This window comes from Miscanthus floridulus, chromosome 18 (genome assembly GCF_019320115.1).
Source record: "Miscanthus floridulus cultivar M001 chromosome 18, ASM1932011v1, whole genome shotgun sequence".
Classification (NCBI taxonomy): Eukaryota; Viridiplantae; Streptophyta; class Magnoliopsida; order Poales; family Poaceae; genus Miscanthus; species Miscanthus floridulus.
In genome coordinates, this window is record NC_089597.1 from 119,239,941 (window position 1) to 119,312,029 (window position 72,089).

The 72,089-nt window shown below is 43.3% G+C and overlaps 2 protein-coding genes and 1 long non-coding RNA gene across 3 annotated transcripts; 2 read left to right on the top strand and 1 right to left on the bottom strand.

The window, feature by feature from the left end:
- The first annotated feature begins 26,460 nt into the window (after positions 1-26,460).
- Positions 26,461-27,605, top strand: LOC136519792 (polyubiquitin 11-like). Its single transcript, XM_066513162.1, has one exon. The coding sequence runs from the start codon at positions 26,541-26,543 to the stop codon at positions 27,375-27,377; it is 837 nt and encodes a 278-aa protein (XP_066369259.1). The 5' UTR covers positions 26,461-26,540; the 3' UTR covers positions 27,378-27,605.
- Positions 27,606-32,544: 4,939 nt separating this feature from the next.
- Positions 32,545-35,624, bottom strand: LOC136521712 (polyubiquitin). Its single transcript, XM_066515476.1, has 2 exons — positions 35,469-35,624; positions 32,545-34,148 (listed from the first exon to the last, which is right to left on the bottom strand). Exon 2 carries the CDS (start codon positions 34,146-34,148, stop codon positions 32,775-32,777), a length of 1,374 nt encoding a protein of 457 aa, XP_066371573.1. The 5' UTR covers positions 35,469-35,624; the 3' UTR covers positions 32,545-32,774.
- A 32,796-nt stretch (positions 35,625-68,420) lies between these two features.
- LOC136523028 (uncharacterized) lies at positions 68,421-70,074 on the top strand. The gene is made up of 5 exons (XR_010776059.1): positions 68,421-68,705; positions 69,119-69,155; positions 69,265-69,359; positions 69,490-69,596; positions 69,742-70,074. It is a non-coding gene; the product is annotated as an uncharacterized lncRNA (long non-coding RNA).
- The last annotated feature ends 2,015 nt before the right edge of the window (positions 70,075-72,089 follow it).

Genomic DNA, 72,089 nt, shown 5'->3' on the forward strand with positions numbered 1-72,089 from the left:
ACTCTTGATCTTCACTAATGAGGTCTCTCTTTGGATTCTCAAATATCAATCACCTCACTAGGACCTTGCTCTTCTTAGCACTCGCTAAGGTGTTTCTCAGCTATTGGAATGAGCAAAAGTACCCCCACACATGAGTGGAGGTGGTATTTATAACATCGGCTGAAAAACAAATCGTTATATGCCTCTATGGGGTGACCGGATGCTCCGGTCATGTTGATCGGACGCTTTGGTCAGTATACCCCAAACTCCAGTGTTTACAGTGTGACCGGACACGTCCAGTCATGATTTTCCCTCTTTAGAACCTTACTGGAGTCGACCGGATGCTGCCTCTCAGCGTCCGGTCACTTGACCTCTCAGCGTCTGGTCAAACTAGATGCAATCACCTTGGTCAAATGAATTGACCGGACCCTGAGCCAGCGTCCGGTCACGCTGGAGCCAGCGTCTGGTTAGTATTTGACCCTTCATTCACTTTTAACTCTCGATCATATGTGAATGAAGTTTGCTCCATTGGATCTTAGGCATATGTAGGAGCTACCTAGCGCTAGTTTTAACAAGTGTGCACCACACCTAACTCACTAGACTCACCTAGGTCAAGCTACCCATCCATACCCCCCTTAATAGTATGGCCAAAGGAAAAACAAAGTCCTAAACTACTCTAAGTGTCTCTTCAACTCCAATCAGCACTTAGAACTAGTCATCCTTAACCTTGTCATCCATCCTTTGAAATCGAAATGATTTCCATCGTAGGGGCATGACTACCTTGATTGCCCAATCGATCTCCATTACCATGACCAAACTTAATTGCCTCTACAAAACACACATTAGTCACTGAAACCCTACTAGGGGCCTAGATGCTTTCAATGAGCATATCCAATATGTTGCTAGTAGAGAGCTTGAACTTTAATTTGCTATTCGTGGCTCAATTGTGTGATCTTGGATTCAAATGCATATTTGAGGTAGATGATGTAGAGATCATAAGTGTAGATGACTCTAACTTGATCTTCAAAGGCTTTAGATATGAGAATCTATACTTGGTTGATTTTAATGCTAGTGAAGCTAAATTATCTACATGTTTGTTCACTAAGTCTAGCATGGGTTGGTTATGGCATAGAAGGCTTGGTCATGTTGGAATAAAACAATTGAATAGATTGGTTAAGCATGACTTGGTTAGAGGCTTGAAAGATATTGTGTTTGAAAAGGATAAGCTTTGTAGCTCTTGTCAAGCCAGCAAACAAGTTATAAACACCCATCCTAAGAAAAGCATGATGAGCACTAGTAAATCATTTGAGTTATTGCACATGGATTTATTTGGGCCAACACAATACACTAGCATTGGTGGAAACAAATATGGCTTTGTGATAGTAGATGATTATACTAGATACAATTGGGTATTCTTTCTAGTGGACAAAAGTGATGTATTTGCAACATTTAAATCATTTGTTAAGGGCATTCACAATGAGTTTGAAATAACCATCAAGAGAGTTAGAAGTGACAATGGTAGTGAGTTCAAGAACACTAGAATTGATGAGTTATGTAATGAATTTGGAATTAGACATCAATTCTCGACCAAGTATACTCCACAATCAAATGGCCTTGTTGAGAGGAAAAATAGAACACTCATTGATATGACAAGGTCTATGCTTAGTGAGTACAATATGAGTCAATCTTTTGGGGCCAAAGCTATCAACATGGCTTGCTATTGTAGCAACCGTCTTTATTGTTATTCATTGAAAGAGAAGACACCATATGAGCTCTTGAATAGTAGAAAGCCCAACATTGCATATTTTCGGATCTTTGGTTGCAAATGTTGTATCTTGAAGAAAGGCACTAGATTGGGCAAGTTTGATAAGAAATATGATGAAGGATTCCTACTTGGTTATTCCACTATAAGCAAAGCATATAGAGTTTGGAATTTGGATAGTGGTACTCTTGAGGAAGTTCATGATGTTGAATTTGATGAAACCAAGGGTTCACAAGAAGAGAATGAGAACTTGGAAGATGTTAGAGGCATTCAACTTTCAAATGCCATGAAGAACATAGATATTGGTAAATTGAGGCCTAGGAAAGTGAATGATGATGAAGATGATCAAGTGCAAGTGCTCTCTAACTCAAATGTGCAAGATGATACAAATCAAGCTAGAACAAGTGTCTCACATGATAATGAACAAGATCAAGTGGCTAGTACATCATCTCAACCCAATGATCAAGCAAGTATAAGCAATCAAGTTCCAATCCTCTAACCAACCAATATTGCAAGAGATCATCCATTGGACACTATCATTGATGATATTTCAAAAGGTGTGCAAACTAGATCAAGATTGGCTTTATTTTGTGAGCATTTCTCATTTGTGTCATCTATTGAACTAAAGAAGATAGATGAAGCATTGAAGGATGTTGTTTGGATGAATGCTATGCATGAAGAATTGAATAACTTCATAAGAAATCAAGTATGTGAATTAGTAGAGAGACCAAAGGGACACAATATGATTGGAACCAAATGGGTCTTTAGAAACAAGCAAGATCAAGATGGGATAGTGGTAAGGAACAAAGCAAGATTGGTAGCACAAGGCTATACACAAGTTGAAGGTCTTGACTTTGGAGAAATATATGCCTCGTTTGCTAGATTGGAAGCAATTAGAATCTTGCTAGCCTATGCTTATGCCCACAATATCAAACTCTATCAAATGGATGTCAAGAGTGCATTTCTCAATGGTTACATCAATGAAGAAGTATATATTGAGCAACCTCCCGGTTTTGAAGATGACAAGAAGGCTGACTTTGTGTACAAGTTGAAGAAGGCATTGTATGGATTGAAGCAAGCACCTAGAGCATGGTATGAGAGGTTGAGGGACTTCCTACTCTCTAAAGGGTTCATGATGGGCAAGATTGACACCACTCTTTTCATCAAAAAGATTGGAAAAGATTTATTTGTGTTGCAAATCTATGTTGATGACATCATATTTGGATCAACCAATCAAGACTTTTGTGAAGAATTTGGAAAGATGATGGCTAATGAGTTTCAGATGTCCATGATTAGAGAGTTAAGTTACTTCATTGGTCTCCAAATCAAGCAATTGAAGAATGGTACTTTTTTTAGTCAAGGCAAGTATATCAAGGATATGATCAAGAAGTTTGACATGAGTGATAGTAAAGCCATTAGCACACCAATAGGAACAAATTATAACTTGGATAGTGATGCAAGTGGCAATATGGTGGATCAAAAATTGTATCGGTCTATGATTAGAAGCCTACTCTATATGACCGCATCAAGGCTAGATGTCATGTTTAATGTGTGCATATGTGCAAGATTTCAATCCTCACCAAGAGAAAGTCATTTGAAGGCTACAAAAAGAATATTGAGGTACTTGAAACATACACAAAATATTAGTTTATGGTATCCCAAAGGAGCAAAGTTTGAGTTAGTTGGTTACTCCGACTTGGATTATGCAGGATGCATGGTTGAAAGGAAGAGCACCTCGGGCACATGTCAATTGTTGGGAAGATCACTTGTTTCATGGTCATCAAAGAAGTAAAATAGTGTTGCATTATCAACTGCCAAAGCCGAATACATTTCCACCGGTAGTTGTTGTGCACAAATACTTTGGATGAAGGCCACCTTGAATGACTTTGGAATCAAGTTCAAGAAAGTGCCATTGCTATATGACAATGAGAGTGCAATCAAGTTGACCAACAATCTGATTCAACATGCAAGAACAAAGCACATTGATGTCTGTCACCATTTCATAAAAGATCATCAACAAAAAGGGGGCATTTGCATTGAGAGTGTAGGCACCGAAGATCAACTTGCTGATATATTCACCAAGCATTGGATGAGAAAAGGTTTTGCAAGCTAAGGAATGATTTGAACATATTGGATTTCTCAAATATGTGTTGATGCACCTCCCACTTATATGACATGCCTCTCCTTCGAGCAATTCAAGGTAAAAGTTGATTGGCATGGCATACATCCTTGCTAAGGACTTGTTTAGTGCATCTAGACATCTTTCATATTTAATAGGCTCATTCATGAAAATCAAATGAATTTAATAATTGTATGGTACCACTATTGCTTCTATGCTTAATTTGGTCTAGTGGTAGCATATGACATGTTTGTGGGCTTGTAAACCTAGTGTTTGATCTAGAAAATGAGCTCTAAGTGTTTAACTCAACATGGTATATTGGTGCACTCCAATTGGTATCACGCTTCAAAGGTCCATCTTTTATACCTTAGCATCATTTGATAGACATTGTCTCCTATATTTCCTATCTAAGCATATGTGCAAGCTACAATCCAAACTCTTAGCACATATGTGGGGGGAGCAATTGCTACCACTTGGGGTTCATGAAACTTGTCCATATCCATTTACACATGGTAAATATGCTTGGACAAGCAACATTGATTCAATTGAATTTCAATTCATATCTTTGTGAAAATGTTGTCATCAATTACCAAAAAGGGGGAGATTGAAAGCTCTAGTTTGATTTTGGTGAATTGATGAAACTCTATGTGCTAACCTAGTTTATCAAGGGATCATGAGATAGGTAGAATATTCCAAGTGGTGAAGCAAATGAAGATCATGACATGATGATGGTGATGCCATGGTAATGATCAAGTGCTTGGACTTGAAAAGAAGAAAGAGAAAAACATAAGGCTCAAGGCAAAGGTATAAATGGTAGGAGCCATTTTGTTTTGGTGATCGAGACACTTAGTTAGCGTGATCACATTTAGGATCGATAGCCATACTATTAAGAGGGGTGAAACTCATATCGAAATGTGGTTATCAAAGTGCCACTAGATGCTCTAACTCATTGCATATGCATTTAGGATCTAGTGGAGTGCTAACACCCTTGAAAATGTTTGTGAAAATATGCTAACATATGTGCATAAGGTGATACACTTGGTGGTTGGCACATTTGAGCAAGGGTGAAGAAGATAGAGTTGAAAAGGAGTTAGTCACGCTAGTCATATAGTGACCAGACGCTGGGGTCCAGCATCCGGTCAGTGGAAGCAGTGTAGATGCTGGCGTCGGTCTTCGACCAGATGCTAGGTCACTTGGTGACCGAACGATGAGTGGGTGCGTCTGGTCCTGCTGACGTGGTAGTGCATAGAGGAGACATTGAGTGACCGGACGCTGGGTGAGTCCGGTCGTAATTTTTCGCCTCTTGAGCCTTACTGGAAATGACCGGACGCTGGTGTTGGTGCATCCGGTCACTTTGAGCGGTGCATTCGGTCGCTTTGAGTAGTGCGTTCGGTCACTACTTAAATGTACTAATGACCATTGAGATTGGGTGATCAGTGTTTGAAGCCGATGACATGTGGCAAGCTTCGGGTGATCGGACGCTGGGGTCATGCGTCCGATCGATCTGACCAGAGCATTTGGTCACCCTGAGCTATGCCCAGTGAAAGGGTACAATGGCTCTATTTCATGGGGCCTTCTATTTAAGCCCCATGGCTGGCTCAAGCTCACTCTCTTGGCCATTTGCATTGATATAGCAACCTTGTGAGCTTAGCCAAAGCCCTCCCACTTGAAAGCATCTAGGCCCCTAGTTGGGTTTCGGTGATTAATGACAATACGTGATTACTATGACTAACATGTGTTTTGCAGAGGCAATTAAGTTAGGTCATGGTAATGGAGATCGATTGGGCAATCATGGTGGTCATGCCCCTACGATGGAAATCATTTTGGTTTTCAAAGGATGGACGATAAGGTTAAGGATGGACTAGTTCTAAGTGTCGTTTGGAGTTGAAGAGACAATTAGAGTAGTTTAGGACTTTGTTTTTCCTTTGGCCATACTATTAAGGAGGGTATGGATGGGTAACTTGACCTAGGTGAGTCTAGTGAGTTAGGTGTGGTGCACACTTGCTAAATCTAGCACTAGGTAGCTCCAAAATAGCCCTTAGATCCAATGGAGCAAACTTCATTCATGTATGATCGAGAGTTGAAAGTGAATGGAGGGTCAAATACTGACCGGACGCTGGCTCAGGGTTCGGTTAGTTCATTTGACCGAGGTGTTTTTGTCTGGTGCGACTGGACGCTGAGAGATCAAGTGACCGAACGTTGAGGGCTAGCGTCCGGTCGACTCCAGTAAGGTTCCAGAGAGGGAAAATCTCGACCGGACGCGTCCGGTCAGCGTCCGGTCAAACTGTAAACACTAGAGTTTAGGGTGAACTGACCGACACGTCCGGTCAACATGACCGAAGCATTTGGTCACCCTGGAGAGGCACATAATGGTTTGTTTTTTAGCCCATGTTATAAATACTTCCTCCATTCATGTGTGGGGGTACTTTTGCTCATTTCAACAGCTGAAAAACATCCTTGAGAGTGCTAAGAAGTGCAAGGTCCTAGTGAGGTGATTGAGATTTGAGAATCCCAAAGAGAGCCCTCATTAGTGAGATCAAGAGTAGCAAAGTGGCTTCCACCCTTCTCATTAGGCTTGTCGTGGTCAAGTGAGAGTTCGTGCATGTTACTCTTGGTGATCGCCATCACCTAGACGGCTTGGTGGTGATTAGGATATTGGTGATCATCCGGCGGTGCTTGTGGATGACGCAACTCAAGTTATGAGTGGTTGTGGGTGATTCACCACGACAGAGTGTCGAAGAATCAACCCATAGAGAGCACTTGATCCTTCCACGAATCAAGGCGGAGCTACACCCTTGCGTGGGTGCTCCAACGAGGACTAGTAGGGAGTGACGACTCTCTGATACCTTGGCAAAACATCGCTACGTTCCTCCTTCTCTCTTTACTTTGAGCAATTCAATTCTTGTCATTTACATTCCTAGAATTGCCATGCTAGAGTCGGATTGGAACTTAGGGTGCTAAACTTTTGTGCGTTAGATCAATAGAAACACCTTCTAGGCATAAGAGGTTATTTGGGCTAACCATAGAGTTTAATTATTGCAAAGAAATTTAGAATTAGCCCAATTCACCCCCCCCCTCTTGGGCATCTTGATCCTTTCAATTGGTATCAGAGCCTCATGCTTACGTATTTAGGCTTAACTACCTAGAGAAAGATGTCTTACGGGGATGGACCTCCTCCTATCTTTGAGGGGGTGATTTTCCATATTGGAAAATTCGCATGGAGGCATACTTAGAAGCTCTAGATGTTGGAATACTTAGACCGCCTCACAAGGCTTCCCAAAACCTCAGGATGCTACTAACCTACAAGGCGATGAGGTGAATTACGAGAAATAGAATGCAAAGGCTCGAAACACCATCTTTAGAGGTCTTTGCAAAGATGTGTTCAACTGGGTGAGGAACCACAAAGACGCCCATGCACTATGGTCGGACGTTTGTGCGCTCCATGAGGGAACAAAGAGTGAGCGTGAGGAATTGTATTCCTAAAGAAGCTTCCTAAAGAATGTGCTAATGAAATATCATAAAAAAGCTTAACTCTTTTGAGATGCTTCCTAAAGAATGTGCTAATAAAATGTATTCACGTTTGAATGTTCTTATAGAGAAAGTCAATGGGCTTGGACTCACTCAAATGCAACCATCCGATGTTGTAAGAAAGATCTTGAGTGTCCTCCCCATTGACAAATATGGGCATATTGTGACCGTGCTTCATCAAGGTAATCTTTCCACCGCTACACCAATACAAATCTTGGGAAACATCAATGCTCATAAGATGTACATGCACATCACACCTCAAGATGGCTCATCCTCTAACAAGAAGAAAGAAAAGTACTTAGCATTCAAAGCTAGTCAAGAGAAGGGCAAAGCAAGGCTTGAGTATGAGAGCTCAAGTGATGATGAAGTTGATGATGCAAGCCTTGCTCTCATGGTGAGAAAAACCACCAAGATGCTAAAGAAGCTCAACAAGAGTGGCATCAAGTTTGATGGCAAGAAGAAGTTCTTCACTAGCTCTAGAAGGAAGCCAATCTTTGAGATGGATTGCTACAATTGTGGAGAACTTAGTCATCTAGCTTACCAATGCACAAAGCCCAAGAAAGACAAGTTCAAGAACAAGAACAAGGGTAAGAAAGATGACTCAAGTGATGAAGATGAGAAGAAGAAAGACAAGCCATACAAGAAGAGGGATGCCAAGAAGGACTTCCATAAGAAGAAGAAGAGTGGAAAGGCATACATCATCGGTGATTGGCTCACGGACATTGATTCATCTAGTGGCTCATCCGATGATGATAGTGACAATGAGAAGGTGGACGCCATTGTTGTTGACTCTTCATCATCTTCACCGCCACCATCGCCATCATCCTCTACACACCTATGCCTTATGGCCAAGGGTGAATGCAAGGTATGAAATGATGATGAGAGTAGTGGTGATGAACATGCTAGTAATGATGATAGCGATAGTGATGATGATGAATATGAATCACCCTCTTATGATGATCTTATTAAATTGCTAAATAAATACTCCAAGATCATTATTAAGACTAGAGCTAAGAATGACAAGCTAGAAGCTAAGAATGATTCTCTTTTAGCTAAATGTGATATAGCCGAAAATGCTAGTGTTGAGCTTAGAGAAGCAAATGAAGCTATGTCATCCAAACTCAAAGAGCTCAAATCTTCTAAGAAAGTACTTAAAGATAAACATGATAAACTTAAGAGGATGATAAAGAGCTCATCACTAGCCATAATATGCTAAAAGATGAATATACTACTCTTAAGATTAATCATGATAATCTAGTTATTGCTCAAGAATATTTATTCAATAAGCCACATGATGCTACTAACAATGTTGTTAAGATTGATATAGCTACATCATGTGATGATTTGATCATTGAGAGCATTGAGCAAAGCTCTAGTAGCAAGGGCAAGCAAGTGGTTGAGACCGATGATTATGATGAGTTTGTCAAGATCAAGAATGACAATGAAAAGCTCAAGAAAGTTCTTGAAGAACTCAAAACCACCAAGTCTGTTGTGCTAGAAACTCTTGATCATGATAGTGAGTTGATGCTTGAGAATGAGAAGCTCAAAGAAGAAAACAAGAAGCTCAAGGAAGAGAAATACAATGATGCTCTTAAGGAAGAAAACATGAAGCTCAAGTTGGAGAAAGAGCATCTCAAGATTGGATTGAGCAAGTTCACTAGAGGCAAGTATCTTCAAAGTGAGCTACTAATGAACACCGTTATGAAGATGGATAGAAGTGGCATTGGGTACATGGCAAACAAAGAGAAGAAGGCTCAAGCTCAATAACAACAAAAGCCAAAGCCAAAGAAGTGTTTCGAGTGTGGACAAGAAGATCACTTTGCTCATGAGTGCCAAACTCCATCACCACAACCCTTGCCCAAGCATGCTATACCTTTTGCCTTCAATGCTCACTACTTGCTTAGAAAGGATTCTAGTGGAAAGATGAAAGTTATGTTCTTAGGACCTCCCAATAAGAATAGGCCAAAGAAAATTTAGGTTGCTAAGTCACTTGTTGAGAAGGTGAAGGGCCCTCAACAAGTTTGGGTTCCTAAAGCTTGATCTCTTGTGTGTAGGTGAACTACAAGACCGGTGGAAGTCATTGGGTTATTGATAGTGGTTGCACACAACATATGACCGGTGATCCTCGTATGTTCACCTCACTAGATGAAGAAGTAGATGGACAAGAAAGAATCACATTTAAAGATAACTCAAAGGGCAAGGTTAAAGGATTGGGTAAAGTGGCAATATCAAATGATCATTCTATCTCAAATGTGCTATATGTTGCTTCATTGAGCTTCAACTTGCTATCCGTTGGACAATTGTGTGATCTTGACTTCCAATGCTTGTTCACCGAGAAGGAAGTTGTTGTATCTAAGAAGGATGATGATCAAGTGATATTCAAAGGATTTAGATACAACAACCTATATCTAGTGGACTTTACCTTCGAAGATGCAAATTTGAAGACTTGCCTATTCACCAAAACAACACTTGGGTGGCTATGGCATAGAAGACTTGCTCATGTTGGGATGAGCTCACTTAAGAAGCTAATGAAGAATGATTTGGTGAGAGGGTTGAAGGATGTGAAGTTTGAGAAGGACAAGCTTTGTAGTGCATGTCAAGCCGGCAAGCAAGTTGCAAATACGCATCCAACCAAAGCTTTCATGTCAACCACAAGAGTGCTAGAACTCCTTCACATGGACTTATTTGGGCCAACAACGTACAAGAGTTTGGGAGAAAATCTTTATTGTCTTATGATTGTTGATGACTATTTAAGATATACATGGGTATTCTTCTTTCATGACAAATCCAAAGTTGCATCTTGCTTCAAGAAGTTTGCCAAGAGAGCACAAAATGAGTTTGAAGTGAAGCTCAAGAAGATAAGAGGTGACAATGGGAAGGAATTTAACAATACAAACATAGAAGCATACTATGATGAAGTTGGGATCAAGCATGAGGTCTCCACAACATATACTCCTCAATAAAATAGTGTAGTTGAGAGAAAGAACCGGACATTAATCACTCTTGCAAGAATAATGCTAGATGAGTACAACATCCCTGAAGCTCTATGGGTGGAAGCTATCAACACCGCATGTTATGCATCCAACCACCTATTCCTTCAAAAGTTCCTTGGCAAGACACCTTATGAGTTGCTCAATAGGAAGAAGCCGGACATCTCCTTCTTTAGGGTATTTGATTGCAAATGCTACATCTATAAGAAGCAGCAACACTTAGGGAAGTTTCAAAGATGTTGTGATATTGGTTTTCTTGTTGGTTACTCATCAAAGTCTAAAGCATATAGAGTATTTAATCATGCCATAGGCTTGGTTGAAGAAACATATGATGTGGAATTTGATGAATCTAACGGCTCCCAAGGAGCACATGAGAATCTTGATGATGTAGGTGATGAACCATTGAGGGAGGCTATGAAGAACATTCTGGTTGGAGACATCAAGCCTAAAGACGATGAAGATGATGTACAGGTGATTGATCCACCTTCTTCATTAAGTGTGCCACAAGATGATGATAAAGATGGGAGAGTAGAAAATGAAGACGCCCATGTCTCCCATGATCAAATGGTGGTACAAGCACAAGATGTTGATGCTCCACAACCTCCTCCTCAAGTGGTCAATAGAAGAAATACACCTCTACTACAAGATCATCTACAAGATCTTATCATAGGGAGTCCATCAAAGGGTGTAATGACTCGCTCACAAAAACTTGCTTCATTTATTGCTCATCACTCTTTTGTCTCTTGCTATGAGCCTACCAAGGTAGAAGAAGCACTTCAAGATCCAGATTGGATAAATGTCATGCATGAAGAGTTGAACAACTTCACCCGCAATGAAGTTTGGACTCTTGAAGAGCGACCAAAAGGTGCAAGAGTCATTGGAACAAAGTGGGTGTTCTGCAACAAGCAAGATGATTAAGGTGTTGTTGTGAGGAATAAGGTAAGACTAGTTGCAAAGGGGTTCTCTCAAGTTGAAGGATTGGATTTTGGGGAGACCTTTGCACCGGTTGCAAGACTAGAAGCCATTCGTATCCTCCTTGCATATGCATCACATCATGAAATGAAACTATATCAAATGGATGTGAAAAGTGCTTTTTTTAAATGGCTTTATTAATGAACTAGTCTATATTGATCAACCTCCTGGGTTTGAAGACCCTAGATATCCTAATCATGTTTATAGGTTGTCCAAGGCACTATATGGGCTTAAGCAAGTCCCAAGAGCTTGGTATGAGCGTCTTCGGGACTTCCTCATTGAGAAGGGCTTCATAATTAGGAAGGTCGACACCACACTATTCACCAAGAAGCTTGATGGGCATATCTTCATTTGTCAAGTGTATGTTGATGATATCATCTTTGGATCATCAAATGAAAACTCTTGTAAAGAATTTGGTGAATTGATGTCGAAGGAGTTCGAGATGTCCATGATTGGTGAGCTTACATTCTTTCTTGGTTTTCAAGTCAAGCAAATGAGAGAAGGGATTTTCATCTCTCAAGAGAAATACACTAATGATCTTCTCAAGAGATTCAAGATGGATGAATGTAAGCCAATCAAGACACCAATGCCAACCAATGGACATCTCGACCTAGATAAGGGAGGTAACCCAGTTGATCAAACTCTCTACCACTCTATGATTGGTAGCTTGTTGTATTTGACTGCATCTAGGCCCGACATCATGTTTAGTGTGTGTATGTGTGCTAGGTTTTAAGCTAATCCTAAGGAAACTTATTTAATTGCTATAAAAAGAATCCTTAGGTATCTTAAGCACACACCAAGCATTGGCCTTTGGTATCCCAAAGGAGCTAGATTTGAATTAATTGGCTATTCTAATTCGGATTATGCCGGGTGCAAAGTTGATAGAAAACGCACATCCGAAGGGTGCCATTTGCTTGGTAGATCACTTGTGTCTTGGTCCTCCAAGAAACAAAATAGTGTGGCTTTGTCCACCGCCGAAGCGGAATACATTGCCGCGGATGCTTGTTGTGCACAAATCCTTTACATGAAACAAACTTTGCTTGACTATGATGTAGTTCTAGATAAAGTACCTCTTTTGTGCGACAATGAAGGTGTGGTAAAACTTGCAAATAATCCAGTTCAACACTCTCGCACCAAGCACATAGATATCCGTCATCACTTTCTAAGAGATCATGTGGCTAGAAATGATATATCACTAGAAGGTGCAAGGACCGAGGATCAATTGGCGGATATCTTTACTAAACCACTAGATGAGGCAACATTTTGTAGATTGCGGAATGAGCTCAATGTGCTTGATTTTAGTAACTTCACTAAAAATTGAGCTTGTGTTGTTCCTTGTATTGCATTGTAATATATAACATATTTAATGTTTTATATTGCATATAGGGCTTATCTAACATGGTTAAGATAACCGCCGTAAAGCGTGTAAAGAAGCTTAATCTTGCATCAAACTTGACAAGCAACTAGATTTATCTTCCAAGTATTGCATTGCATATGCATGAAAGTTGTTTTATCGTTCATCTTCAATTGCCCTCTTATTGCCTATTTTCATAAAAAGAATAATAGCCTAAGGCAAAATATTTTTGAAAACATGAGGGTTTGAGAGAGGTCACTCACATCAGTCCCAATTAGTGTTTATTTGGATCTTATTGGAGTTGGAACTTGATTGGGAATAGGCAGCACGAAGGACTTTGAAGATTCACTGGAAAAGGAGTGACCGGACACTGCATCGGACTCTGATGTCCAGCGTCCGGTCAGTTCACAGGTGGTGAACTGTTGTTGCGAAGGAGTGACTGGACGCTAAAATAACATTCTCCTAGTGTCTGGTCAGATGGTGGCTCTACGTCCGGTCAATCAAAGACGATGAAGATAGCTTGCACCGGACTCTGGCTGCGCCCGATCGATGTCCACCGGACGCGTCCGGTCGTGATTCTAGGGGTTTTGGACCTTACTGGAATCCACCGGATGCTGGGTGGCAGCGTCCAGTCGCTACCACTAGAGCATCCGGTCAGTAGAAAACATGTAGGACCCAGATTCTTTCTCCTTTTCCTTTTCTACTCTGCGGGGGACCCCCATATAAGCCGCGCGTTGCTTGACCTATTCCTGTACCATGCGCCGACATCGCTGAGCCGCTGCATCGCCATTGCACCTAGTCGCCGAGCTCGCCTCTGCCACCGCCGTCGCCGCGCTATGCCTCCACACACTGCCGCTCATGCTCGCCGCGTGTCGTCGCTCCTCCGCTCCTATGTGCCGCCGCTCGCACTTGGTCACACCCTAGCCGCCCTAGCACCGTCGCTCTTGCTCTGCCGCCCTAGCACTGCCGCTCCCACACAGCCGCCCTTGCGCCGTTGTGCCCTAGCTCCAGCGCCACCATGCCTTAGCCTCACCCTCAACCTCACACTGCATTCAGTGTTGGCGACCCTAACTCCCATCCAGTGTTGACAACCAGCGTCTCTGGGCAGTCACTGAACCCTAGCTTCATTGCTGACCCGATGGTTCCTCGATCCGTACCTCTTCTTGTCATTTCACCGGTTCGTCAGGTAGCAAGCCCTCGATTCAATTTCGTACCTAATTGCTTGCTTTCTTTGGGTTTCATATCTCTAGATGAATAATTAAGATTATCAGTATATCCTCTATTCTATCATGCAGTGAGTTGGTGCCGTTGAGGTCATACTTGCAGTTGTCAGTCAACTCGGGGCCAAGCTCGCGAGTACAAATCGAGGCTAAGCCTTAGAAGTGACAGTTAGCATTTGTTTCTTGTCAGCAGTAATTGCTCTTTTCAGATCCAACCAATGGTTCACATCAAGAATGTTGGAGGTGGTCCCGGTGATGAGGATCCGAGGCGTCCGCCTTGCTTGCCTGCAGATCCAAAAAGCAAGGCAACAAAGAAGCTGGCAACAAAGAAGCGCAAGTATCTAGATGTAGATATAGCTAGAGCAGCCGCAGTTGCAGAGGCCATAGAGCATGCTAAGAGGGGAGGTGCTCGTAGTGGTGTAGTCATTGCAGATCAGCAGCTTCCACCAGTGACAATAGAAGCACTTGAGCATGTTGAGCGCTGTGATAGTGGTCCAGCTGGGATCGTCATGGTTGCAGGACGGTGAGTTGTCTTGGATGAGAGTCAGCCACTAGGGGAGTCATAGCAGGAGCCACAGGTAGCAGAGCAGACTCAGGAGGGACAGCAGGCCTAGGAGACAGAGCAGGCACCTCAGCCATAGCTTTGCTGCTCTGGTCGTACTTGTGCTCCAGTCACATCGAGGGTAGATACACAGCGGAGGGGTTCTCATCCACCGCCTAGACCACAGGGTTCGCCTCTAGTGACTCATATAGATCTGAGGGCCGCCATAGCCAAGCAGGTGCAGCAACTCTGATTTATGAAGTTTGAGCAGTGGTTTCCGTTGAGGTGAGATGAGCGTGCATCAGAGGGCTTCTACACACCACTGTAGGAGGATTTCTACAATGCGTATCTTAACAGTGGAGCTATTTTTAGATCTTAGAGGGTGTGCAATATAGAGTCTATTGTTGCAGCAGCTGGAGAGCACATTCACCCCTACCTTTCTTACCTGCTAGGGTTGACAGACTTACTTGGATGGACAGGATTGTATGTTCCATCTTAGGTCCGTCAGTTCTATGCTTCTCTCTAGATTGACACACAACATAGATTCATACACTTTGCATTCAATGGTAGAGATTATAGGCTAATGAGCACTAGGGTCAGAGAGATACTCAGGCTTCAGGAGCAGCCCGTCTAGCTACACGAGGTTTGCTATGTACAGACAACACCCCCCAGATGTCCTCATGGCGGGATGGTGCCTCCTACTGATCTAGTCCGCCACTGCTTCACAGAGCCATTCGGCGAGGGGTCGAGCAGGACACCTAGTGATCTTACTCCCATTACTAGAGTGCTTGATGCCATTATGAGAAGGACACTGCTTCCGAGGATGGGGTATCGCGAGGGCTTGACTTGCATCTAGTTGTGACTACTGAACTGTCTGATGCAGCAGACAGTGTTTGATATTTGGGATCTTCTTCTATCAGAGATGGAGGACACTATTGCTGAGGGGTTTAGAGGTCACTAACAGTTGCCCTATGCCCACTGGATCACATTTCTTATTCACAGGGCAGTTACAGTGAGGCCGCCTGAGATGCTAGCTGAGTACAGTGGTGCTACGACAGAGTTCCCTGCATATAACCTGACTCAGATGATCTGCCATAGTACACTGACTGCACCTAGCTAGCCACATCATTGTCTAGATGTGCCAGAGACAGCAACCTAGTAGGATGATACTATCAGGGGCATAGCAGCTATAGAGGGGGAGCAGTTGGATGCTCAGCATGAGGGGATGGTCGAGAGCGACCCCAGTGACAGCTTAGATGAGGACTACCATGATATTCCTCAGATGCCTCCATGATGACATGATCATGAGGCCAGTAGCTCTAGTTCAGCTCCATCTGCACCGTACACAGACCCTGCTCTATTTGCCATACTTGAGCGGATGAGGCAGGATCAGGCTCGCTAGGCTCAGGAGACCGCCGCTACCTTTACACAGTTCTAGGCTTGACAGGATGAGTTTTAGCGGTAGCAGCAGGCCATACAGTAGCAGTAGTAGGCCATGCATCAGCAACAACTCCTTATGCAGCAGCAGCTCCTTAGATTTATGTAGCATGTAGTGACAGCTATTGGGGTTCCACCACCATAGTCTTCACCCTAGCTTGGTCAGCCTACCACCACTTCTATGACTCCAGCGTTACAGCCTAGTGGGCTTCAGAGTCAGGGACAACCACTAGCACAGTTTGCTTCACCTATAGAGCAGGTGTTCTAGTGGTTTGCTTTGCCTGTGATAGGCCCGCAGTTCACACCTCTCTAGACGGGCTTTACACAGGCTCAGACTTCTTCGCTGCTAGTGCCAGAGACTATAGTGTCTAGGAGCCTTGGTGCATCCTTCAGTGAGTTGATAGGGCAGCCTACTCTGCTATATTTGCATGTCCTAGGTCCTATCATTGCACCTATTACCAGGACTATAGAGATGCTCCCTTCGTTAGTGGCATCATCAGAGCCAGCTGCGCTAGTCATACCTACACAGTCTACAATAGTTCTAGTTGTTGATCCGACCTAGACTGCTTCAGCATCGCTTCTAGCTATAGAGGGCCAGACAGCTTAGAGCTCTGGTTCAGATGATGATGACACTCAGTTCTAGCTTGCTCCTTGTACCTCAGCGTCCGACTCATCCGCTGCTGCCCCGCCGACCGACCCTTAGGTTTTGGTGTTTGATGCTAAAGGGGAGAGGGATCGAGTATGCTAGACTTAGGGGGAGCGACTTAGGGGGAGCTTAGTTTACTTAGACTATCTATTATATTTGGTTTTCATGTGTGATACACTATTATGCATTTGTTGTGTGTTTACTTTTATGCATTAAACTATTTATGTGATAGTGATATCTACGTGATCGTGATAAATGACATGTGTGTGTGATAGTGATATCTACGTGATCATGATATATGACATATGTGCTCTCTACTTTGAATTAGTTATATGTCATATCACTTGTACTATGATCATTTGCTTTGCTTCCGAGTTTCACTCCGATGCAAATGAGTTTCATTACTTGTACTCATGCTTATTTCATATCTTTTGAGTACATCATGTTGGCTTGGGTCATATAAGCTTGCCTAACACTTTTGTTCTTATTGCCAAAAGCTTATATGAACCAAGCATGTTAAAAACCTCATCTCTTTCACATACTCGAGGTGGTATTGTCATCAATCACCAAAAAGGGGAGATTGAAAGCATCTAGGCCCCTAGTTGGGTTTCGGTGATTAATGACAATACGTGATTACTGTGACTAACATGTGTTTTGTAGAGGCAATTAAGTTAGGTCATGGTAATGGAGATCGATTGGGCAATCATGGTGGTCATGCCCCTACGATAGAAATCATTTTGGTTTTCAAAGGATGGACGATAAGGTTAAGGATGGACTAGTTCTAAGTGTTGTTTGGAGTTGAAGAGACATTTAGAGTAGTTTAGGACTTTATTTTTCCTTTGGCCATACTATTAAGGGGGGTATGGACAGGTAGCTTGACCTAGGTGAGTCTAGTGAGTTAGGTGTGGTGCACACTTGCTAAATCTAGCACTAGGTAGCTCCAAAATAGCCCTTAGATCCAATGGAGCAAACTTCATTCACATATGATTGAGAGTTGGAAGTGAATGGAGGGTCAAATACTGACCGGATGCTGGCTCAGGGTCTGGTCAGTTCATTTGACTGAGGTGTTTTCATCTGGTGCGACCGGACGCTGAGAGATCAAGTGACCGGACGCTGAGGGCCAGCGTCCGATCGACTCTAGTAAGGTTCTAGAGAGGGAAAATCTTGATCGGACACGTCCAGTCAGTGCTAGCGTTCGGTCATACTGTAAACACTAGAGTTTGGGGTGAACTGACCGGCGCATCCGGTCAATGTGATCGGAGCGTCCGGTCACCCCGAGAGGCACATAACGGTTCATTTTTTAGCCCATGTTATAAATACTTCCTCCATTCGTGTGTGGGGGTACTTTTGCTCATTTCAACAGCTGAGAAACATCCTTGAGAGTGCCAAGAAGAGCAAGGTCCTAGTGAGGTGATTGAGATTCGAGAATCCCAAAGAGAGCCCTAATTAGTGAGATCAAGAGTAGCAAAGTGTGCATCCACCCTTCTCATTAGGCTTGTCGTGGTCAAGTGAGAGTTCGTGCTTGTTACTCTTGGTGATCGCCATCACCTAGATGGCTTGGTAGTGATTGGGATATTGGTGATCATCCGGCGGTGCTTGTGGATGACCCAACTCAAGTTGTGAGCGGTTATGGGTGATTTACCACGACGGAGTGTTGAAGAATCAACCCATAGAGAGCACTTGATCCTTGCGCGTATCAAGGGGGAGCTACACCCTTGCGCAGATGCTCCAATAAGGACTAGTGGGGAGTGGCGACTCTCCGATACCTCGGCAAAACATCACCGCGTTCCTCCTTCTCTCTTTACTTTGAGCAATTCAATTCTTGTCATTTACATTCCTAGAATTGCCATGCTAGAGTCGGATTGGAACTTAGGGTGCTAAACTTTTGTGTGTTAGATCAATAGAAACACCTTCTAGGCACAAGGGGTTCATTGGGCTATCCGTAGAGTTTAATTATTGCAAAGAAATATAGAATTAGCCCAATTCATCCCCCCCTCTTAGGCATCTTGATCCTTTTACCACTCATCTCCATCATAGATTCAACATTTTTGTGAGATTGGGAGAGAATCCAAGTGCATTGCTTGAGTGTTTGCATTTAGAGGCACTTGGTGTTTGTGTTTCGCTGCGGAATTCGCTTGTTACTCTTGGTGGTTGCCGCCACCTAGACAGCTTGGAGCAGCGAGGATCGTCGAGCGGAGGTTGGTGATTGTCTCCGGCTCCAAACATGGTGATTGTGAGGGGTTCTTGACCTTTCCCCAGCGGAGAGCCAAAAGGTACTCTGGTGAATGGCTCATGGCTTGTGTGATCCTCATCTTGTGTTGGTTGTGCGGCACCCTATTTAGGGTTTGGTGTGTGATGCCAATTAGCGCGTGAACCTCCAAGTGAGTGAATCGCCACAACGAGGACTAGCTTGCCGGCAAGCAAGTGAACCTCGGTAAAAAATCATTGTGTCATCATTTGATTTCGAGGTGATTGGTCTTCATTGGTATTTATCCTTGTGATTGATTGGTTCACTCCTCGACACGGCGGTATAACCATCTTGCTCACTCTCTCTACATTACCGCAAACTAGTTATTAAGCTCTTTAGTATAGCTAGTTGTGAGAGCTTGTTAGTTTGGTTTGTGTGGCTCTTTAGTTAGCCTTTGAGAGCACACTAACTTAGTATAGTGACATAGCCATTGTGTGGTTAGAAACTATAGAAACTAGAATTGTGGTAGGTGGCTTGCATTTTAGTAGGCTAGCGCAACACTTGCTTCACCTCATAGTTGTCTAACCGGTTTGCTAAGTGTTATTGTAGAATTTTTTAATAGGCTATTCACCCCCTCTAGCCATTAGGACATTTCAGCAGCCCTGATGATTGGTCCTCCGTCATCCTCATCCTCACCCCCACCCTCATCCCTGTCCCCCGACCCCGCCCTCCCTTAATCCCAGAGTAGGTCACTGCTGACCTCCGTCGCGCCGCCTCTACCCCATCGACCCCGTCCTCCCCTAACCTCTACCATGACGCTTCCGCCATCCTCGTCCTTGCCCCCGCCCCTCGACCCAGCCCTCCCCTAAACCCAGAGCAGGTCGATGATGATCTCCACCATGATGCCCTCACCGCCCACCCCACCCAACCACCTTCTCCCGCTACCTTACCCCACCGTCGTCTCACCTGCCTCCACCGCCGTGTCGTGGTCGCCACCCCCAAAATCTCCTTCTAAGCCCGCCGGGAACAGATCCCCTAACCCGCCATCGTCGTCTTCTTCTTCATCTCTAGTGGGGGGGTGGACACGGTCGAAGCTATGTCGCTTGGGAGCAGGGTTGCGTGGGCGCGGGCGCGTGGGAGCGAGCATCGCGCTAGAGCGCGACGGTCGCGTAGTAGAATTTCCGCTACAAGTAGTAATACGAAGCAAGGAATCAAGGAGTTTTAATTTGCTTCTTGGATCACATATAGATGCAACAAACAAAGCAGAACATACCAAATTATATTATTGAAGAAAAAAAGAAAATCCAAACTATAGAAAACAGGAAAAGGAAACGAAAAGCAACATGGCGTCTATGTTGGCCTCGATGATCTCTCGCGGTCCTAGAGTGGATTGGCGGGGTGAACTCCTGTCTCCTGGCTTGGAATTGTAACACTGCTCAATGCTCACCATACCAGGTCGCCCGGCGGAAGGGCTGATGCCGCCTCAGCTGTCGTTCATGAGGTGCATCTGACGTGGTCGATGGATAAGGCAGGGACTGTGCTGTTCTATGTGCTTCCAGCCTTCAACGACTAGTTGGCATTGAGAACTTCAATGGGTCTTACATTGTTGGGCCCTCCAATATAGTGGTGGCACAGAGAGCCCTTGGATGAACTTTTGAAACAAATGGTCCATTAGTGCACCCTGCATTGTGTATACTAGAAGAACACCCCGCGCGTTGCGGCAGGAACTACTGATTTGGAATGAAATTTCACTATTCATATAATTCTTAGAAAGAGATTAACTATTATAAATTAATGTTAGTGGATAGCGTGGCACGCTGATGTGGACAACTAAATGTATGTTAGTGGATGATATGTCTCGCTGACGTAGATATCATAATTGCTTATGCTAGGGGACTTTAATTGCAAGTGATAGTTGACTGATGTGGTAGACACCTTACATGTCAAGATAATATTCTAGTGGGGTTTAGAATTATAAGAGATATAGATTATATGAGCAGTATTTATTAATTTTTACAAATATATACTTGTTGACACCAATTTTGGCATACCCAAAAATGTGTAAAAATATTTATACCATATTAAATAAAATGGTATAGATGATCAAGTTTTATATGAATATGATATACGCAAATAAGAAATCATATAACATCGCTAAAGAGGAAAAGAAGATGGAGCAAAAAGAAAAAGGGTACACACATGTACATATATGCATGAGCGTGTTCACGCTTGGAAAGAAAATGAAACGTGTGTGTGTGTGTGTCTATATATATATGAGGTTGGCTATGAAATATAGTGCATACAAATATGCATGATGAGTGAAGGTGTATACCTATATAGGGTTCTAAATTCTAAAGGGAGTTGACAGCATAATCTATCATATAAGTGACGTGGTGATTATTCAAAAGGAGAAAGAAAAAGATAATGACTTATGCAAATGTATATGCACGTACGGAACAAGTCGGACCATGGATCCTCTCATACGGCGCTGCGGGAGTAAATAAGTATTATCACATGTCCCATAAATACACCCGACCGTAAATCCAAACACACTTTGCACTCGCGTGGATTAAAGTATGATCATGCAACGTAGTATAGTGGTGTACTACCTAGCGTGTAGCGCTACGTATGCCGGCCAGGAGATAAACCTCCCCATTTTCCTTTATTAAATTAATTACTTCAATCTAAAGATAAAGTGGCCCACAAGCAGGGAGCAGCAGGTCTCGATGCGACCAAGTCCAAGTCCAAAGACGATTCAAACTCCCACGAACTTCACGCTCCCTCTCTACTTGTTCGGATCAAACCACCTCCCGAAGGGACGCGGTGTTGACACGATTTTTGGCTCACTTATATTATGTGCAATATTTGCTTTAAATAAATATAAATGATATATATATATATATGTCATTTATATATATATGGCCTAATTCCATAATAAGAGAAATAATATTGGCTATGAAAGTCAGTGCATCCAAGAGCGCACGACAAGCAAAGGTGTGTGCTCGTGTATTTCGTTTGTGTAAATCAAATACCATGTACTCATGTGAATACGTGGCCGGCTGGCAAATCATCCGAAGAGCACATATGAAAATAAAATACTTTGTTGATTGACTAAAATAATCAATCATTTTCAATGTCAAAAGATGATGTGGTGATTAGTGGAAAATTAAGAAGAAGAAAAGAAAGCTAGAATAAAGAAAGGAGGACATATACGCATATATGCATGAACATGACTATATCTTGGCAAAGTATATATAGTGACAAAAGCACGGCTATTACATGTCATATTAAAAACGCTCGGCCGTAAATACATACACGCTTCCATACGCATGGATTAAAAAAAAAAGAGACCATGCAAATACGTACGTGTGTGTACATACACAGTAAACGTATAGCACATATGTGTATGCCGGCAAGGAGGGAGCTCCTGAACGCGCTCTACACATTCAAACTGAGTCAAGCGCTGGTCATACACAACTCCCATGCACGTTCAACAAGCGCGCGCAAAGTTCAAACTCCAGCGCGCCGGCGTTATTAGCGAAGGGAAATCAAACTCCAGAGCGCCAAGCAGTCCAGCAACCGCTCCTGCAGTAGACCTTGACGTGATTTCAAATCAGACGAACCGCTGGTTGCTTGTCTATAAGTAGCAGGCTAGTGCAAACGTCCGGCTTCCCACACATACACATACACACTCGCTCTCTGATCACAGTGCCGCCAGGCTGCTGCCACATACACACATACACCCGCTCTCTGATCACAGTGCCGCCAGGCTGCCTCTCTGCCGCATCACCAGAGGCCACAAGCCTACGACGCCGTTGCTGCACTAGTTGGAGTTTCAGGGAAGGTGAGAAGCGCATCATGGTGTTCATCTGATTTGCTTCCTCTCTCTGTCCATCTTCACGGCTTTACAGTGCTCGGCGACAACCAAATCTTCATCGGTAACTTGTGCCTCGGTATACGGCTGGCCTATGTCATTGAGGATGAGCAGTGCACGTAGGTCTTACCCCGATAAAAGGTAAAAGAAATGGTGATGATTGCGCTATGCGCATGGGCTGCAAGCCCCGGTAAAAGGTCGGCCAACAGTGCCACGACCGCACTATGTGCATGGGCTTTGTGCCCCGGTAAAGGTGTGAAAGGCCAGCAAATATGGCTCTGTGAAATTTAGGTCGGACGCGCTGTGGCTCCACCCCGGTTACGTTCATGGTGAAAATTCGGTTGGGCGCGATCTTGGCTCCAACCTGGTTAAAGGTTCATGGTACAAAATTGGTGGACGCGCTCCACCCGGTTCATGGTAAATTTGATATGGACGTGAATCGGCTCCATATCTAATAAATCTACATATGTTTTGGCCATGGCAACGCCGGACCATTCTTATCATGTATCAAAGAAAATAAAGAACTCGCATGCTACTACCATGAAGAAAGATCATGCATGTGTTTCTATCAAATCAAAGAAACAATCATATATGCAAATGAAATTATATAAAAAACAAGACATTGACAACGTACTGCAACCCCAAATAAGTCTGCGTTGATCACTGCCACGGTTTTGTCGGCCTATCTCCATTCATACGGTTCATAAGAGAAAACAAATTTTGCATACTACAATCACCAAGGTTTTGCATGCCAAAAGATAAAGTCTTAATTAAAACTGATACAAAAAAAATATCAGTGTTGTCTTGCATCCTACAATTGCGCATCACGTTATGTCTCCTAGTTGGACGTATGTGATCAGTACTAATCAAGTTACATGCTCAAAGTTTAAAACCCTTAATTAAATCAATGAACCGAGTAAAAGATGTTGCATATGTGCAAGCCATAGGCTAGTTAATTAGCATCCCTCTCGCCGAAATGCATACTAGCCTGCCTGCTCTGTCTTGCATGAACGGCGGATGATCGAACCGCCTATACCACATAGATGAAGTCAATTTAGTGTTGCATCAAAATCAACACGGCGCACTTGCATATACCTAGTCCTGGACTAATCAAAACTAGGACGCAAATAAGAAAACATGCACACTATGTTGTGGTCATGTTGTGGAATCAAATATGCCTAATCATGCATTAGACAAAATTACGCCGTTTTAAATGATGGCTAGACCGTGTAAATAAACTTAACTAAATTTATTTCATCATATCAAATTCTATACCATGATTGCCCATGCTAATTAACCTGCTACGGCCCCAGGTTAGAATAACCAAAGTGTCATGAACATCAATATAGATTTAGCTAAGCCAAATAAGCTTTGTCATATTTATCATAATTTCCAAGTGCATCATCCATGCCCAGCATAGGCCTTCCAAGTGCCATGCATAATGGGTAAATTAAGTGTTGCATCTTAGCTAGATTGCATCCATGAATGTTCATGCCTAGCTCGTTAAAAAGGACAGACGAAATTAAATTGGATCATATAGCACCGTGCACGCAAATCCCTGGCCAAACGCCGTACTATGAGTATGCATGCTAACCTTGATAAAATAAATTAATTGCAGGTGCCTCGGCCGAGTCGATGATGCGACATATCTTTCTAGGCCATGGCAAATTAAATACTTTGGCTTAGCCCAAATAAATATTGCACCATATACTGAGTACATCTATGAACGGGCATCTAAAAACATGCTAAATCATGATCTTAAATGATCCAAAAGACTATGTCAAATTTAGTCTTCAAAGTAAATTACGTGCATACATACCTGATACTATGCACCAAAGAAATGTCCATACAAACAAACAAATCATTTCCTCATGGTCAAGATGCCGCATGCTGAGTTAGCTAAATTTAATGTCATATCATGATATGAACAAATAATTATATATTCACACATGCTTTGCATAGATTAACTACATGCATATCATGGGTCGCTAGAAAGCTAAACAAGCTAGCGACCAATTTTATAAGGAGTATACGTTAGCTCCTCAACAAATGAAAATGTCATGTTTAAATAAAATAGCATGCATCAAGTTCAAGCCTATGCCAAGCATGCATATTCATCCATCCACGGCCACAAGATCGAAGACTTTGTTTTCTTTTGTAGCTTGTAATAGGAAGCCATATGATATAATCTTATTCTTTATGTACTCATGTTGGAACTCTTAATCAGGGGTGTTATCTTCGGAGATGTAATTAACATAATTTTGATGCAAATATAAGAATTATGGAAGTATGGACTCGCAATACCTGCTTTTTCTCTTTTTGTCCCAATTAAATTTAACCAAAACCAAATTTGTCTCCGCTGACGCGGAGACGGGTCATAGCCGCCCATTTCCCGCCATCAATACTCATATGCATAATATATAATACATAAAACCGGAATGGTATGCTGGAGCGCATCGGTATTGACACATTCCAATTCAGGAGGAAAACTAGAAGAGATACGTTTGGTTTGTGCCAAACTGCCAATGCATTCCCTTCAATTTGTTCTTCGATTTCACCTTGAGGCTTGAGCCACATCTTCATCCTCAATTCCGTTTCTTCTCCATCATCGGTATCCTCATGCAATTCAATACTATTGCCAACCCTGTTGAGCACCTGCACAAACAACATCAACTAGAAACTTGATATTGCATGTTCTAAATATTCTAGTTAATAAAGAGATTTCTTAATTTACAAAACCTAGTCCATGCTATCTTATGTACAATACACGACTCCTACTAAATATTTTCAATTTAATTTTAATAAAAAAAAATAAAGTACATAAATATAAAACGATAAATACAACTTATTAGCTAAAATAATCTCTATAAACCTATTGACCACTAAACCTATGTGTAGATCCTAGGTCCAAATCTAATCCTAGGACTAATTCTTATCAAAATGGTAGGCCTAATTCGATCGGGTCGGTCTAATACTCTAACTATAGTCTAAATCTAACCACTAGATAACTAAAGTGTAATCCTAGGTATTCTTGCCGATAGATCAAATGTAAAATAAAGTTTGTGCAATGCATCTTAAACTAATCTCAATTTGAATAGCGCCAGGCTATTCCAACTCCCTCAACCCTCTCTCTTTCCTTTCCTTCCCTCCTCTTTATTTTCAAATTATTCTAGGATTTCTAGCGATTTTCTCTCTTTTTATAGGCACGCGACGGAAAAGAGACCGCCACACCAATAGACGACAAAGGCCTCTCTCTTTCTAATTTTATTAACGATGGTGGGTGCATAATAAACCCATAAAAATTAAATTTATTTTTGTTAGGAATAAACCTGCTTGCGCCCCTAGCTATGAGTGTGGTGTGAATTTCTTAATGCCGATTCCACTAGCAGTACCAAACAATACGTTACGATTACACATTTACACGTCAAAATGCGTCGAATGTGGCCAAATAATACGAAATGTGTGCAACGGCCAACTTCAGAAAATATCACTCCAAACGGCTATATGTTTATTTATACTGCCTGCGGGTACAAATCTACTACCGCCGTTGTTTCAAGAGGCGGTATTTATAAATCGCATTTTTAGCCTAGATTTGCAAATCTTTTCCGTCCGCAACTATCTATTCTAAGCAAAAAAAAAAAAAAGTAAAAAATAAACAAAATCAAATCCCGCGAGGTGCAACGGTAACGGTTCCACACACGCCGCCCCGCTGGATCTTCGCCCGCAACTTCCGCATGCACGAGAAGTGAACGCGCGCCGGCACAGGCACAGCTCACCGCGCCACCACGTCAGGGACCTTCCTCTTCTGCGCCTCGCCGCGCCGCGCCGTGGGGACCAGCAGGGGACCACCGCGATATATACAGACCGATCGATCCGCCGAGAGGGCGAGGGATAGTGACAGCCGGGGAACGAAGGAGCGCGATCGACGGAATGGACGTGACGTTCGCGACGCCGGGGGGCCGGGAGCTCACCCTCGAGGTGTGGTACTTCGCGACGGTGCGGGAGATGAAGGAGGCGGTCCACGCGCGCGAGGGCATCCCCGTGGCGTCGCAGCGGCTCTTCCTCGCCGGGCGGGAGGAGGAAGAGGAGAACGACCAGGAGCTCGACGACGCGCGCGACACCGCGCACTACGGCATCGTCCAGGGCTCCCGCGTCCTCCTCGTCCACCCCGACGACGCGCCGCCCTCGCCCTCCCCGTCCCCCGCGCCCGCCGCCGCCGCCGTCGTCCGCGTCGCCGACCCCGAGATCGGGCCGCGCAGCGTCGCGCTCGACGACGTCCCGGCCTCCGATACCGTGGCCCGCCTCAAGGAGCTCCTTCAGGACCGCACCGACGGCGCGCTGCCCGCCGCGAGGACGGCGCTCTTCCTCGACAAGGCGGAGATGGAGGACGGCAAGACGCTGGCGGACTACGGCCCGCCGGCCGACGGCATGGACGTGAGCGCCGTCGTGCGACCTCAGGCCCCCGTGGCGTCAGGCGGCGGCGGCGGCGGAAATGGCGCCGGGGCCAGGAACCAGCAGAGGATCGAGGTGAGCGTCATGTTTGGCGAGACGGCGGTGGCGCTGGAGGTGGGCGCCATGGATGTGGTCCGGGACCTGCGCAAGGAGGTGGAGAGGCTGCGCCTCCCCGTGCGCGACGGCAGCGGCGGCGGATACTTCTTCGTGTACAAGCAGAATGTTATGGATGAGGACCGTACCCTTCGGTGGCACGAGGTTAAGAACGGCGACACCATCGAGATCTTCAACGGCACCGTCACCGGCGGTGCCTGATCGCCCCCCATCAGATCAGGGGTTTAACAAAGGGTTTATGCCTTTAGGGTTTGTCTCATCTCCAATCCTGCATTGCCATATTTCAGAGCTTCGTCGTTTTAGGGTGGCATGTCCAACAGCGATCGAACAATGCTATGCTATAGTAGGAAATTTTCTTCTATATAAATTCAAATGGTACGGAATGGAAATGTAGGAATGTCCACAGTACCAGGATTTAGTTAGATCCAATTCAAGGGATTTTGTAGATTAATTAATCAAGGGTTGGCAGAAGAACTTGAGAAGTTTCCAAGAATTAAAGATCCAAATCACGAAATTGCATTTCAATTATTTGTGAAAAGGATATCAATCGCTAGAACCCTTGATAAAAGAAAGCAATGATGCTTATGAATCACTCACCTATTCTTCCGAATTATATGTATCCATGAGATTAATTTTCCTAACATCTAGTTTCCATAACCATCATATTAGCAAGAAACTATCTTGTTAAAAACTCTAGATTGGGAATGGGTTTTGGGAACTCTTGGAGATGCTCTCACATAGAATGTTTGCCAACAAGGAAGGTTGTTTAATTAATGCTGTGAAAATCATATGATCTGACTAGTTGGGTCTGCCCCAAGTATATGGCCATATCTTGTTTTGAATCATAAGGTTTAACAAGGGGTTTGTGGTGTTCGGTCCACAATCCTGCATTGGGATTTTAGAAGTTTTTTTTGTCTCTTTAATAGATTTCCTCTGCTTTTTAGAAAGCCATAGAGTTTAAAGAGTAATGTTGAGGTCACTAGCTAACAAAGTTGCAAAAGTCAAGAACTTAACTCAACTAGGCAATTACACACAGATTAGATTTCCCCAACATCAGAAAGCCAACCTACCTTTCTCTTGCAAGGACCCACAAAGTCAACTCCAAACACAAAGACCCACAAAAGTGAGGTCTTTGTGTATTTCTTGCAAGGACTACTCTGCTAGTTGTACATGAATTTCTGAGATGATATAATTCTGTATTCACACATTGTCTTTTTTATTTTTATTTTGAAGAGTTAGCTTAGATTATTAGTCTAGTCTCTCAGCTTGATTAAATTGTCCAATGCACTGTAGATCCATGCTTACTTTTCCTTGTGATAATCAGAGATGTCGCATTGTTTGATGATTACAAAAACAGTTCTCTGATGGATTGAATTTGTGTGTTTGGTCCTTCCAGAAGTAGACGTAGATTATTCTATCCCAAGGAATAATATCCAGCAACTACTTGTACTCTACCACTTATTAACAACGATGACACAAGGTCCGTGCCCAGTACGGCCACAGTTTAATCTAAAGGCATTAGGGAGAGTTTCAAACAGCCCCCTCAGTCTCTTGACAAGCAGCAGGCAGAGAGACGGGTGGAGTAGCGCATCGAACTGTCTTGGTGCTTTTTTCGGTTAAAACATGGTAATTTTGCTGTCGGCGTAAAAAAGTTAACCATGAGACATGCTCCAAAAAGATACTTGAAAAGTCTATGCGAGCTTGATAACGTCCTGCGTAAGGATCATGTCCAGAGTTTTTTTTTCTTTTTATTTGGTCTTATATATGACTAGCTGCATTATAATTTACACTAAAATACTCTTAACTATAATTCCTATATTAGTAGATTGGATAAGGGCTCCAGCTTTTCATTTTAGTTCATGAGCTCTTATTCAAACTACAGAGTCTATGATATGTCATGTCTTTTTCAGCAAAAGAACAAGGAAATGTTTCCTTCTATATGTAATAGAGGATTGTGCAACTCAAAAGCTTTAAGAAATTGTCTTCACTCCTTCAGTTTGCCGAAATTGTCTTCATAAAAGGTTCCTAAAGTAAGAAGAGATAAACAATGTATGTCAGAAATAGATTGTTTGGTTATAAATATAAGAAAAATCGTAGCCTTTGCTACCACTATATTCTAATTCTAATACTGCTGTATTTTCAAATTTTCATTGCATAAATATAATATCTATAGGATGTGCGCAGAAGTCATGTATGCTGCTATCAAAGCAAAATGGTTGTTTAGTGTACGGTGGGCTAACATATTATAATGTAATAGGAAGATCACAGCTGTACACTTGGTCTTTTTCAGGTAAAGAGATCTTATATTTACCTCAATGATACCCTTTGCTTCATTGGTGCTGCTTCTTTGATTTGTCAAGGTGATATATGGACCAGAAGAGGTCTGATCGTTATCAGTTAACTATAAGTTTTTAAAAAAAAAAAAAACTCCGTAGTAGAGTATTTTTGGAGAAATTGTGCACTCTTGTTCGAGCACTCATCTTGATCCCAAATGCTGAAAGTTTAAAGTTCATAGAAGGCTTTAATAAATGTTAGTTTTGAAAATAAACTATTTTTTCCCCTCTGACATCGAGTTTGTTCCATATCCATGTACTGTATCCCACAGAATGCTAAACATGCTCTAAATTTGTAGCCTTGCAAAATGGAGCAACACATTTTCAAATTATGCAGTGCTGTGTCAGAATCGAATTGGTGGCCCAATAGTACTCCTAAAGTACTAATCAGCAAAAATTACAACGTGTGAGAGATTGATCAGGAAACCACTGGAGATGGCAAACATTTCTGCAGGACCATGACAGAGGTTCTAAGGATGACTTCCGGTGTCTAACATATCTGAATTTTTTTTATCTAAAGTATACTATTTATCAGTTGAAACAGAGTGCAAGGTTCTAAGAATTTCTTATCAGTTGAAACAGAGTGCAAGGTTCTAAGAATTTCTTACCTAAGTAAAGGTGTACCTTTCCTAGGGATTGATCAGTTGAAACAGAGTAGTCACCAAAGATTACGACTCTTGAAAGATACTCTTTTGCAGTATACAGAACTGAGAAGATGGAACCCGAAATCAAACGGGGGATCTAAACCTGTTTAGATGTGAGGTCCTTGTGTATTTTCTTGCAAGGACTACTCTGCTAGTTGTACATGTATTTCGAGAGGATATAATTCTGTATGCACACATTGTCTTTTTTTTCGAAGAGTTAGCTTAGATTATTAGTCTAGTCTCTCCGCTTAATTAAATTGTCCAATGCATTGTAGATCCATGCTTAATTTTCCTTGTCCTGTTGATCAAGATGTCGCGTTGTTTGATATAAAAACAGTTCTCTGATGGATTGAATTTGTGTGTTTGGTCCTTCCAGAAGTAGATGTAGACTATTCTATCTCAAGGAAAGGCATTAGGGAGAGTTTCAGACAGCCCTCTCTGTCTCTTGACAAGGAGCAGGCAGAGAGCCGAGTGGACTGTGGAGTACAGCTTTCTTGGTGCTTTTCGGTTAAAACATGTTCATTTTCTTGGTGCTTTTCGGTTAAGAAATGTTGATATTGCTGTCGGCGTAAACAAGTTAGATATGAGACATGCTCCAAAAAGATAATTGACAAGTCTATGCGATTTTGAGAATGTCCTGCATAAGTATCATGTCCAGAGTTTTTTTTTTTTTTTGGGTCTTATATATGACTAGCTGCATTACAATGTACACTAAAATTACTATAATTCCTGTATTAGTAGATTGGATAAAGGCTCCAGTTTTTCATAGCAGTTCTAGATCTATAGAGTCTATCATATGTCATACGTCTTTTTCAGCAAAAGAACAAGGAAATGTTTCCTTCTATATGTAATAGAGGCTTGTAACTCAAAAGCTGTAAGAAATTGTCTTCATTACTTCAGTTTGCGAAATTGTCTTCATAAAAGGTTCCTAAAGTAAGAGGATATAAACAATGGGTGTCAGAAATAGATTGTTTGGTTACAAATATAAGAAGAATCGTAGCCTTTGCTACAACTATATTCTAATTCTAATGCATTTCCAATTTTCCATTGCATAAACATTATATCTATAGGATGTGCGCAGAAATCATGTATGCTGCTATCAAAGCAAAATGGTAGTTTAGGTAAACACTCGGTCTTTTTCATAAGTAAACACTCGGTCTTTTTCAGTAAACGAGATCTTATATTTACCTCAATAATACTCCCTCCGTTCCAAATTATAAGTCGCTTTGACTTTTTTGATACATTTATTTTGCTATGCATCTAGATACATAGCAAAATGGATGAACCAAAAAAGTTAAAGCGACTTATAATTTGAAACGGAGGGAGTAATACCCTTTGCTTCATTGGTGCTGCTTCTTTGATTTGTCAAGGTGATATGGAGCAGAAGAGGTCTGATTTATCTGTTGTTTTTTTAAAAAAAAAAGAACTCTGTAGTAGATTATTTTGGAGAAATAGTGCACTCTTGTTCGAGCACTCATCTTGATCCCAAATGCTGAAAGCTTAAAGTTCATAGAAGGCTTTAAAAATGTTAGTTTTGAATATAAAGTATTTTTTTTCTCTGACATACCAAGTTTGTTCGATATCCATGTATTGTATCCCACAGAATGCTAAACATGATCTAAATTTGTAGCCTTGCAAAATGGAGCAACACGTTTTCAAATTATGCATTGCTGTGTCAGAATCGAATTGGTGGACCAATAGTGCTGTGTCAAAATCGAATTGGTGGCATAGTACTACTACAAATATACAGTGCTCAGCAAAAATTGCAGCCGATTAACAGGCACTCCACAGATTGATCAGGAAGCCACTGGAGCTGGCAAACATTTTTTGTAAGGATGACATCCGGTGTCTAATATATCTGAATATTTTTCATCTAATAAAATATACTATTATTATCAGTTGAAACAAAGTGCAAGGTTCTAAGAATTTCTTCCCTAAGTAAATGTGTACCTTTCCTAGGGATTGATCAGTTGAAACAGAGTAGTCACCAAAGATTATTACTCTTGAAAGTTACTCTTTGCAGCATCAGCCACCCAACTAAATGCAAGTACACAGAACTTCTTTTTTTGTGAATTAAACGGGAGATCTAAACCTGGGGATCTAAACCTTTTTAGATGTGAACACCGGTGGTTTTTGACGATCACTCGAGCAGCACAAAACACACCGGTTGTTTCTATCACGCAACCAGCACAAATGAAATCTAGAAAACCAGAGCAACCAGCATGACCAATTGAAGAATGACCCAAGGTTCAACTGCATCTTAGTCTGTTGAAGCAGAACTTCCTCTGAACCAACTAACAGAAACCAAGAACCATCAAAACAAAAGCAGAATTGTAGTAGCAACGCAATAGAAGATTAGAGCCACTTCAAAAACATTGGCTAACACACATATAACCAGAAACCAGGGTTCAATTATTTCATTGCACAGTACCAACCAAACTGCTGCGCAGCAGCAGAAATGTTCACAAACACAACCAGACTGACATAGGACTCAAATTTCTTGAAGAAAAACATAGGGACTCGATCAGGACACGACCACGACATGCAGATAATCTCCATCGGAGGGACAGAAGGCACCAGACTTGTGAACCCTGGAAGGACAGCTGCTCATGGTCCAGGACTTACTGGCCACCACGGAGACGGAGCACCAGGTGGAGAGTGGACTCCTTCTGGATGTTGTAGTCTGCCAGGGTACGGCCATCCTCCAGCTGCTTGCCGGCGAAGATGAGACGCTGCTGGTCCGGGGGGATGCCCTCCTTGTCCTGGATCTTCGCCTTCACATTGTCGATGGTGTCAGAGGACTCCACCTCCAGGGTGATGGTCTTGCCGGTGAGGGTCTTGACGAAGATCTGCATACCACCGCGAAGGCGGAGCACCAGGTGAAGGGTGGACTCCTTCTGGATGTTGTAGTCAGCAAGGGTGCGGCCATCCTCAAGCTGCTTGCCGGCGAAGATGAGACGCTGCTGGTCCGGGGGAATGCCCTCCTTGTCCTGGATCTTCGCCTTCACATTGTCGATGGTGTCAGAGGACTCCACCTCCAGGGTGATGGTCTTGCCGGTGAGGGTCTTGACGAAGATCTGCATACCACCGCGAAGGCGGAGCACCAGGTGAAGGGTGGACTCCTTCTGGATGTTGTAGTCTGCCAGGGTGCGGCCATCCTCAAGCTGCTTGCCAGCGAAGATGAGACGCTGCTGGTCCGGGGGGATGCCCTCCTTATCCTGGATCTTCGCCTTCACATTGTCGATGGTGTCAGAGGACTCCACCTCCAGGGTGATGGTCTTGCCGGTGAGGGTCTTGACGAAGATCTGCATACCACCACGAAGGCGGAGCACCAGGTGAAGGGTGGACTCCTTCTGGATGTTGTAGTCAGCAAGGGTGCGGCCATCCTCAAGCTGCTTGCCGGCGAAGATGAGACGCTGCTGGTCCGGGGGGATGCCCTCCTTGTCCTGGATCTTCGCCTTCACATTGTCAATGGTGTCCGAGGACTCCACCTCCAAGGTGATGGTCTTGCCAGTGAGGGTCTTGACGAAGATCTGCATGCCACCCCTGAGCCTGAGCACAAGGTGGAGAGTCGACTCCTTCTGGATGTTGTAGTCAGCGAGGGTTCGGCCATCCTCAAGCTGCTTGCCAGCGAAGATAAGACGCTGCTGGTCCGGGGGGATTCCCTCCTTGTCCTGGATCTTGGCCTTCACGTTGTCGATCGTGTCAGAAGACTCGACCTCAAGCGTGATAGTCTTGCCAGTGAGGGTCTTGACGAAGATCTGCATGCCTCCCCTGAGCCTGAGGACCAGGTGGAGGGTGGACTCCTTCTGGATGTTGTAGTCAGCTAGGGTACGGCCATCCTCGAGCTGCTTGCCAGCAAAGATCAGCCTCTGCTGATCCGGAGGAATGCCTTCCTTGTCCTGGATCTTAGCCTTGACATTGTCAATAGTGTCTGAGGACTCAACCTCAAGGGTGATGGTCTTGCCAGTGAGGGTCTTAACGAAGATCTGCATCTGCAAGCATTGAGGACCAGAAGAGTAAGCGACCATAAGTTACTATGAATCTAACAAAAACTGATCAACTGTTGAACAGAAAAGAATTCAAAAACTGAAAGAATTGAAACATGAAACAAAGTTATAGGATCAGCTGCTCAGCATCCTAATTCGAGGGATAGGCAACTAAACTATGAAGCAGATCTTTCTAACAAGTAGCAGAACTATATAGCATTTAAAATAAGAGAACCATTACCAAAAAAAAATACATGATATATGGTCTTAATCAGAATAGAACAATTTAGCAAAACATGCAGGGACCAGTTCAATCTTCATGGGTTAAGGAAGTGACTAAAAATTGTGCCATGGTATATATGATTAAACGATCAACTAATTAATTCCAGTGATATATGATTATCATCAGGCATGAGCAGAAGGCACATACAGCATTAAACATACGAACCTGATTCTTACTAACAAGTAGCTATAGTATTTCACATTAGAGAACCACGCAAATCATACATGGATCAGTAAAATTTGCATTTGTTAAGGAACTAAGCAATTGTGCCGTGGTATGTACATGAAACATGATTCAACAATCAACTAATTAATTCCACAGTGATCTATGATTATCATCAGGCATGAGCAGAAGTCACGTATGGCATGTAATAAGGGTAATAAGTTACCAATATAATATAATCTACTAAAAAGATTACACAGCAATCTAAGCAGTGTCCCTTTTAGAGCCTAGATGAGTGGAACAAACAATATAAACTAAATCGCATAATTGCAACATAACTACAGGACACAATTAGACGCAAGTCCCTACACCTGTAGCTGATACATGACTCCGCAATCAACTAGTTAGTTCCACAGCCATCTATGATTATCATCAGGCATATGAGCAGTAGGCGCATCTGGCACATAAGCTTCTACAGATCTAAAAAGTCCAAACCAAATCACACAATCGTAACGAGATCTGGCAATCAAACGCAAGTCCTGCCGCGGGATCACGCGCAACGGCGCATGCAACATCATCCCAGCCCAACCCTAGAGCGGCAAACGAACCAACCGGTCCAACCATCATATCTACTCGAGCCAACCCGCAGAATCACGCGAGCACGATCACACCAAATACCTTCATCACAGCCCGCAAATCTACAGCACGGCCCGCAAATCGACTACAGATCGAAGGACGCGAGCAGGCCATCGCCTCACACGACCTAATCAAACACTACGACGAACACGAACAGGGAAAGCATACCTAATCAAACGCTACGACGAACACAAACAAGGAAAGCATACGAGGGGGTCGAGAGGGGAATCGGAAACTCGCAGTACCTTGAGAGGATCGGGAGGATTCGCTTCGCTTCGCTTCGATGAATTTCTCCGACGATGTGATTGGGGACTGGGATTTGGATGGACGAGGCAGGGAGGGGATGAAGCCAATTTATACACGGGGGAGGAGGGAGAAAGAGTCCCGTGAGGCTACGGCACCGAGCGGTGTGGAGCCCAGCGGCGGCGAGAGGCGGTTGCGTCGCGGTCTCGTGGAATCCGTCCCCACCGCGCAATTCCGCGGAAAAAGCCAGAGCCCGCCGCGGAGATATCGAGGAGGAGGAGGACGCCGTTTGTTTCCCGCGGTTGGTGGCAGTTAAGGATTACAAAATATCTCTAGATCCAGTTAACACCGTTACTATACCGTTTGCTTCAATCGTGCATTGGCTTGATTTTTTCTTTTCGTAGAACATTTCAAAGTTTTCTGTATACCGTTTGCTTCAATCATGCCCATGCATTGGCTCGTGCCCTGTTCACTTGGCTGAAAGTACTATTGACTGATTTGTTGTGAGAAAAAAATATTGTTCATTGACTCAAAAAATATGGCTTATAAGCCCAGCGAACAGGGCGTTGAATTTTTTCCCCGTATAGAACATTCCAAGTTTTTTATAATATATATATATATATATAGCGGAGCGAATCCTTAGATGGCCACCGCATCCATTCACGATCACCGCCGACACTTAGGCACTGTTCATGTTACTTTGAATACGACATAGGCAAAGTTCATCTCGGTCTTACATTTATGTCTCATGTGTCGAGAATTAGCACCGCTAAGAATGGTGTGGAACTCCACGTTTTTCAGTCTTTGAATTGAAATCGAGTTTATCGTTGCTCATGCCCCCTCTATATTTTCGGTCTCTGAATTGGAATTGAGTCTATTGTTGCCCATGCCTCCTCTACGCGCTCGCTAATCCAATCGAACCATAAGCGTCTCACATGTCGAGAATCGGCACCCCACGAAATGGTGCGGAACCCCACGCTTTGCGGTCTTCGAATTGAAATCGAGTCTATCGTTGCCCATGCCCCTTCTACACGCTCGCTAATCCAACCGAACCGTAAGCGTCTCGCATGTCGAGAATTAGCACCGCACGAATGGTGCGGAACCTGCGCTTTTTGATCTTTGAATTGAAATCGAGTCTATTGTTGCCCATGCCTCCTCTACGCGCTCGCTAATCCACCCGAACCTACTAGCAGCCCATCTATTCCCCCACCGGCCCACCCTCTACGCTCTGTTCACTTGACTTATAAGCCGTACTTTTCCAGCCAACGAACAATATTTCTGCTGGCCACAGTGAGGGCGGTGATGGGTCTTAATGGCGCGGTGGCGGGGCGAAGCTCCAAATTGGAGCTTGGCCTTGCACGGTTCAAGTCTAGGTGGGGGCGGGCAGCGAGAGGACGTGAGAGCGCAGGCGCATGCACGTGGAATTGATGGGGGATGGCTTCTCGCGTGTAGGCGGGCTAGTGCGGCTCGACGACGTCAGCAAAGAAGAGGACAAGGGAGGGGCGGGAGACGATGGGGACGTAGTCAAGGCTCGGCCTATGCTTGCTTAGCGGGACGTGTTGACGCGATCGGAGTGACCACGGCCGGCACTTGCCGACGACACGTGCTCGAGATCGGCGTGGCCCGCGCGCCGCAGTACCATAAATGGCATGGCGACGACGGTTCGGCCTCGTGCGTGCAGCGTCTAGGCGGGCCAGTGGCGCAGCGCAGCGATGCGATGGCAACGACAGCGGCGTTGTCGTGGCGCGGCACGGAGGGCAGCAGCAACGCGCGGCAACAGCAGCAGGCGAGGGCAGCGTGACGTGGAGAGTTGGCCAGCCACGGCTCCGCCCCGCCAGCGCAAAGCCACGTGCGCGCTTGCGCGCACCTAGCGCCACGTCGTCGAGGCTACTCGGTATGGTGATCGCGTCCAGCCGGGAAAAACATCCCTATAACACGCTGTGCACGGATTTTAAAACTGTTCAAAACAACTACATAGTTGATCCAATCCCCAAACCACCTTCACTACTCTAAAGAGGGCACCTTAGGCTATCAGCAAGAGCTGAAGAACGACACCACTCCTAAACTCAATTTTTACAGAATAAATTATCAAACATAGCTTTGTCAATAGCTTTGTCAATCTGTTTTCAGACTCAAGAAATTGACTAAGTCTTGAGTTGGATTTGCTTCAAATTCGATTTCCAAGCTATTAGAAATGTTAGCTAGCGTTATTATCTTGTTAAAACAAAAAGTTACACTATCTTCTATAAAATGTGTACTTCAAACCTTATTAAGGTGTCACATATATGTTTTATTGCGTTTTTGTTAAATAAAAATTAGTTAAGATCTCTACTTACTAACTTTATAAATCATGAATTAACTTTTCGTTTTATGTTTTTACGACTCATTTAAGTTACAATGCTTTACCTATCCATCACACCACATGCAATATCACTTAAGTATGATACTTATGACATGTTTTAGCAAGTGATTCACTGTGTAACACCGAGGGTGTTACAATACTCCTAGAAGATAATAATCATTTGGAGTTGCATATCCAAAATGTCAACTTTTTGTAAAACGATTAAACATGAATCTACGTGTAGTTTTTGCTTACACAAGAGTGCAAGACATTTGACACTTTGAAAAAGTTGGCAACATCGCATCCAAGATTAAGTTACCTTGAAAATCCCCTATCTATATAAGCTTCAAAATTTATCAACTAAAATATAGACATGAAAATATTTTTTCACTAACACTTTTTTTTGTCACGAATGATTGTGTAAGTCTTTGAGATATAGTGATAAAGATATATGATCTGTTTGGATGGGCTAAAAACAACCTAATTTAGGTGTTGAGTATTTTTTTGGGGTCTGTAGCCACTAGAGCAACTCCAAAACCCCCTTTATATCATTTTGTGTTGATAGGAGATTTTCAACTACAGTCATCATCTATTCTTGGTTTTCTCACTAAACAAAGATAGAGAACAAAAATGACTCTCCAAAGTGCGCACACAAATATATAGAGAAGCCATTAGATGGAAAGATATAAACATTATTTTTATTCAAATGGCTCGAAACGAGGATTTAGAGAGTAAGTCTAAGAAAAAATCTAAGGGTAAATTTAAAAATGATAAATTTAAGCTAACTTTAGCTAGCTAGTTATTCAAGTATGTCTATAGAAAAGTAAGGTTACGAATATGTGCTTGCAATTGTCGTCGTGCTCATAATAAAAAAGAAAAAATAGGCTTAGCACTTAATCATTGGTGATCGTGATGCTATAGAGTTTTATTAGAACAGCAGAACCTAAATTAGGTGGAGTACTCCAAGATGGACCAGAGGAAAAGAGCACGTCGGCATTCCTAGCGTGCCGTGCGCTTAACGGCCACGTCCCTTTGGCCGACGTGACTTTTACACGGCGAAGACTCAGAGGGAATCTCACAAGCCCTGCCCATCAATCCTCCCTCCCAATCTTTGCGGTTGCTTTCCTTGCGGACGTTGCTTTCGTCCACTTTTATTTTTCTTTTCATTATTTTATTTGTTTATTTATTTGTGAAAGACGTATGATTAGACCGAACGTCCTTGTTCGTGTCAGGGCCATTTCTCAGCGAGAAACATCGTACAATACAGAAATGGCCGTCGCTTTCTGCTCATATACTCCATTTATGTCGAAAAGAATACGATTCTAACAAAATATAAAACAGATCATTAAGTGGAATATATTTTATAGTATATTCATTTTTATATTTATGTTCTTTCTTATAAGTTGGATTGGATTTTAGATATATTGGCTAAAAAAAGCAGAACTGGAATTGTATTCTTTTAGCACAGATGTAGGCAAAGGCGAGCACACATTTCTTAATCGCGAGAGACAGAGACATGCTCTGGTTTTGCAAAAAGCGGTTTCCTTCTTATCCGCCGCCTGGTTTCTTCAGGCATGTGTAGCGGTGGGTCGACTCACATGCATACCAGTGCTAGGTCGACTCTTCCTGTGGGTCATTTAAATAAAAAAATGTTTTGTTCTCTTAAGCCTCTTTCTGTCCCTTTCCTCTTCCTCTTCCTTTTCCTCTTCTTTCCGCGTGAATACTCATGTTTGGTGGTCGAGACACACTCCATGCATCGCAGTAGTGCATGCATCCACTCATGCCAAATAAGATAGTGCATGCATCCACTCATGCCAAATAAGAAGGTGTTTAGTTGGGTGAATTTTGGATTTTGGGCTACTGTAGCACCTTTGTTTTTATTTGGCAATTAGTGTTTAATCATGGTCTAATTATGCTCAAAATGTTCGTCTCGCGATTTCTAACCAAACTGTCCAATTAGTTTTTTTTTCGTCTACATTTAATGCTCCATGTACGTATCGCAAGATTCGATGTGATAAGTACTGTAGCACTTTTTTGGAATTTGGCCCGACAACTAAACACGGGCTAAAATAATTCCATGAGTCTAGAAACAACAGTGGAGGAAGCTCTTCTCCTCCTTCGCAGCCACAATCACATACGTAAGCAAAGCAAAGAATCTTTTAATCATCTAGCAATAGCAGACAGCAGCATTTCCCTCTCGTCGTTTCCCTATTGGAAGGAAAGAAAAATTGGCATTGCTTGGTCCGGCAGACTTGCGTGGATGTAGGGTTCTAATTAAAAAAAAAAGAGATCACGAATGATGGAAGGATCCAAGACTCCAAGACCTCCAAAGAGAAAGCGTAGACCATACTCCCATTCCAAATTTTTAGTTGTTCTAACTTTTGTAGTATGTGTCTAGACGTAATAATATATATTTAAATATATAGTAAATGTTATGTATTAAAAAATCAGAACAACTTATAATTTAAGAGAAAAAGAGTTATGTTTGAAAAATTCAGCTGATAAGCAGGATTTTCTACTCACGAATTATCAGGGTTTTTTTAGCGTCAGAGAATGCCTGCCGCTCAGAAAGTTTTTTTTTTGTGCCAAGTCATCACCTGCTAGAGTATAAAAAACCCACCAATTAGGCCATGACCGACGACGTCCTTAAAGTTCTGAGTGGGCCTAATACCGCAACAGGCCAAGCCCGAGTATTATACACTGAAATGTAGCCGAACGGGATGCAATGTAAGCTTTCGGGCTAAAATTAGCCCGCCCATTTTTTTAAAAAGAAAGTGTATCTTTCTTCTCTGAGTGATATCTTTTTAACCAGATTTTTTAGTTGGATGTACACAGGAGAGCAAATTTTACAGCAGCATTAAAAGTTGCTTGCCGTGGTGTTTTTACACTACTGTTTTGGCACTATCCACTCATCTGATTTAATTTTTTAGGGTTAAACCGGTATAGGACACATCAACATGGACACGAACCAAGCATGGTTGAAAAACTGCTATTGTTTAAACCTGCACTTTTTGGGCAACAGAAGGGGCAGGTAAGTAAAAAAAAAAAAGCCATGAAAGGTAGACACATTTTTCTTGAAGGCCATACATGTAAATATCTCAATGTTTCAAGTTCTACCACACACACTTCAAAGTGTGACCCTCTCCAACCAACAGTGGAGGAAAGCAACAAAAGTCCATGGAAATAACTGGAAACAGGTGAAACTATGAGAGTGTTTGGTTCTTTAGTCATTCCTAAAATTTATGTCACATCGAATATTTAGATATTAATAAGGAGCATTAAATATAGATTAATTACAAAACTAATTATATAGATGGAGGCTAATTTTCAAGACGAATTTTTAAAGTCTAATTAATCTATCATCAACACATATTTACTGTAGCACCACGTTGTCAAATCATGGACTAATTAGGCTTAAAAGATTCGTCTCATAAATTAGTCGTAAGTTGTGCAATTAGTTTCGTCATTAGTCTATATTTAATATTTCATGTATGTATCCCAATATTCGATATGATAAGAATTCTAGGAGGTGGCTAAAGAACCTAGCAGGCCCTATATGCCGTCCATGGAAACAACATGTAACCGCGGTTGCAACACAAGAGGTCGCAGACACGAGATGGGGATAAAAAAGTCTTAGTGTCTCTTACCACAGTAGATTTTGTATGTTATCTTGTACTCATTGCTAACAACTTCTAGAATTTAGATAGAAAGGTAGAGAATGGTACAATACACTGTACTGATGAAGATTTTAAACCGCATATTTGGGGTAGTCCCTAGCTCCGGAGATTCTTAGATCCAGAGCCCTGGGCATTAGAACATATTTGATTGAGCAACTTTGTTATTATTTTAGATCATCACCCTGTTCGTTTGATCGGCCTCCGCAAGGACTGCCTCCGCAAGGACAGCCGCGGGAGCGCCCTCCGAGGAAGCGCTGCTCCGAGGCGGTGCCGTATGCACAATCGCACCCGCCGGCCCTTGAGAAGATGGTGGGTTCGGCATTGGTGTTTTTTTTTTTCCCTTTTCGTTCTACAGTAGATTTGTTCGTTCCGTTCTGTTTTCGTTTCCTGTTTTTTTCTATATCTTGCGGGTGTAGTTGGGGAACCTGACGCAGTTGGCGGCAAGGTTATACTCGGATGACAGCAGCATGCAATTTGAGGCGGCCAGGGAGTTTCGGAAGTTGCTCTCGATCGGTGTGTAGCTTTCGTCACCTGATGCGACTCGCAGAAGTGGGTATCTTCCTCTTTGATTTGTTGCATCTTGGTAGAAATTTTTGTTTCTTATCCAATTTCTGTTTCCTATGCGTCCGGCCATCTTACAAATTTTTATTCTTGTTGTGTTTGAAGGGCAAAATGGCAGATTGGATCTTGAGATTTATGCTATGCGTCAATCATGGATTCATGTCCAAACGTGACTCAGCAATGGTGGCCATGAATGATTTCTTTTTTCTGTCCCCGTGAATCATGCCAACAAGGGTGCAGACTGCTGACTAGCCTTCAACTGACCAAGGAGCAGGTTCGGACTGATCATCGCAATCCATCATAATTTGTTTTTTTTTTGCTTGCTACGTTCCATCTTTATTATCAGAGTGTTTCCAGATTGAAAATTTGTTTCTTCTTGCAGTATGATGGGCAACTAACGAGTCAATGTTATGCAGCAACTTCAATTTGATTATTATACAGCCTGTTGTTCATGTAGTCGGTCTCTAATCAAACGCACTGGGATAAGCACAAAGAGAAAGGTCATGAATGAGCCAGGGGCTGTGGAGGAGCTTGCCATCCAATGGCTGGATTACGGCTGCTGTTATTCTCTTCCCATCTATTTAGGACTCTTTCACATTCTCATATGCAAGGTAAAACTGCAGTATGGCGTTTGGACTTTGGATCTCTTATATTTGTTTCGCTGTACAGGTGGCCTGGGTTTCAGTCATTAAAATATTTTGTTTACACAGGTTTATGCTGATTGAGATAGCTCACTGTCGACATATGAAAGGCAGGAAAGGGGATGAGAGTTATCCAAAGTCCTGATGAATTTATGGATTTTGTACTAAGAATTCATAGCGAAAGTGTAGTATCATTTGGTGTAAACGGAGTATCCGTTCAAAGAATATTACATGGACTGTTCTTTACATTAAATGAAAATGGAGTTATTGTAGGGTTTGTTTCTAGAGGCTGAATTAAATTTGGCCAATATAGAGTATTTTCCTGCTCACCCTTTTCATTTCTTTGACCTTTGTTTAAACTTGTTTAAGTATTTGCTGATAGGCTGATGATTATTGTGTTGTTTATAGATGCCAAATGAGGCAAAGGAAAAGTTCAACAGACTGCAGATTCTTATCCTTTTACTTCCAATCACTTTACAGGTAATATTATTGCAATATCAGTATGCAGGTATTGCAATACCAATATCACTTTACAGTGAATAAGTTGAAACTGTATCTAGATAAAAGCTAGATCACATTTAGTTGTTTAAATTTGCATCTTAGTGGCCTGGAGGTGTGGGTTGGAATAACCATCATTATATATTGAGTATATTCTGGTGGTTGTGCATGCCTACTTGTTGGAAAAACAACATTGACCATAAGCTGATCATTTTTACTGATTACTAATGATTTACAGGTAAATTCATTTGCCTTCTGTCCAAATGTAGAGGTTGCATGCAGATATTTTACTAGAAAACCACTCTAGAATTCACTATGATCTCTAGGAGATATTTTGGGCTTCAACTTAGGTATGAGCAATTTCACTTCTCACTCGCAGGACACCTCATTTGATCATATCATTGTGAAGTGCAACATCACTAATTACAATATAGCAGCTATCTGTTTTTTTTAAGCACAAGTACATAATTTTTATGGGGATTGTTTCATCAGCCCTAAACCATGGTATTTCATTTCTGTAAATATGGTAGTGTTGAGGTATCAATCAGTCAAAGACCAAGGGCATTAGTGAAATCATTTTTAACCCTTTTGCCAAGATTCCTCTATCAGTTGATTAGGGTTATGCTAAGAAAGAATATTACCAAGCTAAATAACTAGAAATTACAATTTTTGACAATTTTACATGGTCAAAAATAGTTGATCAAATGATATTGCAAGAAGAGGGTAATATTAACTCCTGTTTGAGAATACTGAAAAGGGACTGCTACTTAAAATTTGATGTTTCCATCCAATATTGACTTTTCAGTATCAGTGACACATTGGGTCAAATTTGAACATGATTAGCCTTAATTCCATTTTACTCTTTGTTGCTGTTTTTTTCTTGCTTGGAATATATTGGGTTAATAATTTTATAGAACTATTTTTTTGCTTGATAACATTGCTTAATGTCTAAGATATATTCTTATGTTTTTAGGTTCTTGGGAACAAATACCAAAGTAAGCCTCTTCAAATAATTGACGCTAGATAAGTGATGTTCAATCTACTACTTTCAGGGAATTTGTTTCCTTAATTGGTCGCTTATGATTATTGTTTCATTTGTAAAAAAAAATGCTCAGTGAATTGCCGGAATTCCTTGGTGGCACTTGTCATGCCTATGAATTTCTATGGTTGTTATTTACTGTGTGACTCTTATTAAATGTACCAAGCTCCAAGAGCACATTTTATTAATGGAAGCATAAATTTCTCTTTATAGTTTTTATCACCAGAACAATTATAAGTATTGTTTCCCGTAGCGTTTCATCCATTTGAAATTGGTATATGAGATTATGGAGAATATGTGTTTGATCAATTTAGAGTTGGATGAAATGAACGGCAAAACCACTAGACCAGAGTGACAACTGTGAGTTCAACGCCATGGTGGTGACTGGCAAGAGTTGGTTTAGGTAGAGGCGGAGCGCGGCGCCGGCGAGAAAGGCATACTGTTTTTTTTTTGGCTCTACCCGGCACAATGCAGGCATAGCCGAGTGGCCCATTTCTAATGCTGACGGTTGTGGCTGTATCTATGGCACTCACTTTTGTCGTACAAGGCTTTGTATCTATATGACTTCTGATTGCAGTTCATTGATGGATATATCATGCTTCTGAATTCCATCTTAGAGCGGCTCAGTTTTTTCATCTGAATCAAAATCGACTACAACATTGCTTGAAAAAAAAAACTAAGCTGTCTTCTCTGTGCACTTTATAATTCACATTCCACATACCATACTACAAACTGTTATCACAGGATCATTAACCAATATATGTCTTCTTGGCAGATAAAAGACACAGTGACTAACATGCAGTCCATTGTTCGCAAGAGGCTGTTGCTAGAAAGCGAAGTTGACAGAAAGGTCAGTTTTCAGTTTACATATAGACAACCTGATTTTGTCTTCAATTTCTTTATGCCATTCACTTATCCTCAAATAATCTACTGCTATATGATTGCCAAAAAAAAGAAGAAGGAAAAAACGAGAAGAATACACATTGCATTTGCTACACTTAGATTTATATATGACTTACCTTCCATTTTTCCATGCTTCCTTATCAATTTAGCTTTTCTTGCATAAACTAAGTATCTTCATTGTGAACTCCGTAAATTAAGACAGACCGAGCTGAATGTTTTACAGATATTTGCATCACCAAATATTCTGGTGCTCTCATTAATTCTAATCATAAATGATTGATATTCAGCCTTTATGGATCACTTCTTTGATGCTTCCATCAGTACTTTATACAATACCTTTGCAGACAAAAGATAGTGATGATCAATTGGAAGGCAAAAGAAGGTAAAATGAAAGAACTCGCTGCAGCTTTAGAAAATGAAGCTACACTGCAGCCCCCCTCCCCTGTCCCCCAGTAAAAGTTTGGACTTACAAAAATGGCATGTGTTTACTTATGATCAATCAGACTTTTTGTACAAAGGGACAAAAAAACATCTGAGTGTTTCATGCATCTTCTGCAGGCTGAGAACTGAAAACTGGTCAACCAAAAAAGAAAAATGCAAGAGAGCTGGTGTTGATAAAAACCAAATCATTACTAAGAACACCAAGTGATTTAGATAAGCTTCTGCCTATAATCTTTTATGTAGCCACTGCAAATCCATTAACACTAATCAGTCTCATTCGACCTTCATATCTTGTAGCCCAACAATGAAACCCAGTCATTGTTACCTTTGCTTGCAGCTGTTCCCCAACTTGTGCAATGGCAAGAACTACACCTTTCGCAATGTATTTGGAAGTGTTCTAGGTTCTAACTGATATTTTTGAGCAACGATGACTCAAACGATGCCCCACTTCAAATGACTATACAAATACGAAGCTAGCCATCACTGAGGATGCTTTAGTCAACAATAATCTAAACAATGTTCTCTTCTCAGTGCCTACAAAATCTATCTGTTTGTAGCTAGTGTCCAAAGTTGCAAATGTCATTTTCTCATCTATGCAATTTTCAGAATGATAAGCTGGTGGATCCATAAGTCGTTTTTCTCTAATGGATGATCTGACCATGCATCTGCTGTCATTTGACATGATGCTAAATAGCCTCTTGGTCTTGGAAACATCTTAAATCTGAATCTCGTGTGGATGTTTCTTCTCCTGTTGGTTATTTTTTACTTGTTTTATATAGGTTTGCCGGTGCATTGCTACGGAACTGAAACAAACAGAGTCTGGAGGTAGCGCCATTCCTGGAGATGATCCACATGTGGATCTGAACGTCACTTGTGTTTGTTGCCGGAGAATTTTAGAATCTGTATATAGGAATCCCGCTTCCTAAAGCGGGATAATGGATAGGTCCACGTCACCCCCTAACCCGCTGGCCGTTGGATCAGCCTCGAGCGCAAGACAGACCGTCCGATGCAAGTTCAATCGGGCCTGTCACTCAGCAACCCGCAAACCCGGGCGACACGAATCGTCGAGAACCCGGGCGAGGTCCTCATCCCTCCACGCTCCTCCTCTAACCCCTCCGCCGTCCTATGGCCTCCGCCTGCCGCGCCGCTCGCAAGGAGAACCAGCAGCCCGAGCTGCGCCTGGACCTCAGGCAACGAGGCTTGTCAGTCCTCTTCTCCCTGGGGTAGCCCCTCTCCCAGCCCTGCTCAAGCTCCACCACACAAAGAAGCTGCACCTGACGCCGCCACCTGAAGCACAACTCTGGACCAGACGGTTGCATAGCTCGGCGAACTCTCCTCGCGCGTCCGCAATCGGTTAGTACATGCTCTCCTCTCGGCGTTGATGTGCGTCAATGCGTGGACACCGCGATCACCCGTCCTGCACGAGCCCGTAGCTGATGCTCAGATCTGAATCTTGTGTTCTGCTGCATAAAAGCCAAGGCCTGAATCGTACAAGCAAATCAATCATGGGACTGCATCACAGTGACCACCGCTGCTGCATGCTTGCAGCCGTACATTCATGCACACAATCTGTTTGATTCAATGCTTTAGAGCCATATCTTCTAAAATATGGCAATCTATAATCTAAACTCCTCTACACCATCTCTTATGATTAATTTGATGTTCTTACATTAAGAAACCACTTTCAATTCTACATGCTTCAAGCTCTAATATGAATGAGAATCGGGCAAATCCTCAAAAGTGCACACTGAATTTGAAATAGGTTCTCTACTACTTTAATAGCAACTACATATATGTACTTTCCTGATCCAATATTCAGACCCTTTGAAAACTTAATTTCCTGTCCACACATTTCATTTCTATTTATGAAATCTAAAAATATGTAATATGAACTCCTCTACATGCAAGTGCTAACATGTAGCTGTTCTGTGACTTATTTTCTTCAGATTGACTATGTTATAGCAATATAATATGGTGCAAAGCCTGATCTAATTTCTAGATATGTTATATTACATTTTAAATTTCTATTCCTCAAAATTTACAGTAGCAGAATCTTTGCTTTTCAAAACCTGAAATATAGTACGGTGCAAACGCTAATCTAATTTCTAAAAATGTTATCTTGCACCTTATATTTCTAAAGGGCGTACCCAGTGCAGAGAGCTCCCGCCTGTGCGGGGTCTGGGGAAGAGTGTCAGTGGCAAGCCTTACCCTCGCCTGTGCAATGCGAGGAGACTACGACTCGAACCCGGGACCTTCCGGTCATAGGCGGTAAGACTCTACCGCTTGCACCAGGCCTGCCCTTCTTGCACCTTATATTTCTATTCCTAAAAATTTATGGTAGCATAATCTTTGCTTTCTGAAATCTGAAATTTTATTATACACTAACATATCTTATTTTTGTACGACTATAATGTCCTGATTCCATATTAAAACTGATACAACAAGTGAACTGGTTTACAAAGTATATTACATTAAACCTAAGAAATAGGATTAACTTCTGCCTTGGCTCCTGATAGTTTGCTTTGCGTCTCTATTGATGCCTTTCGGTGTAAATCAAATTATTTCAATAGTTTATGGAGATAATGATATATGAACCCACGATCCTCACTAATCTTTTTATCTCAAGCTGCAAGAAAAAGAAAAGACAAACAGGGCCTCTATTCATAATTAAAAAGGGAAGAAAACAAGAGGCATATTTTCATCACATAATTTATACAAAATTAATTTCTTTTATATATATGATGATTGATAAATCATCTTGTTTTTGAATCTCCTCAAGTACTACTGCTTAGATTTATTTCTCAAATGTTTTTCTGCTTGAAATTCAACACCTCAGCACAATACTTAGCTCTCAACTCTCTACTCTTGATTGTCATTTCAGGTGCAAATCTCAGGTTCTCAGCAGATACTGCTAACTCCCTTGAGGTGAGATAAACCATATATTATTGTTTTCTCTCAAATACAAGGATTTAAAACCAATAAAAAGTAGCACTGTCTTATCACGAATATATATATATATATATATATATATATATATATATATATATATATATATATATATATATATATATATATATATATATATATATATATATGAACCGTAGTACTAGATTGATCCTCTGTGGCACTAACCTTTGATATCTGCTTTGTAATTACCCGTTAGTTATTTTCATAACACCTTCTATTCATCTTTTTCTTTTCAGTTTACATGGGCACATGAATCTCTATAATTTTCATAACCTTTGATATCTGCTTTGTAGCCAATGTTGATATAACACGGTAACTTATACGTCAAAATGAATTTTGGCAAATACAGTTTCAGCATATTAACTGTGTACATATAATTCTCCAACTACTAAGTCAAATTGTAATATAAACTACCAAAATAAATGCAGTTAGAACTATACAGTTTCAAAACATAAGGGAGCTATGGCCGACGATCACTTCATTATCTCAAAAAGAAAAACAGTGATTTATTGATTAACCGTCTTTCTATTGCTTGATCTTTAAGAATGTCTATAACTGATGGGTTTCTCGAGGATACCTATTATCATCTCTCAGTTTTTTCTCTCATGTACCTGCCATCAGTTTTGTTAAGCTTTTTCCCGTATCTGCAATTTGAATTTATTATTTTCAAAAGGGATTTTCTTTGTTGTATCTAATATAATCAACCATTTCCTTCCTTTCATATGTAGGATTATACATGGGTAGGCCTTGATGAATTTATTGAGGCAAAGAACTGGCCCCCATGTCCATTGTTGCGCACCATCATGGCAATCCTACAACATACCGTGGAATCACAATACAAAAGGAGCTTAGTGGTTAGTGCTGCCCACACAATGTTGCTACCCTACCTTGCCAAATCCGGCCAATCTAATAGGTTGGCATTAACTCTTGGGAAAATTGGTTCTATAGCATTGAAAGATGGCAAGAATCGGAAAATGCCATCAAAAGAGCTCTGTTACGTAAAATACCATTGAAAGATGAAAATGTTACCTGAGAATAGCATTTCGTCACGTTATGTCACGTTTGGAGGTAACGGTGTCCACTTCCACCTGCTGGGAGCCTGGGACGCTCCTTCTTCCTCCTCCAGCCATCTACTGCTCACCGGCCGAACTGCTTGCAGACAACCAACATGTGAGAGACTGCATGGCACTTGCTTACCATCACCATTAGCTAGCTATCTATGAGCAGAGCAGAGCAGCGGCGATGCTGCTAGTGGTGCTGTGCGCGCCCATGCTGTCGCGGTCCAGGAACGGCGCCGCCGTGCAGCCGTGTGACGCTGGCGACCTCGCTGTGCTGCACGGGTTCTGCGTCAGACAATGGGTGCTGCGTCTGGACCGGGGTGACGTGCGGCGAGGCCGAGGCTGCGGTCGCCATCGTCGGGCTGGCGCTGCCCAACCGGACGCTGTGGGGGTAGGTGGTCGTGTCGCTCCCTAGCCTCGTCGCGCTTCGGGTGCTCAACCTCTCCGGCAACGCGATCCGTGGCGCGCTGCCCGCGGGGCTGCTCCGGTTCCGGACGACCGGACCCTCGAGGTGCTCGACGTTGGCGCCAACGTGCTCGCCGGCATGTTCCATCTTGGGTTCGAGAAACACCGGTCGCTCGCCGAGCTCTCCCTCAATCCAGTCCCTGTCGGACGTCGTCGCCACGAGCATGAGCAGCAGCTCACACGACGACAGCGACTTCGACGAGCCATTTTCCCTGCGAATCACCGGCCTCAGCACGAACTCTAACGAGCTGAGGCACACCGAGGCGTGGCTAGCGCGGTTCGCGAGCGGGTGCCCCAACCTAAGATTCAAGTTCGAAGGCATCGTGGATGGTCCAGACTCCAGACAGTGGTTGCCATGAACGCATCAAGGTCGACAGCGACACGACCGTGGTTGTCAACCTGGTGTTCACGCAGCACAAAGATCGATAACAAGCACAAGAGAAAAGCGTCCAGCGCGTTGGCTTCGACACACGCGGGTGCTCCGTGCTGACCGCACTTGGCTCCGCTGTGGGGAGCTCCGGGTAGCAGGGTGGCAGCGAGCACTGGCAGGCCCTGGTGCCCATGGCGGCAAGCTCTGCCCAGGGCAGGGTTTCCTAAGCATGTCGTCGAAGAGCCTAGGGCCCCTGGGGCCTTGGGGATTCTTGCGCTCTGCGGCCGCGACCAGATCGGCCTCGAGGACCTCCTGCTTCCCCTGGCGACCCTTTTTCTTTTTCTTGGGGAGGTGGGGAGCCGAGGCCTCGGGGGCCTCGTCCCTCCGCTTTCCTTTGGCATCGTTGTCGGGGAAGATGGCCCCAACAGCCTCTTCGCCCGAGGCGAAGTTGGTGGCGATGTCGAGGAGCGCGGCGGCCGAGCACAGCACGTTCCGGCCTAACTCTCGGACCAAGTCTCGGCAGGTGGTGCCAGAGAGGAAAGCCTGGACGATTTCTGAGTCGCCGACGCTGGGCAACTCGGTGCACTATTTGGAGAAGCGCCGGATGAAGTCTCGGAGAGACTCGTTCGGTTTCTGGCGACAGCTCTTAAGGTCCCAGGAGTTCCCAGGGCGCACGTATGTGCTCTGGAAATTCCCGACGAAGATCCTAACCAAGTCGCGCCAGTCGTGGATCTGTGAGGGAGGAAGGTGCTCAAGCCAGGCTCGCGCTGAGTCTGACAAGAGCAAGGGGAGGTTGTGGATGATGAGCAGGTCATCGTCCACACCACCTAGCTGACAAGCCAGGCGGTAATCGGCAAGCCAAAGTTCGGGATTGGTCTCGCCGCTATACTTCGTGAGGTTGGCTGGTTGCCGAAACTGGGCCGGGAAATGAGCAGCGCGGATGGCTCTGCTAAAGACTCAAGGGCCAGGCGGTTCAGGAGAAGGACTGCGGTCCTCCTCACTGTCGTAACGGCCACCTCGGTGCGGACGATAGCCCCGGGCGGGCCCCTCATTGTCGTGGCGTCGTCGCCTGCTGACCACCTCATGGTCTCCCTACGCCTCGTGTTGGTTGCCGAGGCGGTCGAGCGGCAAGGGGACCCAATGAAAGCTCTAGTTTGGTTTTGGTGAATTGATGAAACCCTAAGTGCTAACCTAGTTTATCAAGTGATCATGACATAGTGAAAGGATCTAGGATGCCGCCTAGAGGGGGGTGAATAGGCGTTTCTAAAAAATCAACACCTTTAAATGCGGAAACGATTAGTAATAGGAGTTTCCAAAATGGAAACTCCAAATCAAAGTAATACAACCCCTCACAAGTTAGCCACAAAGTGTATAAAAGATACTAGATAAACCTAGGGAGCCAAACAGTGGCAACCAAAGAGTTGAATCAAAATGCACTAGTCTGTTAATGTCGGAAGTCCCGACGTTTGGGTCAGAACTTCCGACGTGTCGGAAGTCCCGACAATTGGGTCAGAACTTCCGACGTGTCAGAAGTCCCAACAGTTTGAGTCAGAACTTCCAACGCAAACTGTCAGCACTTCCGACCCCTGCGGGAAATGAACTACAAGTGCTAAAATGAACTTTGTGATGCCGATAACTTACAAACCCACTTCCTAGTGGTAAGGTAAGGTGTTGGGTCACTCTCTTGACGTTGATAAGCCACCAATCCGTAGATCGAGTCCCAAACCCTAAGAAATAGCTAGAGAGAGGGAGACAACCAAATACAAGTAATTTCGAGCAAATCACAACAACAACAAGCACGCGGGAGACAAGAATTTATCCCGAGGTTCGGCAGCCCCACAAAGGAGCTCCTACGTCCTCGTTGTTGAGGTGACCACTTTGGTCGGAGTCTCTTCCACCTCCTTGCCTCACTCAAGGATACCACAAAGGTCACTTGAGTTTCTTCACTAGAAAACAAGGGTAATACAAACTTCCCAAGGCTCTTCCACAAGATGGAAGCTCTTGGGCGACGCCTAGCCGGCTAGGGGAAAATCCCCAAGAGTAACAAATGCAAATCAAACCGGCTTGACGAAGAAATCAAGTGCTCAAGCTTGCTCCAAGTGTTTTTCTCACTCAATCCACTCTCCAATCACTCAAACCCTTTGGGAATCGAAGTTGGAAGTAAGGGAGTGAAGAGAGGGGAGCCTAGAATGCTTGGGGGCTGTTTGGCCGAGTGTTTGTCGCAATGAAATGAGTGGGCAACGGTTAGAAGTGAGGAGAGGGGTATTTATACCCCAAGTGAAAATCAAACCGTTCAGATCTACGTCGGAAGTTCCGACGCAGATCTCGGGACTTCCGACGTATGAAGAAAACACTGTTCACAACAGGTCAGAAGTCCGTGTGTGCAAGTCAGTGTCGGAACTTCTGACAAACGTCGGGACTTCCGACGGTCATCACTTCCGACGTACGTCGGGACTTCCGACGGTCATCACTTCCGACGTACGTCGGGACTTCCGACGGGCACAGTTAAACAGACAGCCAACACCGCTGAGGCCGGGACTTCTGACTGTCGGGACTTCCGACACACGTCGGGACTTCCGACTGTCGGGAGTTCCGACACACGTTGGGACTTCCGACGTCCACAGTCACCGCGCAGGCTGTGACTGAGAGTCAGCACTTCCGGCAAGAGTCATGACTTCCGACTGTCGGGAGTTCCGGCTTACGTCGGGACTTCCGACACCGACAGTCACAGAAAATTATTCTATGTGCTCGTGAAGTGCTAGAGTGTCTCATTATTGATTTAGTTATTATGCTTGAGCACTCTATCTTCCTCAGACCACCTAAACTTGCATCCCTCTTAATAGTACGGCATTCCTATTAACTCAAATTTAAAAGTATAAGGAAATTAAACCTTTTGAGTTGATCTCTTTGAACCGAAGCCGTGTTTTCCAATCTTCATCAAGTGAGGGTGCCAATCATGTTGATATTGATCTTTTCACTTGAGCATAGCCATCTTGAGCACGTGACTTGATTCCATTCATCAAATATGAATAACTCCAAATGCATCAAGTCACTTCCAACGCTTTGTCTAATATAGGTTTGATCCTCCACATCAATATGACTATCGCAGCTTGATTAGTACCTCAACTAAATGCAAGTACTTCCTTCTTCACCCTAGCTAGGTTCTTCGGCCGCCAAGCCGTCGCTTGCCCTTCACCCTTGCTTAGTACCTCAAAGCCTTTCCTTGCTATCTTCACCATCTCAAGCCATCAAGTCACATCTTGTGTTGAATCATCCATTCATTTGTATTGTTGTCTTTTTCTTTTCAATTTAGCAAGCTTCAAATATGAGACCATTCCATATGCAATCCCTCATGTCTCATTAATTAACTTTTATCGTGCTTGCTTTCACATAGATCATTGAAATCCCACAATAAATAAGCCTTCACATGAATTCCATTTGCATTGTTGTCTTATGCTTGAACTAGATTGTTTATACAACAATACATCATTTTTGGCTTTATACAATTTCATCAAGTATCTGTGAGATAATCAATTTCCTGTCTACACTTAGCAAACGGGTTAGTCCTTTAATCACGTTGTCATTCAATCATCCAAAACCCACTAAAGGGCTAGATGCACTTTCAATCTCCCCCTTTTTGGTGATTGATGACAACTTGATTAAAGCTTATAAAATGATATAAACATTTAAACTTTTGGGTTCAATGATTTATGAGAGGCTCCCCCTTAATATGTGCTTATGATTAGAATTCACAAACTGACCTCAAATGTCAATTGCACATATTAAAACAAATAGGAGACTCCCCCTAAATCATTGCATCCGTGGGGTGCATGTGTGTGTGACAAAGAGAAACTGTGATGCATATGACAAGATATATCATACAAGAATAAATATAAAGGCATCACATCAAATATTTTCATTCTAGCATGCATAGTCCTTATGAAAATAAATATGACACATGTAATTCACACATAGCACTCATTACAAATTTTCTCAGGTCCAGAAACCACTGATATATATAGATAAAGATCATGTCTCAAGAGATATATAGATAAAGCATAAGTAAGTCTCATCTCTCACATGATACAATCTATCTCAAATCCAAGATACATCAAAGAAGCTCAAAAACAAGAAACGACAGCCTGCAGTACATATCTTCAGGTACAAAGATAAGCAAATGAGACTATCCTGAAGCTTTAAACATATCTCTCCCCCTTAAGCTTTCATCTCTCTCTCCTCCTTAAGATTTAATCATATCTCTCCCCCTTTGTCATCTATCGCCAAAAAGGGTCACACAAAGCATAAAGGGTGCTTAAGGTACAAACTTTGTACTAATCTCTCCCTCTTTGTATTAACCTCTCCCCCTTTGTCATCTTAAAGAGGTTGTACTTGACACTTGTTTGCAATTTAAAATAGATCAAGTACATGGGTTTACTAGCTCATGAACAAACTCATACACTAACCACTAGATTATATAACCATTCAAGCAACAGTGGTAGTCTATGAATCTAAAAAATTTTCATTTGTAATGCATGATCCTATAAGCATGTACTATATGCACTAACCGCATACTAGTAAGGGATGAAAAATGATCATGCACAATACAATGATACCTTTGCTATATTGGAGAGGAAGATAGTCATATAGATTTCAATTCATTTCTCCAATAGCACCATGAAGTCCAATTATAAGCTTGGTGAAGACCAATAGATACCAATTCTTTAAATTCCTATTCTTCACCCTTATGAATTGAGAATCACTAATGATCAAGTGCACTCTTCTTGTTGTGGTTGGCTTGCTTCTTCTTTGATCATTGCTTGCTTGAGAGAACTAAAAGATGCACCACTTGTAATACCACTTGAAATTTCATGACTTGTTCTCTTTTGGGTGTTGCTTGCTTTCTAGACCAATCTCTTGATTTTCTTCAACCAAGTACCTCAAATATTTCTTTAGATTACCACTTCGATTTTAGCCATCCAAGCCTAGGGTGAAGTGACCTCTCTCCAAAGAACCATCCTTGATGCTCACTTGAAATAACTTGAAAGAAAATCACTTGATCCACTTGAAGGATTTTGTTTGATTGATCCATATTGTTGGACTTAATTTGATGAATAACTTTGAATCCTTCTTTAAGTCATTTTCTTTCTACTTGTTTAAGTTCTTTTCTTTCTATCAAAAGATCTCCAATTTTCACTAGAACTTAAACTCCACAAACAAATTGTCTTGTACTCATCATTTGTCATGCTTCTATCTCAAACCAAGACCAAAACATAGGTACCTCAATCACTTATAGATATGATTCTAATTTGAGGACCTTTGAATCTAAGTGACTTTTGATCAATCCAATAATTGTCACTTTCCTGATAGATTCTGTACTCTTCAAAGAATAAATTATATCTCCCAAAGTACATATCCAAAAACCACGAAATTTGGTGAAGATGTGACACACTAAGTCTTCTAGTAGCTGTAAAAATTTGAGCTTCTTTGGACTTCTATATTGCTACTAGATTTCATATCTTTCCACACAGGTACATGCTGAAAACTGCTGCACTATAGCTGACCAGATCTACTCCAAATCCGAAGTATCACTTATCCAAATCTCATGAAATTTGCACAGCAACTAATACCATAAGTGTAGAGCATGCAGACCAAATTTCAAGCCAATACAAATAGATTTGATTACTCAAACATGTCTATGATCACTGCTAGCTCAGATTTTCAATATTGGACAGATTTCAATAATTGAGCCATTTTTCTCTAAATTGAACCAAACTTGAAATCAACTTGTTTGAATACTCTCACAAGACATATGTCCATTCAAACCACTTACTAGAAGAAATCTTATGAACATATTCAATCAAACCAACTTCAAACTTGATTACTTAAGCATTTAATCCATTCAAACATCTCATAGCAAGCAACATATGCATATATATCCAATTCAATTAACTCATATGCACCCAAATAAACTTTGATCAACAAGAGATATACCTTGATAGCTTATGATCATCTTTGCAAGCTTCAACTCCACTTATTTGCATGCCTTCAAATATATCAATAAATTCCCACAACTTGAATATGACACTTGTATGTTGATAGCATATGGACTTCACTCAATTTTGACTTGGCATTGGGATAGAATTGCACTAGGCTTCAATACTTAACTCAACATAAGATGAACAATAATAATTCCATTGAATCAAGTCTCCAATGCCATGGTACCTACAAACGATCATCCACTTTTCGATGGTACCCAAACTAGTTTGGGTCCTCTCATGTTAGACGCAACATACTTAGGCATAGCCTTAGTATGAATAGCAGAATATTTTTGCAATACTAACCAATAGGGTACCATAACAAACCTTCCTAGGCATAATATTTGCATCAATTGAAATAGGCTTAGGATTCTCACTTATGGGACATAAATTAGCCAAGAATTGATTTTCTCTTTTTTGAATATTTGTCAAATTTATGTTTTTTCAAAACTTGAGAGAGATTTTAGTGGGACATAGGGATATTTGTAGACTTGAGAGAACCATGTCACATGTGATTAGGCAAATAATCAACCAAGGGTAGCAACAATCACAATATGACATGACTAGGTCACAAAGACCCAAAAACCACATGATTTTCAAAAACCACACCACCTACACATGCTAGTTAGGGATTTTGTAAAACATCTATCCTATATCACACAAATGCACACACTAGCATATAAAGGGCCTTAGATGCACTTACAATGCACGTATGTAACTACATACCTTTGCCTTGAGCCCACAATATCACCATTGAGATAATACATGGCATGACAACATCATGTTGACCTCACTTGTCAAATAATCATACCATATATGAAATCAATTTTCATCCAAAGGACTACAAATAATGCTAGATAAATTTGTTAGTCCACAATATCATCACTGAGATAATACATGGCATTACAACATCATGTTGACCTCACTTGTCAAATAATCATACCATATATGAAATCAATTTTCATCTAAAGGACTACAAATAATGCTAGATAAATTTAATAGTCCACAATGGTGCAAAATAGAAACTGAGCTCCCCCTAAATAAGTACCACAAGTAATTTGAATGACTTTCAACAAGCACTTTATTCTTTTAAGAATTTGGGAGTCAATTTTCTATTTTGACCAACACAAAAAGTAATTTGCCATATTTAAATTTCGTTGAGACATACTCACAACCCACTTAGGTTTGATAGATCACAAGCTTCTGAGCAAATTAAGGATATATGAAATCATATGGATCAAACCTCAATTGCATCCCAATTAGTGCTCTGGTTCCTGCCATACCGGACACGTCCGGTAGACATACCGGACATGTCCGGTAGGTGCAGGGCAGAAACAATTGAAGCGCTGCTTGTGATTCTTCGTTTTAGCTCTAGTACTTCTTGTATGCCTGCATCTGAACAAATGCATTGCTCTACTAGAGAGCCATTAAAAGCATCACATGGCAAACATGATAATTATTAAATGAAACTAATTAGCCACTTCCAATTATTTCACAAATATGCTTATTTGTGAGCCATTGAGCACTAAACACAAAGTGGCTATCCTATAAGGTTTTTAGGTACTTGTTATTAATGGTAGAGATGAAGTAAATGATATGGTCATTGATTTATCTTCGGGTCAACCATATATGAGATTATGATAAGAATTGATTGATAGATTGAGTGAATATTGTCAAATTGTTTGCTCAACCACCCCGAAGCTTTCATCTCACCACCAAGTACCTACATTATCAACCTAAGCACATTTTGGTACCCAACTCTTGTTGGGTCCTTTTGGGTTAGTCAACAAGTGCTTAGGCACCCAAATGGCCTTAGTACTAGTTTGTGGTGAACACATCACCTTGCTAGTGCTAACTCCATTTGAGGTCTTCCTAAGCATATTATTATAAACAAATGTGTTCGGCTTAGGGACGTTACCTTTTGGGCAATCATAGCTTAGATGCCCCTTTCTTCCACAAGCATAGCATATGCGACCTTTGTTTGCTCTATGCTTGTTTTGCTTGTATGGACATCCATCAACCTTGTGGCCCATCTCATTGCATCCATAGCATCTTCTTGTTGCAACTTGGGCTTCCTTTCTTGACTCTTGATATATAGGGCATTTCTTGGTAGGATGCCCCAATTTCTTGCTCATGAGACAAGCGCTTTGTCCATCACTCTTCACTTGCTTGGCCTCCTTGATTGAAACCTTTTGAGTGGCGGCTTCAACCTTGTCGGCCCAATTCTTATGTGGACACGTAGCCCACTCATGTCCATACAATCCACAACCATAGCACATCCTTTTTTCATATTTCTTGCTCTTGGTTGTGTTGGCCTTGCTTGAAATGTGATTCTTTTGTTGGGTTTTGGAGGAAGCAAGGTTTGAACCCTTCTCAAGCTTCTTCACCATGTTATCACGGTTATCTTGAGAAGGTTGTGCTTTCTCCTTACCCTTCAATCGAATCACATCTTTCTTTAATCTTTTCACCTCTTCTTTGAGCTCTATGTTTTCTATAAATTTTTGCTCAATCGAAGATTGGCTTGCTTGAGAAGCACACTCATTAGCACAAGAAATATTCAATTGAGATTGTGTACAAGTGAGTGTGTGAGTGGGAGGTTGAGATGATTTTACCGTTGTAATCACAACCTCATGAGCCACCTCAAGCATGATGCTTGATTCTACTAATTCTTCATGAGAGCACTTGAGATGAACATAGTTTGCTTGTAGCACATTATATTTGCTTGAGAGTTCATCTAATTTTGCCTTGAGCTCAAAGTTTTCCTTCTCTAGTTGTGAAACACTAGAAGAGGAGTTAGTAACTAAAGCATGCTCAATTGATAATTTTTCATACCTCTCATTTATGGCCTTTAGCTCTTGCAATTTGGAGATGAGAAACTTTTCTTGATTTTGAAGTGATTGCTCTTGTTTCTCATTCTCTTCCTCTAGCTCATCATTCTTCTCAACTAGCTTCATGAGAATGAGCTTGTCTTTGTTGCTTAGATGATCAAGAGTGTAGCTATCTTCAATTTCAACATCACTCTCTTCTTGATCATCTACTCGTGCTATCTCCTTGGCTTGATCTTTCTTGCTAGCCTTCTTCCTGCTTTTCTTGGCCATGAGACACAAGTGATGAGTATCATGAGATACTGAGGTTGACTCATCACTTGGCCGCCACCGGGCTTGAGCCTCATCATCACGGACTGTCTGATGTCCGGTTGCCTCGGCTTGCACCTCTTGCTCCGGCTCGGCGCTCTTGAGGTCTTGTGAGGCTTCTTCGCTGCATGAAGACATAATGGATATATTTTCCATTGACTTAACCTCAAGTGCATCATCGCATTTGGATTTTCCATATAACTCAATGAGTTTGGTCCAAATGAGATGAGCACTCTCCGGAGGTGGTTGTCCATTGAATATTGCCTCATCTTGAACCTCTGCACTCAATGTACTCAAAATGATATTAATAGCTTGAGCATTTAGTTGCACGCATATCTCTTCCTCTTTTGATAAATTCTTATAGTTGCTCCAATCAACTATAGGAAGAGGTATGTTTGCAAACACAATATGCTCAACAAGAGGACTAATATCTCTAAAAGCATTGAGTACATGAATTGACCAAGGTAGAAAGTTTGAACCATCATTTTGGAGAAGCATCGGCTCCAACTTGATAGGCGTCGACATCCTTTTCTCACGGCGGTGAAGCTTTAGGTGAGAACCTTGCTCTGATACCAATTGAAAGGATCTAGGATGCCGCCTAGAGGGGGGTGAATAGGCGTTTCTAAAAAATCAACACCTTTAAATGCGGAAACGATTAGTAATAGGAGTTTCCAAAATGGAAACTCCAAATCAAAGTAATACAACCCCTCACAAGTTAGCCACAAAGTGTATAAAAGATACTAGATAAACCTAGGGAGCCAAACAGTGGCAACCAAAGAGTTGAATCAAAATGCACTAGTCTGTTAATGTCGGAAGTCCCGACGTTTGGGTCAGAACTTCCGACGTGTCGGAAGTCCCGACAATTGGGTCAGAACTTCCGACGTGTCAGAAGTCCCAACAGTTTGAGTCAGAACTTCCAACGCAAACTGTCAGCACTTCCGACCCCTGCGGGAAATGAACTACAAGTGCTAAAATGAACTTTGTGATGCCGATAACTTACAAACCCACTTCCTAGTGGTAAGGTAAGGTGTTGGGTCACTCTCTTGACGTTGATAAGCCACCAATCCGTAGATCGAGTCCCAAACCCTAAGAAATAGCTAGAGAGAGGGAGACAACCAAATACAAGTAATTTCGAGCAAATCACAACAACAACAAGCACGCGGGAGACAAGAATTTATCCCGAGGTTCGGCAGCCCCACAAAGGAGCTCCTACGTCCTCGTTGTTGAGGTGACCACTTTGGTCGGAGTCTCTTCCACCTCCTTGCCTCACTCAAGGATACCACAAAGGTCACTTGAGTTTCTTCACTAGAAAACAAGGGTAATACAAACTTCCCAAGGCTCTTCCACAAGATGGAAGCTCTTGGGCGACGCCTAGCCGGCTAGGGGAAAATCCCCAAGAGTAACAAATGCAAATCAAACCGGCTTGACGAAGAAATCAAGTGCTCAAGCTTGCTCCAAGTGTTTTTCTCACTCAATCCACTCTCCAATCACTCAAACCCTTTGGGAATCGAAGTTGGAAGTAAGGGAGTGAAGAGAGGGGAGCCTAGAATGCTTGGGGGCTGTTTGGCCGAGTGTTTGTCGCAATGAAATGAGTGGGCAACGGTTAGAAGTGAGGAGAGGGGTATTTATACCCCAAGTGAAAATCAAACCGTTCAGATCTACGTCGGAAGTTCCGACGCAGATCTCGGGACTTCCGACGTATGAAGAAAACACTGTTCACAACAGGTCAGAAGTCCGTGTGTGCAAGTCAGTGTCGGAACTTCTGACAAACGTCGGGACTTCCGACGGTCATCACTTCCGACGTACGTCGGGACTTCCGACGGTCATCACTTCCGACGTACGTCGGGACTTCCGACGGGCACAGTTAAACAGACAGCCAACACCGCTGAGGCCGGGACTTCTGACTGTCGGGACTTCCGACACACGTCGGGACTTCCGACTGTCGGGAGTTCCGACACACGTTGGGACTTCCGACGTCCACAGTCACCGCGCAGGCTGTGACTGAGAGTCAGCACTTCCGGCAAGAGTCATGACTTCCGACTGTCGGGAGTTCCGGCTTACGTCGGGACTTCCGACACCGACAGTCACAGAAAATTATTCTATGTGCTCGTGAAGTGCTAGAGTGTCTCATTATTGATTTAGTTATTATGCTTGAGCACTCTATCTTCCTCAGACCACCTAAACTTGCATCCCTCTTAATAGTACGGCATTCCTATTAACTCAAATTTAAAAGTATAAGGAAATTAAACCTTTTGAGTTGATCTCTTTGAACCGAAGCCGTGTTTTCCAATCTTCATCAAGTGAGGGTGCCAATCATGTTGATATTGATCTTTTCACTTGAGCATAGCCATCTTGAGCACGTGACTTGATTCCATTCATCAAATATGAATAACTCCAAATGCATCAAGTCACTTCCAACGCTTTGTCTAATATAGGTTTGATCCTCCACATCAATATGACTATCGCAGCTTGATTAGTACCTCAACTAAATGCAAGTACTTCCTTCTTCACCCTAGCTAGGTTCTTCGGCCGCCAAGCCGTCGCTTGCCCTTCACCCTTGCTTAGTACCTCAAAGCCTTTCCTTGCTATCTTCACCATCTCAAGCCATCAAGTCACATCTTGTGTTGAATCATCCATTCATTTGTATTGTTGTCTTTTTCTTTTCAATTTAGCAAGCTTCAAATATGAGACCATTCCATATGCAATCCCTCATGTCTCATTAATTAACTTTTATCGTGCTTGCTTTCACATAGATCATTGAAATCCCACAATAAATAAGCCTTCACATGAATTCCATTTGCATTGTTGTCTTATGCTTGAACTAGATTGTTTATACAACAATACATCATTTTTGGCTTTATACAATTTCATCAAGTATCTGTGAGATAATCAATTTCCTGTCTACACTTAGCAAACGGGTTAGTCCTTTAATCACGTTGTCATTCAATCATCCAAAACCCACTAAAGGGCTAGATGCACTTTCACATAGGTAGCACACTTCAAGTAGAAGAAGCTAATGAAGATCATAGCATGACAATGGTGATAGCATGGAGATGATCAAGGGCTTAAACTTGAAGAGAAGAAAGAGAAAAACAAAAAGCTCAAGGCAAAGGTATAAACCATAGGAGCTATTTTGTTTTGGTGATCAAGACACTTAGAGAGTGTGATCACATTTAGGTTTGATAGCCGTACTATTAAGAGGGGTGAAACTCGTATCGGAATGCGGTTATCAAAGTGCCACTAGATGCTCTAACTTATTGCATATGCATTTAGGATCTAGTGGAGTGCTAACACCCTTGATAACATTTGTGAAAATATGCTAACACATGTGCACAAGGTGCTTGCAGGGTTGAGATGGGTTTGGGTCCCTCTCTCCCTCCCGCCGAGCTTGCGAGGCGGGATTCGGCGCTTTTGGAAAAATGAAATGTCTATTTTCTATTGCGCCGGATGCAAAATTCTTGGTGATTGGCTCATTGGAGCAAGGGTGAAGAAGTTAGAAGTGAAAACGAGTTGGTCGCAAAGATGCCAGCGTCGGTCAACTGACCGGACGCTAGATCTGAATGCACCGGACGCTGGCAGGCTGCGTCCGGTCGCGCTGACGTACGGTGACACAGTAGCTGGAATGTGACCGGACGCTGGCTGCGTCCGATCGCATTCGACCGGACGCGTCCGGTCATGCTCGGGAGCTTACTGGAAACGACCGGACGCTGGGCCTTCAGCGTCCGGTCAGTTTATACCGGAGCGTCCGGTCAGGTCAAGTGACCGTTGGAATCAGGACACGCGAGCGACCGGACGCTGGGGTCCAGCGTCCGGTCAACACGACTGGAGCGTCCGGTCAGAACGCGTTTTGCCCAGTGAAGGGGTATAACGGCTCTATTTGATGGGGGCTCTATTTATAGCCCCATGGCCGGCTCAAGGGACAGCTCTTGCACATTTTCATTGACATAGCAACCTTGTGAGCCTAGCCAAAGGACTCCCACTCATCTACATCATTGATTCATCATCATAGTGAGATTGGGAGTGATCCAAGTGCATTGCTTGAGTGATTGCATCTAGAGGCACTTGGTGTTCGTGTTTCGCTGCGGATTTCTCTTGTTACTCTTGGTGGTTGCCGCCACCTAGACGGCTTGGAGCAGCGAGGATCGTCGAGCGGAGGTGGTGATTGTCTCCGGCTCTGATCATGGTGATTGTGAGGGGTTCTTGACCTTTCCCCGGCGGAGCGCCAAAAGGTACTCTAGTGGATTGCTCGTGGCTTGTGTGATCCTCATCTTGTGTTGGTTGTGCGGCACCCTATTGAGGGTTTGGCGTGTGAAGCCAATTAGCGCGTGAACCTCCAAGTGAGTGAATCGCCACAACGAGGACTAGCTTGCCGGCAAGCAAGTGAACCTCGGTAAAAAATCATTGTCTTCATCATTGATTCCGAGGTGATTGGTCATCATTGTTATTCATCTTCGTGATTGATTGGTTCATTCATCTACACGGCGGTATAACCCTCTTAATCACTCTCTTTACTTTACCGCAAACTAGTTGACAAGCTCTTTAGTGTAGCTAGTTATGAGAGCTTGCATGCTTGGTTGGTGTGGCTCTTTAGTTAGCCTTTGAGAGCACACTAACATAGGGTAGTGTCATTGCTCTTGTGTGAATTGACACTATCTAAACTAGAATTGTGGTAGGTGGCTTGCATTTTGAGTAGGCTAGCGCAACACTCGCTTCGCCTCATAATTGTCTAACCATTTGGTTAAGTGGTGTTGTAGAAATTTTTATTAGGCTATTCACCCCCCCTCTAGCCATTAGGACCTTTCACCCAATGGGCTATCGGTGCCAGAGCGGGCTCGGGACGTACCGAGACCTCCCTATTCTGCCGAGGCGATGCCATGGGAAGGTCCGAGGCGCCCCCGCGCCGTCGAGAGGCGGAACTCTCGGCTTGCTGCACTACGGCGGTCTCAAGGAGATCCCGGAGCTCGCCGCGGACCCGTCGCCCCTCTGTGGTGGAGGGCTCGGGCATCGTGCGGACTAGCATCGCCGCAGCCGCGACGTTCTGGCTAGCGCGATTGAAGATCGGGGGTTGCTCACTCCCTTCATCGTCGTTGATGCGGTGGTGTACGTCGCGGGCCCTCTGTCGGGCTCCTCCGCCCTCGCCGTGACCTCGCTGCTCCTGCTCGAGAGTGTCTCGAAGCTGCTGCAGGAGGAGTCGGTCTTGTTCGACCTTGGCCTGGAGCTCACGGAGCTGTTCCAGGTCCGGGCGTTGAGGTCGTGCGGGGGCGAGGTTCTCGTTCCGCGCTGCCGGCAGGACAACGCGTGGAGGTGTGGCGGCGCCTGCACCCAGGCGAAGCGGGGAACGGCTACCTGCCGCCTCGTCCTCCTCGCCCGTCCTCGGCATCCCGAGCCCAATGTGGAAGCACTCGCGAGTGGGGTCGTAAGCACCTTCGTCGTCGGAGTCGGAGTAGCCGAAGCAGTAGTCACTTGCGGCCAAGAAGCGGCGCATGGTTTCAGGGTTGAGGAGTTTGGAAAAATCCGCTCCGGCCCATGCCTCGTCCTCCTCCGAGGAGTCAGCGTGGGTGTGGGTCGACGTGGTGGTGTCGAAGTCGAGGACGAAGCGCTGGCGGCGTCCTGAGGGATCCGCGTGAGCGGAAGCGTAGGCGTAAGTGTAGGAGGCGGCGGCATTTCTCAACCCGACGGGGTATGGGGATGGTGCCATCATCGGGCTCTGCTCCGCCGGAGTTGGCTCCTTAGGGAGTGGTGGAGCGGAGCTTGATGACGGGGTGTCGCCGCACGCCGTCGGCGTTTTTCCCTTGTCTAGGCTCAGGCTGGACAGGTCCCCGACCAGGGACCTTGTGCCAACAGCTGGGCGTGGGATACCGGCGGGGCATGACGCGTCGCCCTGTGTTTGCACAGTGTCGGGGTGGTCCCGTCCACGTCGCGCTTGGTGGGTGTGATGGGAACGGCGGCCCTAGCGCCGCCTACGCCTGGGTTGCCGGTGTGTGACGTCGTTGTCGGTCGGTGGGTCTCGAGGTGTGAGGATCACCATGTCGTACTCAGATCCTAGAGACATGAACTCCAGGCTCCCGAATCAGATCATCGTGCCGAGACGTAGTGGTCGTACGGGGTCTGCCATCCGGAACTTGTTGGGATGACGAAGCTGACACGCAGACGCCCCTACCTGGCGCGCCAACTGTCAGTGTTTTGGACCGACGAGCCCTCAACCAACAAGTAAATTTGTACTGCATGTTCCTAGTCCCGGATGGTGATGCAAAGAGACACAATGTTTATACTGGTTCGGGTAATGGGTACCCTACGTCTAGTTCGAGAGATCGATCTTGTATTCCTTGCACCGAAATGCTCGTGGTAGGGGGTTACAAGCAGAGCGAGAGAGGGAGCTGGTCCCAGGTCTCTACGTGGAGCGGTGTGGATTGCTTGAGATGTTGATCTCAACCCGTGGGAAAGCTCGTGTGTTCACTCGCACGTTTAACCATGAGTTCGTTGCGTGGGCGTAGGCCTAAATTGTCAAACGTCCGATCTCCAGAAACGGCTCAGGTCCCTCCCTTTTATAGTTGAAGGGGGGACGAGGGTAATACATTCGCTAGCTACACGGCGTCGTGCGGACAGAGGCGGCGTGTCCGAGCCCTGTAGCCTGTTCCTGTGGCGGCGTGGTCGACGGAGTGGTCCGTCCTTGAAGTATTGGGGCGACGCGCCGGTCACATCCGATCCTGTGCGTCGTGGGAGCTCCAGTGTTATCTCGAAGCGGGCGCGGCAGTCAGCGTGCTGGTCACTGCGTGTTGACTGCACGAGAGGCCGATGCTTAATTGGTGCCGAGGGCGAGCCATCGTGGGAGGCTCGGCAGACGTGAATCCCGCGGTTGCCGAGACCCTGCAGTAGATTGTCGAGGCTTGGAGGGAGCAGTTGGCCTCGTACGCTGATTCCGAGGCTATGGTGACCCGGACCTGACTCCCCATGCCGCGTTGTCTCTGGGGCGGGGGCTAGGTGGCACAGTGTAGTGCAGGCGCTTGATCGTGGGCACAGCACCAGAACACAGTGGCCGGTAATCCCAGCCGCGCCCTGTCCTAGTCGGTATGGCGTTGATGCGACTTCTCGTCCCGTCGGCCACTCCGCGGTGTCGAGCCGTCGTCCGGCTGAGATTGCGGGAGTGGTTGACGCATTAATGGGATGCGACGCGCTGTCGGGAAGACTGGTCGAGGCAGGAGCAACGAATCATTGCCGAGCCGGCCTCGAGCGATACGGAGAATCGCTGTCTCGTTCGAGGCTGTGCGCGCGGGGCCTCGGGCGAGACGGAAAATTGGTTCCTCGTCGAGGCCTCCCGTGCGAGGCCTCGCGCGAGACGGAGATTTGGCAGGCCGTCGAGGCCTCCCGTGCGAGGCCTCGAGCGAGGCGGAGAACCGGTGGCCTCGGACGAGGCCGGGGTTTAACCTATGGCTTGCCTTTTGGCTTTGTTTTCGGTGGGGTCTAAGTGATTCTTTTAGTATACGCTCGGGGTACCCCGTTTTATGGTACCCGACAACCTATCTCGTGAAAGAACAACATTTGATTGGGCAGAAAATAGACATACACATTTGTCCTCAAGATTTCAGCAAACAAAAGTTTTACTACAACTCAGTATTACCAATGTCAAACAAAATTATCCCCTCTATTTATCAGTAATACGTCTTGCAAAGAAGATATGGTGAAAGGTATAGAAGACATAGAGCAAAGAGGAGCAACAAAACCTGTAAAAACTTACAGGCTCACTCAACAGATGGCGCGGCAAAGCCGCGCTGGTTTTCTAGTAGAAATGTTGATAATGTGATATGGTAAATCTGAGATGAAAATGTATGCATTTCCAACCTATGATAGAAAATGTGTCAAGAGAACACACAAGAATTTTCTCCACTATTTTCAAAGGTAGCACCTACTACTTCTCTGCAGACGGGTTCCATAGTACTATTGTAAACTACGAATAGATATCGTTTTCTAGACTACTGAGCAAGCACTGTACTTGAACTTGTGTGACTTTTAAAAATCTTGTATTTAACACAGGTCTTGCCATTCCTGTCTCATTTTTTTATGTTATTTTGACTGTCGCGCCCTCGTGCCTATTCGTTTGAACTTATTAGCCGACTTATCAGCTAAAATCTATAATATTTTTTTCTCGATCAGCCTGGTGACAGGCTTCGTACGTGAGTGGTGGGTTTCGTGTCTCAACGGCTCGATCAGCCTGGTGACAGGCTTCGTACGTGAGTGGTGGGTTTCGTGTCTCAACGGCAACCATGAGCCACGCTGCCCACGCCCATCACCCACCCCGCGTGAACTCGACCGGTCGGCCACCCAAACGACGCCAATGCAAGCAGCTCGTCCCCGGCTTGCCGCAGCGCATCATGCATCTTCGAGTTCGACTCGCGCGGCGCACTGCTGCCTGGCTGCCTGGCTCGCTCGCTCACTACATCGTCTATAAAAGAGGCGGCAGGCAGCACCGTCCGGCCGGCCCATCACTTGGCTTCTTCCACAACACGTACGTAGCTAGTAGCTCGCAGACGAGCATCGCCAAACCACAGAGTAGTGCTAGCGACCGCTCCACCGATCGAGACCATGGTGATGAAGCAGCTCGCCGCGCTAGCAGGCGTAGTGGTGGCGCTGGCGCTGCTGGAGCCGGCGGCGGCCGCCGGCGTGAAGTTCAGCAGCGACGCCCTCAAGTCCAAGAATACAGCTGCCACAGTGACTTCTCGGACTTGAGGTCTTTGCTGCTGAACTTGAGGCCGACGGCCGCCGCCGGCTCCAGCAGCGCCGGCGCCACCACGCCTGCTAACGCGGCGAGCTGCTCCATCGATCACCATTTCAAGTAGTGAACAACAACTGCAAGGAGTTGTATTGTGTTTGCATAATCAACGCTTCAATTTGAGTGTGAATGAATGAATACACTAGCAGCTGATTGATCAATCTCGATTTTTTCCCTGCTATGGCTGTAGGTGTACGGCTACCCTTGCTGGAGGAAGGCTCCTACGAAGTTCTGCAGATCAAGCTCTTCAAGAAGGAGAACGAGGAGAAGCAGAAGCTGGACCAGACCCTGTTCCTGGAGCACCAGTAGCTGACTGGCAAGTGGAGGATGAGCCTCCTACGGGTGATTCCTCATTTTTTTTACTTGTCTCTCTCAAATTCTCATCAGCATTAACAGCCAACCCAAGTAGCAGAGCTACCACCAGATCCACAAGCCATCAGAATATTTCTATTGCTCTGCTGCATCATATTCCTTTGGTTACCTTTGGTAAACTGATGCATGGATTTCGGATGTGCCAACTCGATCTAATGCACTTTGATCATTTTAACACTATAACCTATTGAGCTTTTGATTGATTTTATGTTCAGTTTCAAGGCACAGCCTTGTCTACACTGTAGCCTTAAATGTTTCGTTAAAAAAAAAGGTTGCGCTTGATTTTAGCTAAGAAAAGAAGTATGTGTCTGACTTTTTTTAGTTCTCCAATATTGATCAAAACCTTAGTAACTCACATTTTGTTGTATATGATTTCAATGCAGAAAAATATCATGATGATAGTAACAAAACAAAGATAAGGTAATACTCTCAAATTTGATTGTATTGGTTCAATCATTGGTACACATGGAATTTGGTCATTCAATCATTCATGCTAGCCTCAACTAATTTGGTTTAGCCATTTGTTCAGTGGTTCTCTAATTTCTTCTCTGCCGACATTTGGAAAGGGTAAGAAATTAGTTAGCAAGGAGAGTGGGATACATCTGCAACCACTGAGCTCCAGAGGTGAGCATTACATGAACTAAAGGTCAAATAATAATTTATCATTGGTTGCTGATTATCTTTTAGCATTCTGTCCATTCGGGATCTATTAGCATTTGTAATAAATTATTTCACTTTGGATACTTTTTTTTAGCTCTTATCAGAGATGGTTGCTCCACTTGTTGCTTGCAATTTTGAATTTTTGAAGCTCCATGGTCATCATGACTTATTTCAGATTGAATGAAGGATGGCGACAACATGGTAATCTTGTTAAAAACTAGCTCTGATTCTGAAAGCAAACATATGAAATTATGTTGGCTCATATTGTAGTGTGGTCAGTTTTCTCAATTAATAATGACACTCCGATTTGACATTTGCACTACATTCTGGTTCTGTCTGATGCAAGGCCTGCTGGACAAGCTTGTTCCCATGCTAGGAGAGCAGTTGCTGAGGGACTAGCATTCCTGGGTTCAGCTTCAGCAGCAGCATGAAGCATCTTGATGAGATCGAGGCAGACGGCCGGCATACACTTCAGAGATCTGGGGATCCATGTTGGGATGGATTATTGCAAAAATGGTTGCCCATGTATACAGTACAAGTGTCAAAAGATTTAGCACATTCAGATATAAAGAATTTCATAGTCAAGGTGCTTCATTTTTGCTACACCCATTGGCCATCAATTTGAGCTTGTTTCCAATCCTGCTAAAGTTTTGTCTTTACTCCATGAGTCTTTCTAAATCTCACTCTCTAAATCATTATTTGAAGAGCCATTTGCATAAAAATTGTTTTCTATATCTTTTCACTCTCCAACAGTGTTTCTATATCTCATGCGTACTCTAAAGAGCCATTATCGTCTTCTATTTTTGGCTAGCGAAAAATCCGGAATAGAAGATGACTACATTTGAATTACCATTTAGAAAAACTGTTGGAGGATAGTTTTTCATTAAAATCTCTATTCCTAACATTTATGAATGATATGGAGAATCTCTTGGAGATGCTCTTACTGGCTGTTTAGTTAAAAATTATTTTTATTGTGAAAAAAAATATTAAATTTGTGCTCGTGTCCAATCCTTGCTAAAGTTTTGTCCTTAATCCTATTTACTGGCTGTTTAGTTAAAACTATTTTATTGTGAAAAACTTATTAAATATATAATATATTAAATGAATGTATACAATCCTTCTACTATGAATAAAATTGTATGGCACATACATGTTGCACGTGCCTGTTCACTATGTATATAAAAAAAGCTAAAATAATTTATAATTAAGAATGAAGAGAGTATTTTTGAAGAAATTCAGCCGGAAATAAGCAGGATTTTCTACTCATAAATAGCAGAGGGTTTTTTTCAACGACAGAGAATGTCTGCCGCTCAGAAAGATTTTTGTGTAAAATCATCACTTGCTCGTGTTCCAAAAACACACCACAACGCCATCACCACCAATGCAATGAGGCCATAACCGACGTCCTTGGAGTTCTGAGTGGGCCTGATACACTGAAGTCTAGCCGAACTTGATGCAAAGCTTTCGGGCTGAAATTAGCCGGCCCATTTTTTTTAAAAAATACTTTCTTCTTTGAGTACACGGTAGCAAATTTTACGGCAGCATTAAAAGTTGCTTACTGTGGCGTTTTACACTACAGTTTTGGCATTATCTACTGATCTGATTTAATTTTGAAAATTGAACCGGAAAAGGACACGTCACCATGGACATGAGCCAAGCATGATTTCCTGGTTGAAAAAACTGTAATCGCTTAAACCTGCACTTTTCTCAAGCCTAAAGTCATCAAGAAAAAGCTGGAGTCTGAAGATCTGCGGTTTATTTATATTCGGGCGAGTATCTTGTCAATCAAAATGATATAATAAGCCAAATTCTTGAGGAGTGAAACCAAAGGAATACGGTGCTGATGTTGAACTTTCAGCTAAAAATTGGACTTGGAATTCTTTAACCACATAGGAGTATTTAACAGCTAACGGCACTCATAGATGGAAACAACCGGAAACCTTTCAATTGGATAATAATTAGAAAAGTACATTTTAATGCGCAAAAGTTTGAAAGAGTGAAACCCAAGGAATTGGTCAATGATACTGGTTCAGCTTAAAATTTGTACGTACTTGGTAAGGAAAACCTCCTGACCTCAGGAATCAAGTTTTGTACTCACATGTTTAACAGCTAAAATCTATTCCACTTGATACTAGTCAAAATGATTGTACCTAAACAAGCACGCATCTTGTTGGTGTCAGTCATCTTTTAATTTGTTTACTGTTTCAGTACAGCATCCAAACATTTGCATTTGCTGCTGTAATTTGTGATGATTAGAAATCAATCAATAGGACCATCAGACATTCAGACCCCATGCATGCATTGAGCATGACATATTTTAGCCACGATGCGTCCATCCTTTAATGCTGAATCTCTATCCAGTGATTGAGTCGGTGCAATCCGCGTCTAAAAGAACATAAACCGGTGGAAACACCAATGCACTGCTTGGATAGTTTGCTGCATGATATATTGATATGGTACTGGAGGGCATATATGGTAGATCCAGCGTTTGCCATCCATGTAAAGAATATATCTAACACAGCTATATATTCAGATCAACACTCGATATCAGTGATTTGGTAGAGTGTCCTTGCTGAGAAAACTTTTTGAATAATGAGCTCAGCAAACCCTTTTGAAAACTTGGGCTTAGAAAACTTGTTTTTGAAAATGGTCTCGGAAAAGTTTTGGATGTTAGGTTAAATGTGTAAAGGAGAA

Excerpts from the sequence above, each read along its gene's own strand:
- LOC136519792 (XM_066513162.1), top strand. The coding sequence starts at position 26,541 with ATGGACGTGACGTTCGCGACGCCGGGGGGCCGGGAGCTCACCCTCGAG.
- LOC136521712 (XM_066515476.1), bottom strand. The coding sequence starts at position 34,148 with ATGCAGATCTTCGTTAAGACCCTCACTGGCAAGACCATCACCCTTGAG.